Source organism: Bombina bombina, chromosome 3 (assembly GCF_027579735.1).
Source record: "Bombina bombina isolate aBomBom1 chromosome 3, aBomBom1.pri, whole genome shotgun sequence".
Classification (NCBI taxonomy): Eukaryota; Metazoa; Chordata; class Amphibia; order Anura; family Bombinatoridae; genus Bombina; species Bombina bombina.
The window spans coordinates 43,024,518-43,096,606 of record NC_069501.1 but is presented as its reverse complement, the minus strand read 5'-3'; the positions used below and the strand labels follow the sequence as shown (position 1 = coordinate 43,096,606).

Below are 72,089 nucleotides of genomic sequence, written 5' to 3'. Positions count from 1 at the left end.
AACAATAATAGACTCCTTAGAAATGAGGATTTTTCTGACAGAGGCCAGAAAGTCAAAACTTCTAAGCTCTTGTCAAGTACTTCATTCTGTTCTTCTTCCTTCCATAGCGCAGTGCATGGAAGTAATAGGTTTGATGGTTGCGGCAATGGACATAGTTCCTTTTGCACGAATTCATCTAAGACCATTACAACTGTGCATGCTCAGACAGTGGAATGGGGATTATACAGACTTGTCTCCGACGATCCAAGTAGATCAAAGAACCAGAGATTCACTCCGTTGGTGGCTGAACCTGGACAACCTGTCACAGGGAATGAGCTTCCGCAGACCAGAGTGGGTCATTGTCACGACCGACGCCAGTCTGGTGGGCTGGGGCGCGGTCTGGGAACCCCTGAAAGCTCAGGGTCTATGGTCTCGGGAAGAATCTCTTCTCCCGATAAACATTCTGGAACTGCGAGTGATATTCAATGCTCTCAAAGCTTGGCCTCAACTAGCAGAGGCCAAATTCATAAGGTTTCAATCAGACAACATGACGACTGTTGCATATATCAACCATCAGGGGGGAACAAGGAGTTCCCTGGCGATGGAGGAAATGACCAAAATAATTCAATGGGCGGGGAATCACTCCTGCCACTTGTCTGCAATCCATATCCCAGGAGTGGAAAATTGGGAAGCGGATTTTCTGAGTCGTCAGACTTTCCATCCGGGGGAGTGGGAACTCCATCCGGAAATCTTTGCCCAAATAACTCAATTATGGGGCATTCCAGACATGGACCTGATGGCGTCTCGTCAGAACTTCAAGGTTCCTTGCTACGGGTCCAGATCCAGGGATCCCAGGGCGACTCTAGTAGATGCACTGATAGCACCTTGGACCTTCAACCTAGCTTATGTATTCCCACCGTTCCCTCTCATTCCCAGGCTGGTAGCCAGGATCAATCAGGAGAGGGCTTCGGTGATCTTGATAGCTCCTGCGTGGCCACGCAGAACTTGGTATGCAGACCTGGTGAATATGTCATCGGCTCCACCATGGAAGCTACCTTTGAGACAGGACCTTCTTGTTCAAGGTCCATTCGAACATCCGAATCTGGCTTCACTCCAACTGACTGCTTGGAGATTGAACGCTTGATTTTATCAAAGCGTGGGTTTTCAGATTCTGTCATTGATACTCTTGTTCAGGCTAGAAAGCCTGTAACTAGGAAAATTTACCATAAAATATGGAAAAAATATATTTGTTGGTGTGAATCTAAAGGATTCCCATGGAACAAGATAAAAATTCCTAAGATTCTATCCTTTCTACAGGAGGGTTTGGAGAAAGGATTATCTGCAAGTTCTTTGAAGGGACAGATTTCTGCTTTATCTGTTTTACTTCACAAAAAACTGGCGGCTGTGCCAGATGTTCAAGCTTTTGTTCAGGCTCTGGTTAGAATCAAGCCTGTTTACAAACCTTTGACTCCTCCTTGGAGTCTCAATTTAGTTCTTTCAGTTCTTCAAGGGGTTCCGTTTGAACCCTTACATTCCGTAGATATTAAGTTACTATCTTGGAAAGTTTTGTTTTTGGTTGCAATTTCTTCTGCTAGAAGAGTTTCAGAGTTATCTGCTCTGCAGTGTTCTCCTCCTTATCTGGTGTTCCATGCAGATAAGGTGGTTTTGCGTACTAAACCTGGTTTTCTTCCGAAAGTTGTTTCTAACAAAAACATTAACCAGGAGATAGTTGTGCCTTCTTTGTGTCCGAATCCAGTTTCAAAGAAGGAACGTTTGTTACACAATTTGGATGTAGTTCGTGCTCTAAAATTCTATTTAGAGGCTACAAAGGATTTCAGACAAACATCTTCTTTGTTTGTTGTTTATTCTGGTAAAAGGAGAGGTCAAAAAGCAACTTCTACCTCTCTCTCTTTTTGGCTTAAAAGCATCATCCGATTGGCTTATGAGACTGCCGGACGGCAGCCTCCTGAAAGAATCACAGCTCACTCCACTAGGGCTGTGGCTTCCACATGGGCCTTCAAGAACGAGGCTTCTGTTGATCAGATATGTAAGGCAGCGACTTGGTCTTCACTGCACACTTTTACCAAATTTTACAAATTTGATACTTTTGCTTCTTCTGAGGCTATTTTTGGGAGAAAGGTTTTGCAAGCCGTGCTGCCTTCCATCTAGGTGACCTGATTTGCTCCCTCCCATCATCCGTGTCCTAAAGCTTTGGTATTGGTTCCCACAAGTAAGGATGACGCCGTGGACCGGACACACCTATGTTGGAGAAAACAGAATTTATGCTTACCTGATAAATTACTTTCTCCAACGGTGTGTCCGGTCCACGGCCCGCCCTGGTTTTTTTAATCAGGTCTGATGAATTATTTTCTCTAACTACAGTCACCACGGTATCATATGATTTCTCCTATGCATATTCCTCCTTTACGTCGGTCGAATGACTGGGGTAGGCGGAGCCTAGGAGGGATCATGTGACCAGCTTTGCTGGGCTCTTTGCCATTTCCTGTTGGGGAAGAGAATATCCCACAAGTAAGGATGACGCCGTGGACCGGACACACCGTTGGAGAAAGTAATTTATCAGGTAAGCATAAATTCTGTTTTTCATTCCTTTTGTTCTGATAAATCCCAACAACAGCAGTCCTCCGCTAAGCACGAGCAAACCAATAGTACTTGGAAGCCGGCTCAATCCTTGAATAAGTCTAAGTCCAAGCAGAGCAAGAAGCCTGCCGAGACTAAATCGGCATGAAGGGGCAGCCCCTAATCCAGCTCTGGATCATGTAGGGGGCAGACCGTTGCTCTTTTCAGACGCTTGGTTCAGGGACATGCAGGATCCGTGGGTCCTGGAGGTCATAGCTCAGGGATACAAGATAGGTTTTAAGCGTCATCCACCTAAGGGCAGATTTCTCCTCTCAATCCTATCTTTCAGACCAGAAAAGAGGGAAGCATTTCTGGGGTGTGTCCGGGATCTGTTCTCCTTAGGGGTCATTGTCCCAGTGCCTATCACAGAAAGAGGTTTGGGATACTATTCAAACATTTTCGTGGTCCCAAAGAAGGAGGGAACTTTCCACTCGATTCTGGACCTAAAGTGCTTAAACAAATTTCTAAATGTCCTCTCATTCAAGATGGAGACAATAAGGTCCATCCTTCCCTTAGTTCAGGAAGGACAGTTCATGACCACTATAGATCTGAAGGATGCTTACCTTCACGTTCCAATCCACAAGGACCACTTCCAGTTCCTAAGGTTTGTGTTTCTAGACCAGCACTTACAGTTCATTACATTTCCATTTGATCTAGCTACTGCTCCAAGAATTTTTAGGAAGGTTCTAGGGGCTCTTCTAGCTGTTGCCAGAATCCAGGGTATAGCAGTAGTTCCCTACTTGGACGATATTCTGGTACAAGCACCATCTTTTCATCTGGCGGAGGACCATTCGGAATCTTTCCTCTCTCTTCTTCGATCTCATAGAAAGATAAACCTAGAAAAGAGTTCTCTTATATCAAGCACCAGGGTGGAATTCCTGGGTACTATAATAGATTCCATAGATATGAGGATATTTTTAACAGACCAGAGACGTTGCAAGCTAGCTTCAGCATGTCTTGCCCTCCAGACCTCCTTAAGGCCCTCTGTGGCTCAGTGTATGGAGGTGATTGGTCTCATGGTGTCCAGCATGGACATCATTCCCTTTGCCAGGTTCAGTCTCAGACCGTTCCAACTGTGCATGCTGAGGCATTGGAACGGCGATCATTCGGATCTGTCTCAACAGATTTCTCTGGACAACCGGTCAAGAGAATTGCTCTCTTGGTGGCTCTGTCTGGATCATCTGTCCCGAGGGACATCCTTCTTAAGATTATCCTGGGAGATTGTGACTACGGACGCAAGTCTATCAGGATGGGGAGCTGTTTGGGGTGCCAAGAAAGCACAGGGCCTGTGGAGTCAGGAGGAATGCTCCCTCCCAATCAACATTCTGGAACTTTGGGCAATCTTCAGTGCTCTGAAGGCTTGGCCCCTTCTGGATTTTTCCCAGTTTATCAGATTCCAATCAGACAATATAACCTCAGTGGCTTACATCAACCAGCAGGGGGGAACGAGAAGCTCCCTAGCCATAAGGGAAGTATCTCAGATTCTGGAGTGGGCGGAGGCCCACAGCTGTTCGCTTTCAGCGATCCACATTCCGGGTGTGGCAACTGGAAAGCAGATTTTCTCAGCAGACAATCCTTTCATCCGGGGGAATGGTCTCTCCATCCCAAAGTGTTTGCGGAGATATGCAACAGGTTGGGGGACGCCGGAGATAGATCTCATGGCATCCTGTCTCAATTCCAAGCTACCCAGATATGGGTCGAGGTCCAGGAATCCACAGGCGGAACTAATAGATGCATTAGCAGTGCCTTGGAGGTTCAGTCTAATTTACTTTACCACTCCTCCTTGTAGTAGGCTGCATAAAGTAGGAGCAGGCATCAGTGATAGTGATTGCTCCATCATGGCCGCAAAGGATATGGTTTGCGGATCTGGTGGGGATGTCATCATCTCCCCCGTGGAAGATACCTTGTCGCAGGGATCTGCTGGAACATGGTCCTTTTGTTCATCAAAAGCAAGATTTTCTGAGGCTGACTGCATGGAGATTGAATGCCTAGTCCTAGCCAAGAGAGGTTTTTCTGAGAGAGGAGTTATTGATACTCTCATTCAAGCTTGTAAACCAGTTACTCGTCGCATCTATCATAAGGTGTGGAGAACCTACTTATTCTGGTGTGAAGAGCGTGGGTTTTCCTGGCATAAAGTTAAGGTTGCCAGGATCCTTTCATTTTTCCAGGATGGACTGGAGGAGGGCCTTTCTGCCAGTTCCCTGAGGGGACAGATTTCGGCCCTGTTTTACTGCACAAGAGGCTCACAGAGCTTCCAGATGTACAGTCCTTTGTTAAGGCTCTGACTAGGATCAGACCTGTGTTTAAATCTAATGCTCCTCCTTGGAGTCTAAATCTTATTCTTAAGGTTTTGCAACGGGCTCCGTTTGAGCCTATGCATGAAGTTGACATTAAATTGTTGTCCTGGAAGGTTCTTTTTCTACTGGCTTTTAATTCTGCATGCAGAGTATCTGAGATTGCTGCCTTGCAATGTGAGCCTCCTTATCTGGTGTTCCATTCTGATAAGTACTAAGTTAGGTTTTCTCCCTAAGGTCGTATCAGACTGCAACATCAATCAAGAGATTGTGGTTCGTTTCTTGTGTCCCAATCCTTCTTCTTCAAAGGAACATTTTCTTCATTATTTGGACGTGGTTCATGCCTTGAAGTTCTATCTTCAGGCTACTAAGGATTTTAGGCAAACTTTTTTCTTGTTTGTTGTCTATTCCGGGAAGCGTAAGGTCTCTTCGACTTCTTTATCATTTTGGTTAAGGAGTGTTATCCGCTTAGCTTATGAGACAGCGGGACATAAACCTCCTCAGAGGATTACGGCTCATTCTACTAGAGCAGTGGCTTCCTCTTGGGCCTTTAAGAACAAGGCCTCTATGGATCAGATTTGTTAGGCGGCTACCTGGTCCTCACATACTTTTTCTAACTTTTACAAGTTTGATGTTTTTGCTTTGGCTGAAGCAGCTTTCGGGAGAAAGGTTTTGCAGGCTGTGGTGCCCTCAGATTAGGGTCCGTCTCTCTTTTTGTCCCTCCCGTTGTCATTCAGTGTCCTCTAGAGCAGGGGTCGCCAACCTTTCGGACCTTAGGGACCACTAAACTCACAATTTTGAATCCCGTGGACCACTAACATGAATTTTTTAAATAGAGGTACAAACCTCTATAATGTGTATATATATATATATATATATATATATATATATATATATATATATATATATATATTTGTATTTATATATACATACACATACTGTACATAACTAGTATAACCATAGCTTAGTTTACATTATATATTATTTACATTATATATTTACACATTTTTAAGAATTATATTTTGGAATTAACTAACTGAATGACAGAATTGAGAGAATACTTCTAAATGAGAGATGAAGCGTGAGTGCCAACTTTTGAGCTGGAAACAGAGAGGCAGAAAGGTTTAAAAGGACCACAAGACTTTCAAGTTACCTCCCCAGTTAGGAATTATTCAAAACTACTTATGATCACGGACAGACATTGGAGTCATAAATTAAGTTTATATCAGAAAGCTCTCAATAAGGATGTGAGCTAACCACGACTGATGTTACTGGCAATTACTATAATACTGGTGGGATATGGCTGATCTGCTGGATGGCAATTACTGGAATTCAGGTGCAATGGCTATGTGCACAGCAAAATTATTAGAATGAAAAATAATTAATATTTAATTAAAGAAAAAGAAGATTGAGGGGAGGAAGACACACAGTGATGTAGATCATGTAAGTCCATCTGAAGGAATTAGGAAAACTACAACAAAGAGACAGGTAAAAGGAAGAAAATAAATGAAATATGAGAAAAAAAATTAAGATTTTCTTTTTTTATATACTTTAATTCCACTATTTCAAGCCAAGACTATACCAACCTCTGCTGGCTTTAGAATGGAAGCATCTTTCTCTGAGCAGCACACCGGCCGAGAGGAGTTAAAAATACAATCTAGCTACGCAAGTTGCGCAGTACTACACAAAGCGCATAGGGGTGCATAGGGAGATGGTAATGTAACTCCTCCTCCGTCGGTTTTCACTGATGTCCAGCCAGGGGGTGACACCATCAGAGGAGATTAATTCCTGCCTGATGGTGTCAAGCACCACCAACATCTTCTCGTGGACCACCAGTGTGGTTGGCGACCGCTGCTCTAGAGCTTGGGTATAGTTTTCCCAACAGTAAGGAATGATGCCGTGGACTCTCCTTATATTAAGAAGGAAAACATAAATTATGCTTACCAGATAATTTAATTTCCTTCTGTATAAGGAGAGTCCATGGCCCCCGTCCTTGTTCTCTGATGGGCGGCCCTCTAAATTTAGTTTTTTTCTGGCACCTTTATACCCTGATATTTCTCCTACTGTTCCTGGTTCCCTCAGCAGAATGACTGGGAGATGAGGGAAGTGGGAGAGGTATTTAAGCCTTTGGCTGGGGTGTCTTTGCCTCCTCCTGGTGGCCAGGTTCAGTATTTCCCAACAGTAAGGAATGATGCCGTGGACTCTCTTTATACAGAAGGAAATTAAATTATCTGGTAAGCAAAATTTATGTTTTTGCACAGTCTTTTTATATTCACACTTTGAGGCACCAGCTCCTACTGAGCATGTGCACAAGTTCACAGTATATGTATATGAGTCTGTGATTGGCTGATGGATGTCACATGATACAGGGGCCAGTAAATTGAAGTAAAGTTTAAAATTCAGAGTATGTGCTATTGCATTGTCTTTTTTTCTTATGCACTTCTACTGTATTTATTTGTACTTTCTATGGATTGAACATATTACTCCATATATCTTATATCATTTATAATGTCAATTACCTATCCCCAATTAGGACTGGCCTGTTTTTTCAAATCCCTAGCAATAGATAACTTGCTTGTCATCAATACGTAACACAGATATGACTCCTGGGCTTAGCAAACTTCCATAGACCCAGGTGGAGAAGCCCAGTCTCAGGAACAAATTGGTGTGACAGCTCTCACAGATCTCCCCTCTAGCACTTAGAGGATTGGGAAGGGAACTATGTGCCTCCTAGTTAAAGGGATATGAAACAAAAAAACATATTTTGTAATTCAGACAGAGCAAAACATTTTTAAACAGGTTCTAATATACTTCTATTATCAAATTTGCTTCATTCCCAGGTAGGTGTTGAAGAAATACCTAGGTAGCATCTGTAGCACTACATGACAGGTAATAGTGCTGTTATCTAGTGCTCTTGCTAATGTATAATATTCTGTGTGATAGAGATACCTAGGTAGTATCAGTAGCACTACATGACAGATAATAGTGCTGTTATCTAGTGCTCTTGCTAATGTATAATATTATGTGTTATAGAGATACCTAGGTAGTATCTGTAGCACTACATGACAGGTACTAGTGCTGTTATCTAGTGCTCTTGCTAATGTATAATATTATGTGTTATAGAGATACCTAGGTAGTATCTGTAGCACTACATGACAGGTACTAGTGCTGTTATCTAGTGCTCTTGCTAATGTATAATATTGTGTTATAGAGATACCTAGGTAGTATTTGTAGCACTACATGACAGGTAATAGTGCTGTTATCTAGTGCTCTTGCTAATGTATAATATTGTGTGTTATAGAGATACCTAGGTAGTATCTGTAGTACTACATGACAGGTAATAGTGCTGTTATCTAGTGCTCTTGCTAATGTATAATATTGTGTTATAGAGATACCTAGGTAGTATCTGTAGCACTACATGACAGGTAATAGTGCTGTTATTTAGTGCTCTTGCTAATGTATAATATTCTGTGTGATAGAGATACCTAGGTAGTATCAGTAGCACTACATGACAGGTAATAGTGCTGTTATCTAGTGCTCTTGCTAATGTATAATATTGTGTTATAGAGATGCCTAGGTAGTATCTGTAGAACTACATGACAGGTAATAGTGCTATTATCTAGTGCTCTTGCTAATGTATAATATTGTGTTATAGAGATACCTAGGTAGTATCAGTAGCACTACATGACAGGTAATAGTGCTGTTATCTAGTGATCTTGCTAATGTATCATATTGTGTTATAGAGATACCTAGGTAGTATCTGTAGCACTACATGACAGGTAATAATAGTGCTGTTATCTAGTGCTCTTGCTAATGTATAATATTGTGTGTTATAGAGATACCTAGGTAGTATCTGTAGCACTACATGACAGGTAATAGTGCTGTTATTTAGTGCTCTTGCTAATGTATAATATTCTGTGTGATAGAGATACCTAGGTAGTATCAGTAGCACTACATGACAGGTAATAGTGCTGTTATCTAGTGCTCTTGCTAATGTATAATATTGTGTTATAGAGATGCCTAGGTAGTATCTGTAGAACTACATGACAGGTAATAGTGCTATTATCTAGTGCTCTTGCTAATGTATAATATTGTGTTATAGAGATACCTAGGTAGTATCAGTAGCACTACATGACAGGTAATAGTGCTGTTATCTAGTGATCTTGCTAATGTATCATATTGTGTTATAGAGATACCTAGGTAGTATCTGTAGCACTACATGACAGGTAATAATAGTGCTGTTATCTAGTGCTCTTGCTAATGTATAATATTGTGTGTTATAGAGATACCTAGGTAGTATCTGTAGCACTACATGACAGGTAATAGTGCTGTTATCTATTGCACTTGCTAATGTATAATATTGTATTATAGAGATACCTAGGTAGTATCTGTAGCACTACATGACAGGTAATAGTGCTGATATCTGATCTTGCTAATGTATAATATTGTGTTATAGAGATACCTAGGTAGTATCTGTAGCACTACATGACAGGTAATAGTGCTGATATCTAGTGCTCTTGCTAATGTATAATATTGTGTTATAGAGATACCTAGGTAGTATCTGTAGCACTACATGACAGGTAATAGTGCTGTTATCTAGTGCTCTTGCTAATGTATAATATTGTGTGTTATAGAGATACCTAGGTAGTATCTGTAGCACTACATGACAGGTAATAGTGCTGTTATCTAGTGCTCTTGCTAATGTATAATATTGTGTTATAGTGCTGTTATCTAGTGCTCTTGCTAATGTATAATATTGTGTGTTATAGAGATACCTAGGTAGTATCTGTAGCACTACATGACAGGTAATAGTGCTATTATCTAGTGCTCTTGCTAATGTATAATATTGTGTTATAGAGATACCTAGGTAGTATCTGTAGCACTACATGACAGGTAATAGTGCTGATATCTAGTGCTCTTGCTAATGTATAATATTGTGTTATAGAGATACCTAGGTAGTATCTGTAGCACTACATGACAGGTAATAGTGCTGTTATCTAGTGCTCTTGCTAATGTATAATATTGTGTGTTATAGAGATACCTAGGTAGTATCTGTAGCACTACATGACAGGTAATAGTGCTGTTATCTAGTGCTCTTGCTAATGTATAATATTGTGTTATAGTGCTGTTATCTAGTGCTCTTGCTAATGTATAATATTGTGTGTTATAGAGATACCTAGGTAGTATCTGTAGCACTACATGACAGGTAATAGTGCTATTATCTAGTGCTCTTGCTAATGTATAATATTGTGTGTTATAGAGATACCTAGGTAGTATCTGTAGCACTACGTGACAGGTAATAGTGCTACTATCTAGTGCTCTTGCTAATGTATAATATTGTGTGTTATAGAGATACCTAGGTAGTATATGTATCACTACATGACAGGTAATAGTGCTGTTATCTAGTGCTCTTGCTAATGTATAATATTGTGTTATAGAGATACCTAGGTAGCATCTGTAGCACTACATGACAGGTAATAGGGCTGTTATCTAGTGCTCTTGCTAATGTATAATATTGTGTTATAGAGATACCTAGGTAGTATCTATAGCACTACATGACAGGTAATAGTGCTGTTATCTAGTGCTAATGTATAATACTGTGTGTTATAGAGATACCTAGGTAATATCTGTAGCACTACATGACAGGTAATAGTGCTGTTATCTAGTGCTCTTGCTAATGTATAATATTATGTGTTATAGAGATACCTAGGTAGTATCTGTAGCACTACATGACAGGTAATAGTGCTGTTATCTAGTGCTCTTGCTAATGTATAATATTATGTGTTATAGAGATACCTAGGTAGTATCTATAGCACTACATGACAGGTAATAGTGCTGTTATCTAGTGCTAATGTATAATACTGTGTGTTATAGAGATACCTAGGTAATATCTGTAGCACTACATGACAGGTAATAGTGCTGTTATCTAGAGCTCTTGCTAATGTATAATATTGTGTGTTATAGAGATACCTTTGTAGTATTTGTAGCACTACATGACAGGTAATAGTGCTGTTATCTAGTGCTCTTGCTAATGTATAATATTGTGTGTTATAGAGATACCTAGATAGTATCTGTAGCACTACATGACAGGTAATAGTGCTGTTATCTAGTGCTCTTGCTAATGTATAATATTGTGTTATAGAGATACCTAGGTAGCATCTGTAGCACTACATGACAGGTAATAGGGCTGTTATCTAGTGCTCTTGCTAATGTATAATATTGTGTGTTATAGAGATACCTAGGTAGTATCTGTAGCACTACATGACAGGTAATAGTGCTGTTATCTAGTGCTCTTGCTAATGTATAATATTGTGTTATAGAGATACCTAGGTAGTATCTGTAGCACTACATGACAGGTAATAGTGCTGTTATCTAGTGATCTTGCTAATGTATAATATTGTGTTATAGAGATACCTAGGTAGTATCTGTAGCACATGACAGGTAATAGTTCTGTTATTTAGTGCTGTTGCTACTGTATAATATTGTGTGTTATAAAGATACCTAGGTAGTATCTGTAGCACTACATGACACATAATAGTGCTATTATCTAGTGCTCTTGCTAATGTATAATATTGTGTGTTATAAAGATACCTAGGTAGTATCTGTAGCACTACATGACACATAATAGTGCTATTATCTAGTGCTCTTGCTAATGTATAATATTGTGTGTTATAGAGATACCTAGGTAGCATCTGTAGCACTACATGACAGGTAATAGTGCTGTTATCTAGTGCTCTTGCTAATGTATAATATTGTGTGTTATAGAGATACCTAGGTAGTATCTGTAGCACTACATGACAGGTAATAGTGCTGTTATATAGTGCTCTAATTATCTAATGTATAATAGTGTGTTATGTAGTGCTACAGATACTACCTAGGTATCTCTATAACACAATATTATACATTAGCAAGAGCACTAGATAGCAGCACTATTACCTGTCATGTAGTGCTACAGATACTACCTAGGTATCTCTATGACAGGTAATAGTGCTGTTATCTAGTGCTCGTGCTAATGTATAATATTGTGTGTTATAGAGATACCTAGGTAGTATATGTAGCACTACATGACAGGTAATAGTGCTGTTATCTAGTGCTCTTGCTAATGTATAATATTGTGTTATAGTGCTGTTATCTAGTGCTCTTGCTATTGTATAATATTGTGTTATAGAGATACCTAGGTAGTATCTGTAGCACTACATGACAGGTAATAGTGCTGTTATCTAGTGCTCTTGCTAATGTATAATATTGTGTGTTATAGAGATACCTAGGTACCATCTGTAGCACTACATGACAGGTAATAGTGCTGTTATCTAGTGCTCTTGCTAATGTATAATATTGTGTGTTATAGAGATACCTAGGTAGCATCTGTTGCACTACATGACAGGTAGTAGTGCTGTTATCTAGTGCTTTTACAAATGGATAACATTCTTGCAAAACTGCTGCCATATACTGCTCCACAAATCGTCCAGCTCCTAAGCATACGTCCCTTCTTTTTAACAAAATAACAAAGATAATAGAAGTAAATTAGAAAGGGTTTTAAAATCGCATGCATTATCTGAATCATGAAAGAAAAATTTTCCTATCCCTTTAACATCTTATAGTTTGCAGAGAGTGATACATTACATCACTGGCGATCTTAATGCTTTTTCCCCATTTCACTTCGGAGAGAGTTCTTGACCCAATTGCTCTTCCACGCTCTAATACTCCTCGTCAGTACACGGCTAGGGCCATTTACTCGGTATCTGCAGTGAGTTGATAAGGGTTTCACTAGCTGGCAGCCTATTTGGTAATTAAACATTTTAGATGAAATAACACTGTATGCTGTTGATATACATTGACATAAGAATTCATATCATCATACTCTAATGACAAAACCCAGATGACAATTATTCTGTCAATGATTTTAGCTTAAAAGCTTCTGGCTGTGCAGAGGTTAAATCTCAAACAAGGCCTAACACCCCATGTAAAGTCCAGAAATAACACAAGCTGATCTGTGCACAGAGGACTATTTTTAAGCACAGAATCACATGGCACATTACCATTCTGCTTTTTTCCTCCAGACACCACATACAACTCTTCAGCACATTAAAAAAAGAAGATCCTGTGAATTTGGCTAAAACTTAGCATCTTGGGTAAGCTGAGTCAAGGGTGATATTTAAGTTACAAGAGCTGTGTGCTGACGCCCAGCTTTACAACTCTTTAAAAAATGTCAGATCTTTTTTATCTACTGTATTAACTTTATTACACTATAGGAATGTAAAATGTGCCTGTTCTCTTTTAAATGAACCTTGATGCTGTGGAAATTAAGATTTAATCCCAATTTTACCTTTTTATATCTTTCAAGGACAAAAAGGTTAAACCAATAAATGATGCTTATAAATAATCCTGCATAGCGACACGATTAGAGCGCGTGATCTGCAGAAAAGCGCTGATATAGACGTTATACAACTTCATCATTGTACAGAACTAGCATTGCAGAAAATAAAAAGATTATTAAAGAAAATAAATATTTGTTAGGTAATGATATCTGCTGTAAGACGCTGCCCTCATCTGTTTGTAAATTCCAGTGTCGACCAAGCTACCATTACTGGGATGTTTGTGTAGTAATGAGTGAATATGAGTAAATATAAAATAACAATGAAAAAACTGTTTAGCACAGACATTAATTGCTCCACTGGAAGTCAAAATATAAATGTTCATGATTAAGATAGAGCCTACAAAAAAAAAAGTCAAATTTAAAATGTATCTATTATTCTTGGTTTCCTTTGTGGAAGTTTAGCTCTTTCTTATGAGAGCATACTGAGGTAGGCTGTGTTTGCAAAATGTTTGTAAGAATGTTATACATTTAGTGTTCAAGAAATGTGTCTAAGAAAATGTAACATTATTTAAATGATATTGTAGAAATTCTTCTGTGTCTAAATCAACTCTCTGGTACATTCTTGCTCAGACAAATGCTGATCTTTCTCATCTATGGTTCAGCTGTTTAATATTTTCCTACTCATGTCTGTCACTGAACCTGATGGTTTTTGTTACATAATGTGACTGAAGAATAACATAATGACTCAGATGCCAAACCTGACACAGTATTAAAGGGACACTGAACCTATTTTTTTTTTTCTTTCATGATTCGTATAAAGCATGAGATTTTAAGCAACTTTCTAATTTACTCCCATTATCAATTTTTCTTCGTTCTCTTGCTATCTTTATTTCAAAAGCAGGAATGTAAATCTTAGCAGCCAGCCCATTTTAGGTTCAGCACCATGGATAGCGCTTGCTTATTTGATGCTTTCATTTACCCTCCAATAAGCAAGCATAACCCAGGTTCTCAAGCAAAAATGGGACAGCTCCTATGCATCAGATTCCTGCTTTTCAAATAAAGATAGCAAGAAAACAAAGAAAATTTGATAATAGGAGTAAATTAGAAAGTTGCTTAAAATTGCATGCTCTATCTGAATCATGAAAGAAAAATTTTGGGTTTAGTGTCCCTTTAACTTCTAACATAGCTGTAGATTCCATTCCAGTTCAAAATGCTCATCAGACACTTCCTAAGAAAAACTACTCAAGAGGAAAAGGATCTAGAACCTTTTTAATTACTTAAAGAGACAGTAAAGCTTAAATTAAATGATTCAGATAGAGCAGCAATTTTAAACAACTTTCTAATTTACTTCCATTAATAAAATGCACAGTCTTTTTATATTTACACTTTTTGAGTCACCAGCTCCTACTGAGCATGTGCAAGAATTCACAGAATATACGTCTATGCATTTGTGATTGGCTGATGGCTGTCACATGATACAGGGGAGTGGAAATATACATAACTTTGAAATTTGTTGGATCAAAATCTGCTACACATTTGAAGTTCAAACTAAGGGCTATTGCTGTTCTTTCATGATTCAGACAGAACAAACGATTTAAAACATGTTTCCAGTCTACTTCTGTTATCACATGTGCTTAATTCCCTTGGTATCCTTTGTTGAAGAATCAGCAATGCACTACTGGGAGCTAGATGAACACATTGGGTGAGCCAATGACTAGAAACATTTATGTGCAACCACCAATCAGCATCTAGCTCCCAGTGATACATTGCTTATCCTGAGCCTACCTAGGTATGTTTTTCAAAGGATACAAGGAAAGTAAATTAGATAATAGACGTATATTGTAAAGTCAAAGTTAAAACTGCATCATCTATATTAGTTCTTCAGAATCTGTTGGCACTCTACAAATAACTTATACAAATAATAATATGAAAATGTAATTAAAGGGACAGTATACACTCATTTTCATATAACTGCATGTAATAGACACTACTATAAAGAATAAGATGCACAGATACTGATATAAAAATCCAGTATAAAACGGTTTAAAAACATACTTAGAAGCTTTCAGTTTAACTCTGTTGAAAAGGCAGTCGGAAAGCCCACTGCAAGTGGGAAATAAGACACTCCCCCCTCCCCCTTCTTTTGCATATGAAAAGACCCTTTACACAAACAGGAGCAAGCTGGAGTAGGTAGCTGACGGTATTCTCATAAAACCTTGGGGCTTGGTTAGGAGTCTGAAAATCAGAGCAATGTTATTTAAAAATAAGCAAAACTATACATTAAAAAAAACTAAAAACTTGATGAGCTATATAAATAGATCATCTACAAAACATTTATGCAATGAAAAAAACATAATTTATGCTTACCTGATAAATTTATTTCTCTTGTAGTGTATCCAGTCCACGGATCATCCATTACTTATGGGATATTAACTCCTCCTCAACAGGAAGTGCAAGAGGATTCACCCAGCAGAGCTGCTATATAGCTCCTCCCCTAACTGCCATTACCAGTCATTCGACCGAAAACATGCAGAGAAAGGAAAACCATAGGGTGCAGTGGTGACTGTAGTTTAATGGAAAAATTACCTGCCTTAAAGTGACAGGGCGGGCCGTGGACTGGATACACTACAAGAGAAATAAATTTATCAGGTAAGCATAAATTATGTTTTCTCTTGTTAAGTGTATCCAGTCCACGGATCATCCATTACTTATGGGATACCAATACCAAAGCTAAAGTACACGGATGACGGGAGGGACAGGCAGGCTCTTTATACGGAAGGAACCACTGCCTGAAGAACCTTTCTCCCAAAAACAGCCTCCGAAGAAGCAAAAGTGTCAAATTTGTAAAATTTGGAAAAAGTATGAAGAGAAGACCAAGTTGCAGCCTTGCAAATCTGTTCAACAGAAGCCTCATTCTTAAAGGCCCAAGTGGAAGCCACAGCTCTAGTAGAATGTGCTGTAATTCTTTCAGGAGGCTGCTGTCCAGCAGTCTCATAGGCTAACCGTATTATGCTACGAAGCCAAAAGGAGAGAGAGGTAGCCGAAGCTTTTTGACCTCTCCTCTGACCAGAATAAACGACAAACGGGGAAGACGTTTGTCGAAAATCCTTAGTTGCCTGTAGATAAAATTTCAGGGCACGGACTACATCTAGATTGTGTAGCAGACGTTCCTTTTTCGAAGAAGGATTAGGACACAAAGATGGAACCACAATCTCTTGATTGATATTCCTGTTAGTGACCACCTTAGGTAGGAACCCAGGTTTAGTACGCAGAACTACCTTGTCTGAATGAAAAATCAGATAAGGAGAATCACAATGTAAGGCAGATAACTCAGAGACTCTTCGAGCCGAGGAAATAGCCATTAAAAACAGAACTTTCCAAGATAACAACTTGATATCAATGGAATGAAGGGGTTCAAACGGAACCCCCTGTAAAACATTAAGAACTAAGTTCAAACTCCATGGTGGAGCAACAGTTTTAAACACAGGCTTGATCCTAGCTAAAGCCTGACAAAAAGCTTGAACGTCCGGAACTTCTGACAGACGTTTGTGTAAAAGAATGGACAGAGCTGAAATCTGTCCCTTTAAGGAACTAGCGGATAAACCCTTTTCTAAACCTTCTTGTAGAAAAGACAATATCCTCGGAATCCTAACCTTACTCCATGAGTAACTCTTGGATTCGCACCACTATAAGTATTTGCGCCATATCTTATGGTAAATCTTTCTGGTAACAGGCTTCCTAGCCTGTATTAAGGTATCAATAACTGACTCAGAAAAACCACGTTTTGATAAAATCAAGCGTTCAATTTCCAAGCAGTCAGCTTCAGAGAAATTAGATTTTGATGTTTGAAGGGACCCTGGATCAGAAGGTCCTGTTTCAGAGGTAGCGACCAAGGTGGACAGGATGACATGTCCACTAGATCTGCATACCAAGTCCTGCGTGGCCATGCAGGCGCTATTAGAATCACTGATGCTCTCTCCTGTTTGATTCTGGCAATCAATCGAGGAAGCATCGGGAAGGGTGGAAACACATAAGCCATCCCGAAGGTCCAAGGTGCTGTCAAAGCATCTATCAGAACCGCTCCCGGATCCCTGGATCTGGACCCGTAACAAGGAAGCTTGGCGTTCTGTCGAGACGCCATGAGATCTATCTCTGGTTTGCCCCAACGTCGAAGTATTTGGGCAAAGACCTCCGGATGAAGTTCCCACTCCCCCGGATGAAAAGTCTGACGACTTAAGAAATCCGCCTCCCAGTTCTCCACTCCCGGGATGTGGATTGCTGACAGGTGGCAAGAGTGAGACTCTGCCCAGCGAATTATCTTTGATACTTCCATCATTGCTAGGGAGCTTCTTGTCCCTCCCTGATGGTTGATGTAAGCTACAGTCGTGATGTTGTCCGACTGAAACCTGATGAACCCCCGAGTTGTTAACTGGGGCCAAGCCAGAAGGGCATTGAGAACTGCTCTCAATTCCAGAATGTTTATTGGTAGGAGACTCTCCTCCTGATTCCATTGTCCCTGAGCCTTCAGAGAATTCCAGACAGCGCCCCAACCTAGTAGGCTGGCGTCTGTTGTTACAATTGTCCAGTCCGGCCTGCTGAATGGCATCCCCCTGGACAGATGTGGCCGAGAAAGCCACCATAGAAGAGAATTTCTGGTCTCTTGATCCAGATTCAGAGTAGGGGACAAGTCTGAGTAATCCCCATTCCACTGACTTAGCATGCACAATTGCAGCGGTCTGAGATGTAGGCGTGCAAAGGGTACTATGTCCATTGCTGCTACCATTAAGCCGATCACCTCCATGCATTGAGCTACTGACGGGTGTTGAATGGAATGAAGGACACGGCATGCATTTTGAAGCTTTGTTAACCTGTCTTCTGTCAGGTAAATCTTCATTTCTACAGAATCTATAAGAGTCCCCAAGAAGGGAACTCTTGTGAGTGGAAAGAGAGAACTCTTCTTTTCGTTCACCTTCCATCCATGCGACCTTAGAAATGCCAGTACTAACTCTGTATGAGACTTGTCAGTTTGAAAGCTTGAAGCTTGTATCAGAATGTCGTCTAGGTACGGAGCTACCGCAATTCCTCGCGGTCTTAGTACCGCCAGAAGAGCACCCAGAACCTTTGTGAAGATTCTCGGAGCCGTAGCCAATCCGAATGGAAGAGCTACAAACTGGTAATGCCTGTCTATAAAGGCAAACCTTAGATACCGGTATGTGAAGGTAAGCATCCTTTAAATCCACTGTGGTCATGTACTGACCCTTTTGGATCATGGGTAAAATTGTCCGAATAGTCTCCATTTTGAACGATGGAACTCTTAGGAATTTGTTTAGGATCTTTAAATCCAGGATTGGCCTGAAAGTTCCCTCTTTTTTGGGAACCACAAACAGATTTGAGTAAAACCCTTGTCCCTGTTCCGACCGTGGAACTGGATGGATTACTCCCATTAATAAAAGCTCTTGTACGCAGCGTAGAAACGCCTCTTTCTTTATTTGGTTTGTTGACAACCTTGACAGATGAAATCTCTCTCTTGGGGGAGAGTATTTGAAGTCCAGAAGGTATCCCTGAGATATTATCTCTAGCGCCCAGGGATCCTGGACATCTCTTGCCCAAGCCTGGGCGAAGAGAGAAAGTCTGCCCCCCACTAGATCCGTTCCCGGATCGGGGGCCCTCAATTCATGCTGTTTTAGGGGCACCAGCAGGTTTCCTGGCCTGCTTGCCCTTGTTCCAGGACTGGTTAGGTCTCCAGCCTTGTCTGTAGCGAGCAACAGATCCTTCTTGTTTTGGAGCAGAGGAAGTTGATGCTGCTGCTGCTTTGAAATTTCGAAAGGAACGAAAATTAGATTGTCTAGCCTTAGGTTTGGCTCTGTCTTGAGGCAGGGCATGGCCTTTACCTCCTGTAATGTCAGCGATAATTTCTTTCAATCCGGGCCCGAATAAGGTCTGCCCTTTGAAAGGTATATTAAGAAATTTAGACTTAGAAGTAACGTCAGCTGACCAGGATTTTAGCCACAGTGCTCTGCGCGCCTGAATGGCGAATCCGGAATTCTTAGCCGTAAGCTTAGTTAAATGTACTACGGCATCTGAAATAAATGAGTTAGCTAACTTAAGAGCTTTAAGCCTGTGTGTAATCTCATCTAATGGAGCTGATTCAAGTGTCCCTTCCAGAGACTCAAACCAAAATGCTGCTGCAGCCGTGACAGGCGCAATGCATGCAAGGGGTTGCAATATAAAACCTTGTTGAACAAACATTTTCTTAAGGTAACCCTCTAACTTTTTATCGATTGGATCTGAAAAGGCACAGCTATCCTCCACCGGGATAGTGGTACGCTTAGCTAAAGTAGAAACTGCTCCCTCCACCTTAGGGATCGTTTGCCATAAGTCCCGTGTGGTGGTGTCTATTGGAAACATCTTTCTAAATATCGGAGGGGGTGAGAACGGCACACCGGGTCTATCCCACTCCTTAGTAACAATTTCAGTAAGTCTCTTAGGTATAGGAAAAACGTCAGTACTCGACGGTACCGCAAAATATTTATCCAACCTACACATTTTTTCTGGTATTGCAACTGTGTTACAATCATTCAGAGCCGCTAACACCTCCCCTAATAATACACGGAGGTTTTCCAGCTTAAATTTAAAATTTGAAATATCTGAATCCAATCTGTTTGGATCAGAACCGTCAGCCGCAGAATGAAGCTCTCCGTCCTCATGTTCTGCAAGTTGTGACGCAGTATCTGACATGGCCCTAACATTATCAGCGCACTCTGTTCTCACCCCAGAGTGATCACGCTTACCTCTTAGTTCTGGTAATTTAGCCAAAACTTCAGTCATAACAGTAGCCATATCCTGTAATGTGATTTGTAATGGCCGCCCAGATGTACTCGGCGCCACAATATCACGCACCCCCCGAGCGGGAGATGCAGGTACTGACACGTGAGGCGAGTTAGTCGGCATAACTCTCCCCTCGTTGTTTGGTGAAATGTGTTCAATTTGTACAGATTGACTTTTATTTAAAGTAGCATCAATACAGTTAGTACATAAATTTCTATTGGGCTCCACTTTGGCATTAGCACATATAGCACAGATGTCTTCCTCTGAATCAGACATGTTTAACACACTAGCAAATAAACTAGCAACTTGGAAATACTTTTCAAGTAATTTACTATAATATGAAAACGTACTGTGCCTATAAGAAGCACAGAAAGAGTTATGACAGTTGAAAGTTAATAAACTGAAAGGTTATAGCATCAAATCTTTGTAAAAAACACAATTTTAGCAAAGGCTTGTTCCCATTAGCGAAGGATAACTAACCCTGATAGCAGAAAAAAAAGTTACAGAAATAAACGTTTTTTATCACAGTCAACTACAATCTCACAGCTCTGCTGTGAATGATTACCTCCCTCAAAACAAGTTTTGAAGACCCCTGAGTTCTGTAGAGATGAACCGGATCAAGCAGGAAATACAGTGAGCTTCTGACTGAATTTTTTGACCTCCCCCTCACACACAACAGTGAGAGAGATCAGTAAACTGTCATAAATTAAATAAAACAACTGCCAAGTGGAAAAAATAATGCCCAAAACATTTTATTCACCCAGTACCTCAGAAAATGAAACGATTTTACATGCCAGCAAAAAACGTTTAACATAAATTAAGTGTTATTAAAGAGCCTGTTGCCAGTCCCTGCAAATTAGGCTAAAGTCTTATGCACACAGTATAATTCCAGTGAAGTGCCATTCCCCAGAATACTGAAGTGTAAAATATACATACATGACAGCCTGATACCAGTTGCTGCTACTGCATTTAAGGCTGAGTTTACATTATATCGGTATGGCAGAATTTTCTCATCAATTCCATTGTCAGAAAATAATAAGCTGCTACATACCTCTTTGCAGATTAATCTGCCCGCTGTCCCCTGATCTGAAGTTTACCTCTCCTCAGATGGCCGAGAAACAGCAATATGATCTTAACTACGCCGGCTAAAATCATAGTAAAAACTCAGGTAGATTCTTCTTCAAATTCTACCAGAGAAGGAATAACACACTCCGGTGCTATTATAAAATAACAAACTTTTGATTGAAGGTATAAAACTAAATATAATCACCATAGTCCTCTCACACATCCTATCTAGTCGTTGGGTGCAAGAGAATGACTGGGAATGGCAGTTAGGGGAGGAGCTATATAGCAGCTCTGCTGGGTGAATCCTCTTGCACTTCCTGTTGGGGAGGAGTTAATATCCCATAAGTAATGGATGATCCGTGGACTGGATACACTTAACAAGAGAAATGAGTGTATAATGTCCCTTTAAGACTTTACTATCCTTTTAACACTTTCGTGACAGGTTTAAAGTGCCTACATCGGAACAACTGTTTGATGTAGACAAATTGAAACTACGCGATCGTGCATATGATCGCGAGATTTCAATTAATGGATCGCATCTGGGGGGCGTCCCTACAACCCTAGGAACGCCCTCCAGACCGCGATCAAATCCTATAAGCACAGAAGGCTTCAGGACAGCCGTTAGCTATGACGTTCTATTCCGTCATAACGGCTTTAAAGCCCAGTGTAATTATGACAGAATAGAACGGCATAACGGCATTAAAAGGTTAATATGAATAAACAAAACAGAAGAGTACATCTATCTATCAGTCTATCATCTATCTGTCTATATCATCTTTCTATCCTTCTATCTTTTTAGATATCATCTATATATCATCCATCTTTCTATCTATCATCTATCTAATAGAGATGGTGTGTCAGTCCTTTTAATATTCAATACTCAATCAATAAAGGATCAAAAACGATAACCTACATTTAAACATTCAAATGTTACATTGGAATATTATGCTCCATCTGTAAAAAATATGAAATACTAAGCTGAGAATAGGGTATCAGTACTGTATGGTATCATTAAGTATTTATATATACTGTATGTGTGTGTGTATATGTGTATATATATATATATATATATATATATATATATATATATACACACACACATATATATATATATATATATATATATATATATACACACATACATACACACACACTATATATATATATATATATATATATATATATATATATATATATATATATATATATATATATATATATATATATATATATATATATATAATTATTATATAATCATTGACCAGGCATGAGAAAACAACAAATACTTATTTTAGTTTCGAAAACTGCAATTATTTCATCCATATTTTAAAGATGTGGTGCTCTAAGAAAGATTATTCAGATGTATTTTTTTTATCTTATATTATATTTAACGTCTCAAAACATTCTTTGAAGTTGCTATCGTTCCACACCCCTGTCAGCCTTTCCTATTACAACAGTGTACCCAAGTGAATTATGTATTAGAACGCAACAGTTATTATGGAACTCTTGTATAGTTAGATCCCAATAATAGCAATGCAATCAAAAAACATTTCAAAGAAATTAATTACATTCCTACATTCAAAATCATTCTGAGCTCAGTAAAGACCTGGACAAACTTTGGATAAGTGTGAAATATGAACGAAAATGAACTTCGGAATATGAAACTGCATAAAGCACTGACATTAGTCCGTTTGTTGGGACTTTCTCTGTGACCTAAAATCCTATTGATTACATCTGAGTTTTGCTATTGATTGATTTATCCAATTTGTAATATATTTTTTATTCTGACCTAGAGATGACATCTTAGCTGGCCTATCACATTCACGGAGCAGCGTTTGACATCCTTGGGATACTATGGTAAGTTATCTGACCTAAAGGGACATAAAGTGTATATTTAAATTCAAGGTATCAAAGGGACAGTCTAGTCAGAATTAAAGGGACAGTCTACACCAGAATTTTTATTGTTTTAAAAGATAGATAATCCCTTTATTACCCATTCCCCAGTTTTGCATAACCAACACAGTTATATTAATATACTTTTAACCTCTGTGATTATCTTGTATCTAAGCCTCTGCAAACTGCCCCTTTTTTCAGTTCTTTTGACAGACTTGCAGTCTAGCCAATCAGTGCCTGCTCCCAGATAACTTCACGTGCACGAGCACAGTGTTATCTATATGAAATACGTGAACTAACACCCTCTAGTGGTGAAAAACTGTTAAAATGTAATCTGAAAAGAGTTGGGTTTCAAGGTCTAAGAAATTAGCATATGAACCTAGTAGGTTAAGCTTTCAACTACGAATACCAAGAGAACAAAGCAAAATTGGTGATAAAAGTAAATTGGAAAATTGTTTAAAATGACATGCTCTATCTGAATCATGAAAGTTTATTTTGGCCTAGACTGTCCCTTTAAACTTTCATGACTCAGATAGGGTATGTAATTTTAAACAACGTTCCAGGTTACCTTTATCAGCAAATTTGTTTTGTTCTCTTGGTATGCTTAGTTGAAACTAACCCTAGGTAGGATCATATGCTAATTTTTAAGCCCTTGAAGGCCGCCTCTTAACTCAATGTATTTGACAGTTTTTCACAGTTAGAGGGCGTTAGTTCATGTGTTTTATATAGATAACATTGTGCTCATGCCCGTGAGTTACTTATGAGAGGGCAGTGATTGGCTAAAATGCAAGTCTGTCAAAATAACTGAAATAAGGGTGTAGTCTGCAGAGGTTTAGATACAAGTTAATTCGATATGTATAAAGTATATTAATATAACTGTGTTGGTTATGCAAAACTGGGAAATGTTAATAAAGAGATTATCTATCTTTTTTAAACAATACAAATTCTGAGTAGACTGTCCCTTTAAACCGCCATTAAAAAAACCTCATGCATAAAATACATAACTAGAGGAAATGGCACATAAAAAAACCTCATACATATAATACATAACTAGAGGAAATGGCACATAAAAAAACCTCATACATATAATACATAACTAGAGGAAATGGCACATAAAAAAACCTCATGCATATAATACATAACTAGAGGAAATGGCACATAAAAAAACCTCATACATATAATACATAACTAGAGGAAATGGCACATAAAAAAACCTCATGCATATAATACATAACTAGAGGAAATGGCACATAAAAAAACCTCATACATATAATACATAACTAGAGGAAATGGCACATAAAAAAACCTCATGCATATAATACATAACTAGAGGAAATGGCACATAAAAAAACCTCATACATATAATACATAACTAGAGGAAATGGCACATAAAAAAACCCTCATACATATAATACATAACTAGAGGAAATGGCACATAAAAAAACCTCATGCATATAATACATAACTAGAGGAAATGGCACATAAAAAAACCTCATGCATATAATACATAACTAGAGGAAATGGCACATAAAAAAACCTCATGCATATAATACATAACTAGAGGAAATGGCACATAAAAAACCCTCATACATATAATACATAACTAGAGGAAATGGCACATAAAAAAAACCCTCATACATATAATACATAACTAGAGGAAATGGCACATAAAAAAACCTCATGCATATAATACATAACTAGAGGAAATGGCACATAAAAAAACCTCATACATATAATACATAACTAGAGGAAATGGCACATAAAAAAACCCCTCATACATATAATACATAACTAGAGGAAATGGCACATAAAAAAACCTCATGCATATAATACATAACTAGAGGAAATGGCACATAAAAAAAACCCTCATACATATAATACATAACTAGAGGAAATGGCACATAAAAAAACCTCATGCATATAATACATAACTAGAGGAAATGGCACATAAAAAACCTCATGCATATAATACATAACTAGAGGAAATGGCACATAAAAAACCTCATGCATATAATACATAACTAGAGGAAATGGCACATAAAAAAACAAAATAAGCACTGCCTGTGTAGAGTTCCTCACATCTGCAATGCAGGTTCCTCTGTTAGTTCTGACTTTGCTGCGGGTATGCACCTGTGAGAGGCTTTGCTGTGGGTATGCACTAGTGAGAGGCTTTGCTGTGGGTATGCACCTGTGAGAGGCTTTGCTGTGGGTATGCACCTGTGAGAGGCTTTGCTGTGGGTATGCACCTGTGAGAGGCTTTGCTGTGGGTATGCACTAGTGAGAGGCTTTGCTGTGGGTATGCACCTGTGAGTGGCTTTGCTGTGGGTATGCACCTGTGACTGGCTTTGCTGTGGGTATGCACCTGTGACTGGCTTTGCTGTGGGTATGCACCTGTGAGAGGCTTTGCTGTGGGTATGCACCTGTGAGCGGCTTTGCTGTGGGTATGCACCTGTGAGAGGCTTTGCTGTGGGTATGCACTAGTGAGAGGCTTTGCTGTGGGTATGCACCTGTGAGAGGCTTTGCTGTGGGTATGCACCTGTGAGAGGCTTTGCTGTGGGTATGCACTAGTGAGTGGCTTTGCTGTGGGTATGCACTAGTGAGTGGCTTTGCTGTGGGTATGCACAAGTGAGCGGCTTTGCTGTGGGTATGCACTAGTGAGTGGCTTTGCTGTGGGTATGCACAAGTGAGCGGCTTTGCTGTGGGTATGCACTAGTGAGTGGCTTTGCTGTGGGTATGCACCTGTGAGAGGCTTTGCTGTGGGTATGCACTAGTGAGAGGCTTTGCTGTGGGTATGCACCTGTGAGTGGCTGTGCTGTGGGTATGCACCTGTGACTGGCTTTGCTGTGGGTATGCACCTGTGACTGGCTTTGCTGTGGGTATGCACCTGTGACTGGCTTTGCTGTGGGTATGCACCTGTGAGAGGCTTTGTTGTGGGTATGCACTAGTGAGAGGCTTTGCTGTGGGTATGCACCTGTGAGAGGCTTTGCTGTGGGTATGCACCTGTGAGAGGCTTTGCTGTGGGTATGCACTAGTGAGTGGCTTTGCTGTGGGTATGCACAAGTGAGCGGCTTTGCTGTGGGTATGCACTAGTGAGTGGCTTTGCTGTGGGTATGTACAAGTGAGCGGCTTTGCTGTGGGTATGCACTAGTGAGTGGCTTTGCTGTGGGTATGCACAAGTGAGCGGCTTTGCTGTGGGTATGCACTAGTGAGTGGCTTTGCTGTGGGTATGCACAAGTGAGCGGCTTTGCTGTGGGTATGCACTAGTGAGTGGCTTTGCTGTGGGTATGCACAAGTGAGCGGCTTTGCTGTGGGTATGCACTAGTGAGAGGCTTTGCTGTGGGTATGCACCTGTGAGAGGCTTTGCTGTGGGTATGCACCTGTGAGAGGCTTTGTTGTGGGTATGCACTAGTGAGAGGCTTTGCTGTGGGTATGCACAAGTGAGCGGCTTTGCTGTGGGTATGCACTAGTGAGAGGCTTTGCTGTGGGTATGCACCTGTGAGCGGCTTTGCTGTGGGTATGCACCTGTGAGAGGCTTTGCTGTGGGTATGCACCTGTGAGAGGCTTTGCTGTGGGTATGCACCTGTGAGAGGCTTTGCTGTGGGTATGCACCTGTGAGAGGCTTTGCTGTGGGTATGCACCTGTGAGAGGCTTTGCTGTGGGTATGCACCTGTGAGAGGCTTTGCTGTGGGTATGCACCTGTGAGAGGCTTTGCTGTGGGTATGCACCTGTGAGTGGCTTTGCTGTGGGTATGCACCTGTGAGAGGCTTTGCTGTGGGTTTGCACCTGTGAGAGGCTTTGCTGTGGGTATGCACCTGTGACTGGCTTTGTTGTGGGTATGCACCTGTGACTGGCTTTGCTGTGGGTATGCACCTGTGAGAGGCTTTGCTGTGGGTATGCACCTGTGAGAGGCTTTGCTGTGGGTATGCACCTGTGAGAGGCTTTGCTGTGGGTATGCACCTGTGAGAGGCTTTGCTGTGGGTATGCACCTGTGAGAGGCTTTGCTGTGGGTATGCACCTGTGAGTGGCTTTGCTGTGGGTATGCACCTGTGAGAGGCTTTGCTGTGGGTATGCACTTGTGAGAGGCTTTGCTGTGGGTATGCACCTGTGAGAGGCTTTGCTGTGGGTATGCACCTGTGAGAGGCTTTGCTGTGGGTATGCACCTGTGAGAGGCTTTGCTGTGGGTATGCACCTGTGAGAGGCTTTGCTGTGGGTATGCACCTGTGAGAGGCTTTGTTGTGGGTATGCACCTGTGAGAGGCTTTGCTGTGGGTATGCACCTGTGACTGGCTTTGCTGTGGGTATGCACCTGTGACTGGCTTTGTTGTGGGTATGCACCTGTGAGTGGCTTTGCTGTGGGTATGCACCTGTGAGTGGCTTTGCTGTGGGCATGCACTAGTGAGTGGCTTTGCTGTGGGTATGCACCTGTGAGTGGCTTTGCTGTGGGTATGCACTAGTGAGTGGCTTTGCTGTGGGTATGCACTAGTGAGTGGCTTTGCTGTGGGTATGCACTAGTGAGTGGCTTTGCTGTGGGTATGCACTAGTGAGAGGCTTTGCTGTGGGTATGCACTTGTGAGAGGCTTTGCTGTGGGTATGCACCTGTGACTGGCTTTGTTGTGGGTATGCACCTGTGACTGGCTTTGCTGTGGGTATGCACCTGTGACTGGCTTTGCTGTGGCTATGCATCTGTGAGCGGCTTTGCTGTGGGTATGCACCTGTGAGAGGCTTTGCTGTGGGTATGCACCTGTGAGCGGCTTTGCTGTGGGTATGCACCTGTGAGAGGCTTTGCTGTGGGTATGCACCTGTGAGTGGCTTTGCTGTGGGTATGCACTTGTGAGAGGCTTTGCTGTGGGTATGCACTTGTGAGAGGCTTTGCTGTGGGTAAGCACTTGTGAGAGGCTTTGCTGTGGGTATGCATCTGTGAGAGGATTTGCTGTGAGTATGCACCTGTGAGAGGCTTTGCTGTGGGTATGCACTTGTGAGAGGATTTGCTGTGGGTATGCATCTGTGAGAGGATTTGCTGTGAGTATGCACCTGTGAGAGGCTTTGCTGTGGGTATGCACCTGTGGGTGGCTTTGCTGTGGGTATGCACCTGTGAGAGGATTTGCTGTGGGTATGCACCTGTGAGAGGCTTTGCTGTGGGTATGCACCTGTGAGTGGCTTTGCTGTGGGTATGCACCTGTGAGTGGCTTTGCTGTGGGTATGCACCTGTGAGTGGCTTTGCTGTGGGTATGCACCTGTGAGAGGCTTTGCTGTGGGTATGCACCTGTGAGTGGCTTTGCTGTGGGTATGCACCTGTGAGCGGCTTTGCTGTGGGTATGCACCTGTGAGAGGCTTTGCTATGGGTATGCACCTGTGAGAGGCTTTGCTGTGGGTATGCATCTGTGAGTGGCTTTGCTGTGGGTATGCATCTGTGAGTGGCTTTGCTGTGGGTATGCATCTGTGAGTGGCTTTGCTGTGGGTATGCATCTGTGAGAGGCTTTGCTGTGGGTATGCACCTGTGAGTGGCTTTGCTGTGGGTATGCACCTTTGAAAGGCTTTGCTGTGGGTATGCACATGTGAGAGGCTTTGCTGTGGGTATGCACCTGTGAGAGGCTTTGCTGTGGGTATGCACCTGTGAGAGGCTTTGCTGTGGGTATGCACCAGTGAGAGGCTTTGCTGTGGGTATGCACCTGTGAGAGGCTTTGCTGTGGGTATGCACCTGTGACTGGCTTTGTTATGGGTATGCACCTGTGAGTGGCTTTGTTGTGGGTATGCACCTGTGACTGGCTTTGTTGTGGGTATGCACCTGTGAGAGGCTTTGCTGTGGGTATGCATCTGTGACTGGCTTTGTTGTGTGTATGCACCTGTGAGAGGCTTTGCTGTGGGTATGCACCTGTGACTGGCTTTGCTGTGGGTATGCACCTGTGAGAGGCTTTGCTGTGGGTATGCACCTGTGAGAGGCGTTGCTGTGGGTATGCACCAGTGAGAGGCTTTGCTGTGGGTATGCACCTGTGAGAGGCTTTGCTGTGGGTATGCACCAGTGAGAGGCTTTGCTGTGGGTATGCACCTGTGAGAGGCTTTGCTGTGGGTATGCACCTGTGAGTGGCTTTGCTGTGGGTATGCACCTGTGAGAGGCTTTGCTGTGGGTATGCACCTGTGAGAGGCTTTGCTGTGGGTATGCACCTGTGAGAGGCTTTGCTGTGGGCATGCACCTGTGAGTGGCTTTGCTGTGGGTATGCACCTGTGACTGGCTTTGCTGTGGGTATGCACCTGTGAGAGGCTTTGCTGTGGGTATGCACCTGTGACTGGCTTTGCTGTGGGTATGCACCTGTGAGCGGCTTTGCTGTGGGTATGCACCTGTGAGCGGCTTTGCTGTGGGTATGCACCTGTGACTGGCTTTGCTGTGGGTATGCACCTGTGAGCGGCTTTGCTGTGGGTATGCACCTGTGAGAGGCTTTGCTGTGGGTATGCACCTGTGACTGGCTTTGTTGTGGGTATGCACCTGTGAGAGGCTTTGCTGTGGGTATGCACCTGTGAGCGGCTTTGCTGTGGGTATGCACCTGTGAGAGGCTTTGCTGTGGGTATGCACAAGTGAGAGGCTTTGCTGTGGGTATGCACCTGTGAGCGGCTTTGCTGTGGGTATGCATCTGTGAGCGGCTTTGCTGTGGGTATGCACCTGTGAGCGGCTTTGCTGTGGGTATGCATCTGTGAGAGGCTTTGCTGTGGGTATGCACCTGTGAGAGGCTTTGCTGTGGGTATGCACCTGTGAGCGGCTTTGCTGTGGGTATGCACCTGTGAGAGGCTTTGCTGTGGGTATGCACCTGTGACTGGCTTTGCTGTGGGTATGCACCTGTGAGAGGCTTTGCTGTGGGTATGCACCTGTGAGAGGCTTTGCTGTGGGTATGCACCTGTGAGCGGCTTTGCTGTGGGTATGCACCTGTGAGCGGCTTTGCTGTGGGTATGCACCTGTGACTGGCTTTGCTGTGGGTATGCACCTGTGAGAGGCTTTGCTGTGGGTATGCACCTGTGAGCGGCTTTGCTGTGGGTATGCACCTGTGAGCGGCTTTGCTGTGGGTATGCACCTGTGAGCGGCTTTGCTGTGGGTATGCACCTATGAGAGGCTTTGCTGTGGGTATGCACCTGTGAGTGGCTTTGCTGTGGGTATGCACCTGTGAGTGGCTTTGCTGTGGGTATGCACCTGTGAGTGGCTTTGCTGTGGGTATGCACCTGTGAGAGGCTTTGCTGTGGGTATGCACCTGTGAGAGGCTTTGCTGTGGGTATGCACCTGTGAGAGGCTTTGCTGTGGGTATGCACCTGTGAGAGGCTTTGCTGTGGGTATGCACCTGTGAGAGGCTTTGCTGTGGGTATGCACTTGTGAGAGGCTTTGCTGTGGGTATGCACCTGTGAGTGGCTTTGCTGTGGGTATGCACCTGTGACTGGCTTTGTTGTGGGTATGCACCTGTGAGAGGCTTTGCTGTGGGTATGCACCTGTGAGTGGCTTTGCTGTGGGTATGCACCTGTGAGCGGCTTTGTTGTGGGTATGCACCTGTGAGTGGCTTTGCTGTGGGTATGCACCTGTGAGAGGCTTTGCTGTGGGTATGCACCTGTGAGAGGCTTTGCTGTGGGTATGCAACTGTGAGAGGCTTTGCTGTGGGTATGCACCTGTGACTGGCTTTGTTGTGGGTATGCACCTGTGAGAGGCTTTGCTGTGGGTATGCATCTGTGAGAGGCTTTGCTGTGGGTATGCACCTGTGAGAGGCTTTGCTGTGGGTATGCACCTGTGAGTGGCTTTGCTGTGGGTATGCACCTGTGAGAGGCTTTGCTGTGGGTATGCACCTGTGAGAGGCTTTGCTGTGGGTATGCACCTGTGAGAGGCTTTGTTGTGGGTATGCACCTGTGACTGGCTTTGTTGTGGGTATGCACCTGTGAGAGGCTTTGCTGTTGGTATGCACCTGTGAGGGCTTTGCTGTGGGTATGCATCTGTGAGAGGCTTTGCTGTGGGTATGCATCTGTGAGAGGCTTTGCTGTGGGTATGCATCTGTGAGAGGCTTTGTTGTGGGTATGCATCTGTGAGCGGCTTTGCTGTGGGTATGCACCTGTGAGAGGCTTTGTTGTGGGTATGCATCTGTGAGCGGCTTTGCTGTGGGTATGCACCTGTGAGAAGCTTTGTTGTGGGTATGCATCTGTGAGCGGCTTTGCTGTGGGTATGCACCTGTGAGAGGCTTTGCTGTGGGTATGCAACTGTGAGAGGCTTTGCTGTGGGTATGCACCTGTGACTGGCTTTGTTGTGGGTATGCACCTGTGAGAGGCTTTGCTGTGGGTATGCATCTGTGAGAGGCTTTGCTGTGGGTATGCACCTGTGAGAGGCTATGCTGTGGGTATGCACCTGTGAGTGGCTTTGCTGTGGGTATGCACCTGTGAGAGGCTTTGCTGTGGGTATGCATCTGTGAGGGCTTTGCTGTGGGTATGCATCTGTGAGAGGCTTTGCTGTGGGTATGCATCTGTGAGAGGCTTTGTTGTGGGTATGCATCTGTGAGCGGCTTTGCTGTGGGTATGCACCTGTGAGAGGCTTTGTTGTGGGTATGCATCTGTGAGTGGCTTTGCTGTGGGTATGCACCTGTGACTGGCTTTGTTGTGGGTATGCACCTGTGAGTGGCTTTGCTGTGGGTATGCATCTGTGAGCGGCTTTGCTGTGGGTATGCATCTGTGAGCGGCTTTGCTGTGGGTATGCACCTGTGACTGGCTTTGTTGTGGGTATGCATCTGTGAGCGGCTTTGCTGTGGGTATGCATCTGTGAGCGGCTTTGCTGTGGGTATGCACCTGTGAGTGGCTTTGCTGTGGGTATGCATCTGTGAGCGGCTTTGCTGTGGGTATGCATCTGTGAGCGGCTTTGCTGTGGGTATGCATCTGTGAGCGGCTTTGCTGTGGGTATGCACCTGTGACTGGCTTTGCTGTGGGTATGCATCTGTGAGCGGCTTTGCTGTGGGTATGCACCTGTGAGCGGCTTTGCTGTGGGTATGCACCTGTGAGTGGCTTTGCTGTGGGTATGCATCTGTGAGCGGCTTTGCTGTGGGTATGCATCTGTGAGCGGCTTTGCTGTGGGTATGCACCTGTGAGAGGCTTTGCTGTGGGTATGCACCTGTGAGCGGCTTTGTTGTGGGTATGCATCTGTGAGAGGCTTTGCTGTGGGTATGCACCTGTGAGAGGCTTTGCTGTGGGTATGCATCTGTGAGCGGCTTTGCTGTGGGTATGCACCTGTGACTGGCTTTGCTGTGGGTATGCACCTGTGAGAGGCTTTGCTGTGGGTATGCATCTGTGAGCGGCTTTGCTGTGGGTATGCACCTGTGACTGGCTTTGCTGTGGGTATGCATCTGTGAGCGGCTTTGTTGTGTGTATGCATCTGTGAGAGGCTTTGTTGTGGGTATGCATCTGTGAGAGGCTTTGCTGTGGGTATGCACCTGTGAGAGGCTTTGCTGTGGGTATGCACCTGTGAGAGGCTTTGTTGTGGGTATGCACCTGTGAGAGGCTTTGCTGTGGGTATGCACCTGTGAGCGGCTTTGCTGTGGGTATGCACCTGTGACTGGCTTTGTTGTGGGTATGCACCTGTGACTGGCTTTGCTGTGGGTATGCACCTGTGAGAGGCTTTGCTGTGGGTATGCACCTGTGACTGGCTTTGCTGTGGGTATGCACCTGTGAGAGGCTTTGCTGTGGGTATGCACCTGTGACTGGCTTTGCTGTGGGTATGCACCTGTGACTGGCTTTGCTGTGGGTATGCACCTGTGGGTGGCTTTGCTGTGGGTATGCACCTGTGAGCGGCTTTGCTGTGGGTATGCACCTGTGAGCGGCTTTGCTGTGGGTATGCATCTGTGAGTGGCTTTGCTGTGGGTATGCACCTGTGAGCGGCTTTGCTGTGGGTATGCACCTGTGAGCGGCTTTGCTGTGGGTATGCATCTGTGAGCGGCTTTGCTGTGGGTATGCACCTGTGAGCGGCTTTACTGTGGGTATGCACCTGTGAGAGGCTTTGCTGTGGGTATGCACCTGTGAGAGGCTTTGTTGTGGGTATGCATCTGTGAGAGGCTTTGCTGTGGGTATGCACCTGTGAGAGGCTTTGCTGTGGGTATGCACCTGTGAGAGGCTTTGCTGTGGGTATGCACCTGTGAGAGGCTTTGCTGTGGGTATGCATCTGTGAGAGGCTTTGTTGTGGGTATGCATCTGTGAGAGGCTTTGCTGTGGGTATGCACCTGTGAGAGGCTTTGCTGTGGGTATGCACCTGTGAGAGGCTTTGCTGTGGGTATGCACCTGTGAGAGGCTTTGCTGTGGGTATGCACCTGTGAGAGGCTTTGCTGTGGGTATGCACCTGTGAGCGGCTTTGCTGTGGGTATGCACCTGTGACTGGCTTTGTTGTGGGTATGCACCTGTGACTGGCTTTGCTGTGGGTATGCACCTGTGAGAGGCTTTGCTGTGGGTATGCACCTGTGACTGGCTTTGCTGTGGGTATGCACCTGTGAGAGGCTTTGCTGTGGGTATGCACCTGTGAGAGGCTTTGCTGTGGGTATGCACCTGTGACTGGCTTTGCTGTGGGTATGCACCTGTGACTGGCTTTGCTGTGGGTATGCACCTGTGACTGGCTTTGCTGTGGGTATGCACCTGTGAGAGGCTTTGCTGTGGGTATGCACCTGTGGGTGGCTTTGCTGTGGGTATGCACCTGTGAGCGGCTTTGCTGCGGGTATGCACCTGTGACTGGCTTTGCTGTGGGTATGCACCTGTGGGTGGCTTTGCTGTGGGTATGCACCTGTGAGAGGCTTTGATGTGGGTATGCACCTGTGAGCGGCTTTGCTGTGGGTATGCACTTGTGAGAGGCTTTGCTGTGGGTATGCACCTGTGACTGGCTTTGCTGTGGGTATGCACCTGTGAGAGGCTTTGCTGTGGGTATGCACCTGTGAGTGGCTTTGCTGTGGGTATGCACCTGTGAGAGGCTTTGCTGTGGGTATGCACCTGTGAGTGGCTTTGTTGTGGGTATGCACCTGTGAGCGGCTTTGCGGTGGGTATGCACCTGTGAGTGGCTTTGCTGTGGGTATGCACCTGTGAGCGGCTTTGCTGTGGGTATGCACCTTTGAAAGGCTTTGCTGTGGGTATGCACCTGTGAGAGGCTTTGCTGTGGGTATGCACCTGTGAGAGGCTTTGCTGTGGGTATGCACCAGTGAGAGGCTTTGCTGTGGGTATGCACCTGTGACTGGCTTTGCTGTGGGTATGCACCTGTGAGAGGCTTTGCTGTGGGTATGCACCTGTGAGCGGCTTTGCTGTGGGTATGCACCTGTGAGAGGCTTTGCTGTGGGTATGCACCTGTGAGCGGCTTTGCTGTGGGTATGCACCTGTGAGCGGCTTTGCTGTGGGTATGCACCTGTGAGCGGCTTTGCTGTGGGTATGCACCTGTGACTGGCTTTGCTGTGGGTATGCACCTGTGACTGGCTTTGTTGTGGGTATGCACCTGTGAGAGGATTTGCTGTGGGTATGCACCTGTGAGAGGCTTTGCTGTGGGTATGCACCTGTGACTGGCTTTGTTGTGGGTATGCACCTGTGAGAGGCTTTGCTGTGGGTATGCACCTGTGAGCGGCTTTGCTGTGGGTATGTACCTGTGAGAGGCTTTGCTGTGGGTATGCACAAGTGAGAGGCTTTGCTGTGGGTATGCACCTGTGAGCGGCTTTGCTGTGGGTATGCACCTGTGACTGGCTTGTTGTGGGTATGCACCTGTGAGAGGCTTTGCTGTGGGTATGCATCTGTGAGAGGCTTTGCTGTGGGTATGCACCTGTGAGAGGCTTTGCTGTGGGTATGCACCTGTGAGTGGCTTTGCTGTGGGTATGCACCTGTGAGAGGCTTTGCTGTGGGTATGCACCTGTGAGAGGCTTTGCTGTGGGTATGCACCTGTGAGAGGCTTTGTTGTGGGTATGCACCTGTGACTGGCTTTGTTGTGGGTATGCACCTGTGAGAGGCTTTGCTGTGGGTATGCACCTGTGAGGGCTTTGCTGTGGGTATGCATCTGTGAGAGGCTTTGCTGTGGGTATGCATCTGTGAGAGGCTTTGCTGTGGGTATGCATCTGTGAGAGGCTTTGTTGTGGGTATGCATCTGTGAGCGGCTTTGCTGTGGGTATGCACCTGTGAGAGGCTTTGTTGTGGGTATGCATCTGTGAGCGGCTTTGCTGTGGGTATGCACCTGTGAGAGGCTTTGTTGTGGGTATGCATCTGTGAGCGGCTTTGCTGTGGGTATGCACCTGTGAGAGGCTTTGCTGTGGGTATGCAACTGTGAGAGGCTTTGCTGTGGGTATGCACCTGTGACTGGCTTTGTTGTGGGTATGCACCTGTGAGAGGCTTTGCTGTGGGTATGCATCTGTGAGAGGCTTTGCTGTGGGTATGCACCTGTGAGAGGCTTTGCTGTGGGTATGCACCTGTGAGTGGCTTTGCTGTGGGTATGCACCTGTGAGAGGCTTTGCTGTGGGTATGCATCTGTGAGAGGCTTTGCTGTGGGTATGCATCTGTGAGAGGCTTTGTTGTGGGTATGCATCTGTGAGCGGCTTTGCTGTGGGTATGCACCTGTGAGAGGCTTTGTTGTGGGTATGCATCTGTGAGTGGCTTTGCTGTGGGTATGCACCTGTGACTGGCTTTGTTGTGGGTATGCACCTGTGAGTGGCTTTGCTGTGGGTATGCATCTGTGAGCGGCTTTGCTGTGGGTATGCATCTGTGAGCGGCTTTGCTGTGGGTATGCACCTGTGACTGGCTTTGTTGTGGGTATGCATCTGTGAGCGGCTTTGCTGTGGGTATGCATCTGTGAGCGGCTTTGCTGTGGGTATGCACCTGTGAGTGGCTTTGCTGTGGGTATGCATCTGTGAGCGGCTTTGCTGTGGGTATGCATCTGTGAGCGGCTTTGCTGTGGGTATGCATCTGTGAGCGGCTTTGCTGTGGGTATGCACCTGTGACTGGCTTTGCTGTGGGTATGCATCTGTGAGCGGCTTTGCTGTGGGTATGCACCTGTGAGAGGCTTTGCTGTTGGTATGCATCTGTGAGCGGCTTTGCTGTGGGTATGCATCTGTGAGCGGCTTTGCTGTGGGTATGCAGCTGTGAGAGGCTTTGCTGTGGGTATGCACCTGTGAGCGGCTTTGTTGTGGGTATGCATCTGTGAGAGGCTTTGCTGTGGGTATGCACCTGTGAGAGGCTTTGCTGTGGGTATGCATCTGTGAGCGGCTTTGCTGTGGGTATGCACCTGTGACTGGCTTTGCTGTGGGTATGCACCTGTGAGAGGCTTTGCTGTGGGTATGCATCTGTGAGCGGCTTTGCTGTGGGTATGCACCTGTGACTGGCTTTGCTGTGGGTATGCATCTGTGAGCGGCTTTGTTGTGGGTATGCATCTGTGAGAGGCTTTGTTGTGGGTATGCATCTGTGAGAGGCTTTGCTGTGGGTATGCACCTGTGAGAGGCTTTGCTGTGGGTATGCACCTGTGAGAGGCTTTGCTGTGGGTATGCACCTGTGAGAGGCTTTGTTGTGGGTATGCACCTGTGAGAGGCTTTGCTGTGGGTATGCACCTGTGAGCGGCTTTGCTGTGGTTATGCACCTGTGACTGGCTTTGTTGTGGGTATGCACCTGTGACTGGCTTTGCTGTGGGTATGCACCTGTGAGAGGCTTTGCTGTGGGTATGCACCTGTGACTGGCTTTGCTGTGGGTATGCACCTGTGAGAGGCTTTGCTGTGGGTATGCACCTGTGACTGGCTTTGCTGTGGGTATGCACCTGTGACTGGCTTTGCTGTGGGTTTGCACCTGTGGGTGGCTTTGCTGTGGGTATGCACCTGTGAGCGGCTTTGCTGTGGGTATGCACCTGTGAGCGGCTTTGCTGTGGGTATGCATCTGTGAGTGGCTTTGCTGTGGGTATGCACCTGTGAGCGGCTTTGCTGTGGGTATGCACCTGTGAGCGGCTTTGCTGTGGGTATGCATCTGTGAGTGGCTTTGCTGTGGGTATGCACCTGTGACTGGCTTTGCTGTGGGTATGCACCTGTGAGAGGCTTTGCTGTGGGTATGCACCTGTGAGAGGCTTTGTTGTGGGTATGCATCTGTGAGACGCTTTGCTGTGGGTATGCACCTGTGAGAGGCTTTGCTGTGGGTATGCACCTGTGAGAGGCTTTGCTGTGGGTATGCATCTGTGAGAGGCTTTGTTGTGGGTATGCATCTGTGAGAGGCTTTGCTGTGGGTATGCACCTGTGAGAGGCTTTGCTGTGGGTATGCACCTGTGAGAGGCTTTGCTGTGGGTATGCACCTATGAGAGGCTTTGCTGTGGGTATGCACCTGTGAGAGGCTTTGCTGTGGGTATGCACCTGTGAGCGGCTTTGCTGTGGGTATGCACCTGTGACTGGCTTTGTTGTGGGTATGCACCTGTGACTGGCTTTGCTGTGGGTATGCACCTGTGAGAGGCTTTGCTGTGGGTATGCACCTGTGACTGGCTTTGCTGTGGGTATGCACCTGTGAGAGGCTTTGCTGTGGGTATGCACCTGTGAGAGGCTTTGCTGTGGGTATGCACCTGTGACTGGCTTTGCTGTGGGTATGCACCTGTGACTGGCTTTGCTGTGGGTATGCACCTGTGACTGGCTTTGCTGTGGGTATGCACCTGTGAGAGGCTTTGCTGTGGGTATGCACCTGTGGGTGGCTTTGCTGTGGGTATGCACCTGTGAGCGGCTTTGCTGCGGGTATGCACCTGTGACTGGCTTTGCTGTGGGTATGCACCTGTGACTGGCTTTGCTGTGGGTATGCACCTGTGGGTGGCTTTGCTGTGGGTATGCACCTGTGAGAGGCTTTGCTGTGGGTATGCACCTGTGAGCGGCTTTGCTGTGGGTATGCACTTGTGAGAGGCTTTGCTGTGGGTATGCACCTGTGACTGGCTTTGCTGTGGGTATGCACCTGTGAGAGGCTTTGCTGTGGGTATGCACCTGTGACTGGCTTTGCTGTGGGTATGCACCTGTGAGAGGCTTTGCTGTGGGTATGCACCTGTGAGTGGCTTTGTTGTGGGTATGCACCTGTGAGCGGCTTTGCTGTGGGTATGCACCTGTGAGCGGCTTTGCTGTGGGTATGCACCTGTGAGTGGCTTTGCTGTGGGTATGCACCTGTGAGCGGCTTTGCTGTGGGTATGCACCTTTGAAAGGCTTTGCTGTGGATATGCACCTGTGAGAGGCTTTGCTGTGGGTATGCACCTGTGAGAGGCTTTGCTGTGGGTATGCACCTGTGAGAGGCTTTGCTGTGGGTATGCACCAGTGAGAGGCTTTGCTGTGGGTATGCACCAGTGAGAGGCTTTGCTGTGGGTATGCATCTGTGAGCGGCTTTATTGTGGGTATGCATCTGTGAGCGGCTTTGCTGTGGGTATGCACCTGTGAGCGGCTTTGCTGTGGGTATGCACCTGTGAGCGGCTTTGCTGTGGGTATGCATCTGTGAGCGGCTTTGCTGTGGGTATGCATCTGTGAGCGGCTTTGCTGTGGGTATGCACCTGTGAGTGGCTTTGCTGTGGGTATGCATCTGTGAGTGGCTTTGCTGTGGGTATGCACCTGTGACTGGCTTTGCTGTGGGTATGCACCTGTGACTGGCTTTGCTGTGGGTATGCACCTGTGAGAGGCTTTGCTGTGGGTATGCATCTGTGAGCGGCTTTGCTGTGGGTATGCACCTGTGAGAGGCTTTGCTGTGGGTATGCATCTGTGAGCGGCTTTGCTGTGGGTATGCACCTGTGACTGGCTTTGCTGTGGGTATGCACCTGTGACTGGCTTTGCTGTGGGTATGCACCTGTGACTGGCTTTGTTGTGGGTATGCACCTGTGACTGGCTTTGCTGTGGGTATGCACCTGTGAGAGGCTTTGCTGTGGGTATGCACCTGTGACTGGCTTTGCTGTGGGTATGCACCTGTGAGAGGCTTTGCTGTGGGTATGCACCTGTGACTGGCTTTGCTGTGGGTATGCACCTGTGACTGGCTTTGCTGTGGGTATGCACCTGTGACTGGCTTTGCTGTGGGTATGCACCTGTGGGTGGCTTTGCTGTGGGTATGCACCTGTGAGCGGCTTTGCTGTGGGTATGCACCTGTGAGCGGCTTTGCTGTGGGTATGCATCTGTGAGTGGCTTTGCTGTGGGTATGCACCTGTGAGCGGCTTTGCTGTGGGTATGCACCTGTGAGCGGCTTTGCTGTGGGTATGCACCTGTGAGAGGCTTTGCTGTGGGTATGCACCTGTGAGTGGCTTTGTTGTGGGTATGCACCTGTGAGCGGCTTTGCTGTGGGTATGCACCTGTGAGTGGCTTTGCTGTGGGTATGCACCTGTGAGCGGCTTTGCTGTGGGTATGCACCTTTGAAAGGCTTTGCTGTGGATATGCACCTGTGAGAGGCTTTGCTGTGGGTATGCACCTGTGAGAGGCTTTGCTGTGGGTATGCACCTGTGAGAGGCTTTGCTGTGGGTATGCATCTGTGAGCGGCTTTGCTGTGGGTATGCATCTGTGAGCGGCTTTGCTGTGGGTATGCACCTGTGAGTGGCTTTGCTGTGGGTATGCATCTGTGAGTGGCTTTGCTGTGGGTATGCACCTGTGACTGGCTTTGCTGTGGGTATGCACCTGTGACTGGCTTTGCTGTGGGTATGCACCTATGAGAGGCTTTGCTGTGGGTATGCATCTGTGAGCGGCTTTGCTGTGGGTATGCACCTGTGAGAGGCTTTGCTGTGGGTATGCATCTGTGAGCGGCTTTGCTGTGGGTATGCACCTGTGACTGGCTTTGCTGTGGGTATGCACCTGTGACTGGCTTTGCTGTGGGTATGCACCTGTGACTGGCTTTGCTGTGGGTATGCACCTGTGACTGGCTTTGCTGTGGGTATGCATCTGTGAGAGGCTTTGCTGTGGGTATGCACCTGTGAGAGGCTTTGCTGTGGGTATGCACCTGTGAGAGGCTTTGCTGTGGGTATGCACCTGTGACTGGCTTTGCTGTGGGTATGCACCTGTGAGCGGCTTTGCTGTGGGTATGCACCTGTGAGAGGCTTTGCTGTGGGTATGCACCTGTGACTGGCTTTGCTGTGGGTATGCACCTGTGAGCGGCTTTGCTGTGGGTATGCACCTGTGAGCGGCTTTGCTGTGGGTATGCACCTGTGAGCGGCTTTGCTGTGGGTATGCACCTGTGACTGGCTTTGCTGTGGGTATGCACCTGTGAGCGGCTTTGCTGTGGGTATGCACCTGTGAGAGGCTTTGCTGTGGGTATGCACCTGTGAGAGGCTTTGCTGTGGGTATGCACCTGTGAGCGGCTTTGCTGTGGGTATGCACCTGTGAGAGGCTTTGTTGTGGGTATGCATCTGTGAGCGGCTTTGCTGTGGGTATGCACCTGTGAGAGGCTTTGTTGTGGGTATGCATCTGTGAGCGGCTTTGCTGTGGGTATGCACCTGTGAGAGGCTTTGTTGTGGGTATGCATCTGTGAGAGGCTTTGCTGTGGGTATGCACCTGTGAGAGGCTTTGCTGTGGGTATGCACCTGTGAGAGGCTTTGCTGTGGGTATGCACCTGTGAGCGGCTTTGCTGTGGGTATGCACCTGTGAGCGGCTTTGCTGTGGGTATGCACCTGTGACTGGCTTTGCTGTGGGTATGCATCTGTGAGCGGCTTTGCTGTGGGTATGCACCTGTGACTGGCTTTGCTGTGGGTATGCACCTGTGAGAGGCTTTGCTGTGGGTATGCACCAGTGAGAGGCTTTGCTGTGGGTATGCACCAGTGAGAGGCTTTGCTGTGGGTATGCATCTGTGAGCGGCTTTATTGTGGGTATGCATCTGTGAGCGGCTTTGCTGTGGGTATGCACCTGTGAGCGGCTTTGCTGTGGGTATGCACCTGTGAGCGGCTTTGCTGTGGGTATGCATCTGTGAGCGGCTTTGCTGTGGGTATGCATCTGTGAGCGGCTTTGCTGTGGGTATGCACCTGTGAGCGGCTTTGCTGTGGGTATGCATCTGTGACTGGCTTTGCTGTGGGTATGCACCTGTGACTGGCTTTGCTGTGGGTATGCACCTGTGACTGGCTTTGCTGTGGGTATGCACCTGTGAGAGGCTTTGCTGTGGGTATGCATCTGTGAGCGGCTTTGCTGTGGGTATGCACCTGTGAGAGGCTTTGCTGTGGGTATGCATCTGTGAGCGGCTTTGCTGTGGGTATGCACCTGTGACTGGCTTTGCTGTGGGTATGCACCTGTGACTGGCTTTGCTGTGGGTATGCACCTGTGACTGGCTTTGTTGTGGGTATGCACCTGTGACTGGCTTTGCTGTGGGTATGCACCTGTGAGAGGCTTTGCTGTGGGTATGCACCTGTGACTGGCTTTGCTGTGGGTATGCACCTGTGAGAGGCTTTGCTGTGGGTATGCACCTGTGACTGGCTTTGCTGTGGGTATGCACCTGTGACTGGCTTTGCTGTGGGTATGCACCTGTGACTGGCTTTGCTGTGGGTATGCACCTGTGAGAGGCTTTGTTGTGGGTATGCATCTTTGAGCGGCTTTGCTGTGGGTATGCACCTGTGAGAGGCTTTGCTGTGGGTATGCACCTGTGACTGGCTTTGCTGTGGGTATGCACCTGTGAGCGGCTTTGCTGTGGGTATGCACCTGTGACTGGCTTTGCTGTGGGTATGCACCTGTGACTGGCTTTGCTGTGGGTATGCACCTGTGACTGGCTTTGCTGTGGGTATGCACCTGTGAGCGGCTTTGCTGTGGGTATGCACCTGTGACTGGCTTTGCTGTGGGTATGCACCTGTGACTGGCTTTGCTGTGGGTATGCACCTGTGAGAGGCTTTCCAGTAAACAGGTTACAGTGTTATAAGTATTGACCACACCCACTGTTACCGTAGCCCCACCCACTCTTTTCCATACTAAAATAGCCAGTGTAAACATCTAATCTGTAAAGTGTTAATCTGCTAGGCCAATGTATATTGTAAGAGATTTAGATGCCACTATATGCAAACAAATATATAAATAAGGCCAACAAAAACCTAATGCCTTATTCCAACAATCAATCATCCATGCCAAGTCCTCACCTCAGAGCAAATTTTAAAATGTGGGAAATTATCCTGAGACAAACAGGACAGGAGGCTAGAATCAGGCAGAGTAGGAAGGGAGCGGAGCCGCTACAGGTAACTTCCGCTTTGGACCGGAGGGGTGAATGGATTAGACCAAAGCAGGGAGAGGGGGATGTGTGTGGAGCCAACCAAGAAGCGGCGGACGACCGCAAAATACTCAGCAAAGAAAAAACGGAAGGCTGCTGAGCAACAGGTAAAGAAAAAAACAGCTTTATTCCATTAAAATAGAACAGACACAAAAATGACAAGGAGGGTAGTTAGCCATCTAACATGTTTCGCGCTGGTGTGCGCTTACTCATAGATGCTAAGTGCAAGTAATGGAAACTAATGCATTTAAAGGGGCAGGAACCAATAGGAGGATGATCTTGAAATTTTGTAATTTGATCAGTTTCACACATGGAATTTCTCCTTGTTAATTTAATACCCAGCCCCTTCAGATATGCATTAGATTGTGTACTTAAAAACAAAGGAACATATTACTTGTGAAAGTATTGCAATACTTGGCTTATTGAAAAATTGCATCTCAATATACATCAAAAAGATTATTATTATTTCAAATGGCCTAGAAAACACTTTTTATGTGCGAAAAGAAACTAGACAGAAAATAAGCAGAAAATATGGAAGATGTATGGAGGCATTTTAGAGATAACGTGTGTATAAACACACAAATACATGAGGAATGTTTGCATATATACATACATACAGGAAAAACATATGTGCAGAAACATTTATATGAATGTCAGCAAAGACCTAATAGGTATTATAGTCACTATCAATGAGACAACTGCAAACATGTCTCACATCAAAAATAAGATTACAATTACAATAATGTATGTATGTGTCACCCTCACATATACCTTTTTCTGTAGTTAAATGTATGCGTATACTTAAAATTAAATGGAGCCACACTTAGATATTGTTTGGATAAATAGGTAAACAAATGCTGAAAACATACTAATATGAAAATATATGTATGAATGTACAGTAATTAGTATGTAAAATCGTGTTCACCTAATCCACAAAATATACACACATTATTGTAATTGTAATCTTATTTTTGATGTGAGACATGTTTGCAGTTGTCTCATTGATAGTGACTATAATACCTATTAGGTCTTTGCTGACATTCATATAAATGTTTCTGCACATATGTTTTTCCTGTATGTATGTATATATGCAAACATTCCTCATGTATTTGTGTGTTTATACACACGTTATCTCTAAAATGCCTCCATACATCTTCCATATTTTCTGCTTATTTTCTGTCTAGTTTCTTTTCGCACATAAAAAGTGTTTTCTAGGCCATTTGAAATAATAATAATCTTTTTGATGTATATTGAGATGCAATTTTTCAATAAGCCAAGTATTGCAATACTTTCACAAGTAATATGTTCCTTTGTTTTTAAGTACACAATCTAATGCATATCTGAAGGGGCTGGGTATTAAATTAACAAGGAGAAATTCCATGTGTGAAACTGATCAAATTACAAAATTTCAAGATCATCCTCCTATTGGTTCCTGCCCCTTTAAATGCATTAGTTTCCATTACTTGCACTTAGCATCTATGAGTAAGCGCACACCAGCGCGAAACATGTTAGATGGCAAACTACCCTCCTTGTCATTTTTGTGTCTCTTCTATTTTAATGGAATAAAGCTGTTTTTTTCTTTACCTGTTGCTCAGCAGCCTTCCGTTTTTTCTTTGCTAGGCTAGAATCAGGACTGTCCTAATTTTCTTGGTATGCTTTACTGGCAGGCTAATAGTTAAGCCCAATATGTTACCAGAATATTATCCACCAATAAAGACACAATAAAGATAACGTTCCTGAGACTACTAAGCAATTGCTTATTTGTTGCAAACACCATTAAACTAGAGGAACCCACAAAAGACCAATTAAAGGATACAAGTAGGGTAAGGAGTAGAGAATTGATGAAGTAAGAAAGTTTATGATTTCTCAAACTAGCCAGGATAATTTAAACCACCAGAGTTCACACAAGGTCAGATCTCAGGCTTGGCAGATAAGGAATGAATGGTTATGATGGATAATTATAGCAATATATTTGATTTAATTACAATAAACTATGTATTGCTGTCTTGGCAGAATGATTGTGACTGTTGGGGGGTTGACAGTGCGTTTATTATACTGGATATTTAGATGATATATAAATCTGCTCATGAACAACTATTTTGTTGGGCATTAAGTTTGTTACATGCATGAAATGGTGTAAAAATGTCTAATTTGATTTTAGATTTTTCATAATTTCAGGGAAGGACACATAGACCCCCAGCAGGACAGCACAGACACTGTGAAAAATGCTTCAGCAAACGTTGCCAAGCACCTATAAACACAGGTGTATCATGTTTGATGATCAGCTGCCGTTCCCACTGTGAAGCCACCTTCCACATGTGCAAAGAGGAAGAGCACCGTCTGCTTTGTCCAAATGAATGGGTTCCGTGCCTTAATTCTGTATTTGGATGCCCCTTCTCTATGTTTCGATTCAAGCTGGCAAAGCACCTCAAAGTTTGCCCAGCCAGTGTAGTCTGTTGCTCCATGGAATGGAATCGTTGGCCCAGTATTGACAGTGGAACTAAATTACTTGAGAATGTCATGAAGGAGGAACATCGAGAAGACTGTTTGGATGTGGCATTGGCCCTAAGAGATCAGAATATTGTTTTTAATTCTCTCAATATGGCAGAGCTTTTTCCAGAACTATCAGAACATCCAAAGAATACAATAACTCCAGAATTAGATTTAGATATGGAAGAAGTTGGTGCCGTTGGTGGGACTGATTATGCTGGCAATACAGAGACTAATAATGGTGAAGAAGTTGAACTTACACAGTATGAGCGAGAAGCTTTAGCTAAAGGGAAAGATGGTGTAGATTTAGCAAAATTTTCTCAGTGGGAAGCGATGTTTAGCAAGGAAAAAACAGCAGCCCAGGTTTTAGAGAAAAACACAAAACAAAGTGAGAAAAATAGCTCAGATAAATCTAAAAAATCTGACATCACTCCTACACTGGATGAGAAGAACGAAATATCTCAAGAGGAAAACACGGAAGCCAGTGTAAAAGGCAATACGGAGGTAACTGGTTTGGCTCCATGGAATGAAGGTGTTCTAGAAAGACTAAAATCTGAAGTAGACTGTGGAAGCTACAACATGTACCTGGTACATCATGGCAGCATGCTTGTCCGATTCGGACAGATGCCAGCATGCACTCCAAAGGATAAGGACTTTGTTTATGGCAAACTGGAGGCACAAACAGTCAAGACTGTCTGCACCTTTAAAGTACCAACAAGCTACTGTGGAAGAAGAGCTAAACTTGGGGAAGATGCCCCAAAGAAAGAGAAAGCTGAAAAAATAGTAGATACATCTGACTTAGGAGTACAAATATCAGACCTACCATTATCAGACACCATCAACACCACTTTACTGTGTGCACTTGAAAGGGAATTTATGGGTCGCGCAGTATCTCAGTCCAAGGCCGTTGATGGATTGCTTATTGACTTTGGAACACAAACATATGACTTTGGCATGGATGCATTCTCTAAGAAGGTTGTTCTGGCAGATATTTTGCATGAAATACCTCTGAAACTGTGTCTTCAAAATGAGTGTGTAACTAATAGACACAACAAAAGTAATTCTGCCTTCTCATTCTCCTGCAATCTTTTTTTCCGAAGGGACGAGTTTCCCTCCCACTTTAAGAATGTCCACTCTGACATCCACTCTTGCCTTAATGGATGGTTCCAAGAACGTTGCCCACTTTCATACTTGGGTTGCACCTTTGTGCGAAACAGATTTCGACCTGCTGGGCAGAAAGCACAAGTTATCTACAGCAAACAACTCAAAACCTTTGCAGTAAAGCCACATGTGGCTTGTACGTTATATGAAGGTGTAAAACCCAATCTTTACAGAAGTAATAGAGGAAAGAGCAAAGATTCCTTATCAACTCTACCACTTGAGGTGTTGCAGCATATAGCTGGCTTCCTTGACAGCTTCAGTCTATGCCAGCTATCTCAAGTCTCTACTTTGATGAGAGATGTATGTGCCATATTGTTACAGGAGAGAGGGATGGTCCATTTACTTTGGGAGAAGAAGACTTATTCACATGGGGGCACATCTTGGAGATGCCGGAAAAAGGTAAGTGCAATAAATGGAGTAAGAATGATTAGAGACCCTTTGAAATAGTTCATACCTTTTCCCCCTTATAATGCCTTAGAGAGGTTATGCTGAAATCTATATTCAAGGCACCTACCCCTAATATAATATAAGTAGAAATAGTCTCATATCTTATGAAAGATCTAGGGGTCAATTAACCAAATGTCGGACGGACATGACTTGCTATAGTGTACCATGACCGCTCAACATCACTAAATGGCGACAGCATATGCGTATTTTACATTGCACAAGCATTTATTGAAAATGCTTGTGCAATGCCGCCCCCTGCCAATCGGCCGCTAGCAGGGGTATCAATCATCCCGCCTTTTAGGTTGGGGACAAGTTAAGCAGCAGCGGTCTAATGAACGCTGCTTCTTAAATGCTGTTTCCAGCAATCTGGAAACTACGGATGGATAAAGGAACATCCGCTGCTTATTAAATCCTCCCCTTTAAGTACAATATATATAGAAAAAGGCATGAGAGAGAAAAATATATATAAAAAAAATTATTGTACAAATATGATTATATTAAAAAAATATATATATATATTTTGCTAAATAAATGCAATGAAAATGTTACAATAGGGTAGTAGTCATGCTTGCCTATAAACAAATATTATGCCACACCAGACAGTCTGACAGCGTTTTAGTTCAGATAATCTTTTCTGACGCCCTCTATAAGGTCAGGATTGCTGTATTTATGCCCTTTTAAAAAAGGAATTATTGTCATTATTATGAGTAGTCAGCAAATAAAAACAATCTTATAGCCTTGCGCTAAAACATAAGTAGTATATTAGCATCATTAAAAATGGTCATAAGACAAAACCAATTTTATAACCTTGAGTGAAAATACAAGGTTCACCGTAGCATAAAAATTTTACTTGATTTGTTATTAACTTTATTTGAAATTATTATATTAATGTATAGAATAATAAAACAATACATTGATTGAGTAAAGCATTTTCTCATTTGGAAGAACTACCTTTATTGATAAACTTCCTATTGGCTACTGTAAATTTTTAAACAGCATTCTAATTAAAGGGATATGAAACCCAATTTTTTTCTTTCTTTCATGATTCAGATAGAGCATAACATTTTAAGCAACTTTCTAATTTACTCCTATTATCAATTTTTCTTCGTTCTCTTTGTATCTGTATTTTAAAAAGCATGAATGTAAGGTTAGGAGCGGCTTAAATTCCCGCTTTTTTAAAAAAAAAAAAAAAAGGTACCAAGAAAACAAAGAAAATTTGATAATAGGAGTAAATTAGAAAACACACTTTTTCCAACTTTGACCCCAAAATCTGTTGCACATCTACAGCCATCAAAAAACATCCATGCTAAATAGTTTCTAAATTTTGTTCTGAGTTTAGAAATACCCAATGTTTACACTTTTTTTTTTTGCAGACATATATGGCTTTGGCATTGCTTTTTGGTAACCACACTTGTATTATGCCAAGCAGTTAAGGGGTTAATTAGGTAGCTTGTAGGGTTAATTTTAGCTTCAGTGTAGAGATCAGCCTCCCACCTGACACATCACACCCCCTGATCCCTCCCTGACCCCCCTCAAACAACTCTCTTCCCTCCCCACCTCACATTTGTCACTGCCATCTTAAGTACTGGCAGAAAGTCTGCCAGTACTAAAATAAAAGGCTTTTTATATATATGCTGCAGTGTTGGATCACCCCTTAGCCCTTAACCTCCCTGACCCCCCCCCCCCAAACAGTTCTCTAACCCTCCCCCTCTACCTATTTGCCGCCATCTTGCTAAATGTTATGCTTTTTTTGCCTTAAAAAAAAATAAAAAACCCAATTTTCCCTCCCAGATCCCTTTCCCAACATTTATTCCCCCCTCCCTCTCCCTCCTGTCTTAAAGTTGTGTAGCGCACATGCTCCCGAACATCGCACGCGCTTCCGTCCCATGCTCCCGACCTGGCACATCTTTGGTCGTTAAGGGGTTAAAATGATTGATAGATTAGATAATCCCTTTTGCATAACCAACACTGTGATATTAATGCACTTATTACCTCTGTGATTACCTTGTATCTCAGCCTCTGCAGACTGCCCCCTTATCTCAGTACTTTTAACAGACATGCATTTTAGCCAGTCAGTGCTGACTCCTACATAACTCCACTGGAGTGAGCACAACGTTATCTATATGACACACATGAACTAGCACTGTCTAACTGTGGAAAAACTGTCAAAATTCACTGAGCTAAGAGTCGGTTTTCAATGGTTTATCTAGGTTTAGCTTTCAAACAAGAATACCAAGAAAACAAATTACATTTGATGATAAAAGTAAATTGGAAAGTTGTTTAAAATTGCATGCACTATCTGAATCATGTAAGTTTAATTTTGGCTAGACTGTCCCTTTAAAGGGACAGTTTAGTATAAATTAAACTTTCATTATTCAGATAGGACTTTTAATTTTAATCAACTTTCCAATTTACTTTTATCATCAAATTAGCTTTTTTCTCTTGGTATTCTCCCGCCCCCCTCCAGCGATGATCCGCCCACACGCCACCAACTTACTGTATCGTCACACCCGGTCACTGAGACACACACAAACTCGGACACACACATACAAAATATGTAAACTGCACTGCATTAATTAGGAAGCTCATGCCTAGAGCTGCTCCCTGGCTCAGCAGAACATCAAGTGAAAGATAAACAGAGCACTCTAAAATAAATCACTGAAGAAAAGGTTTAGGCGCGCAAACTATGAAAATTATGCTCTCTGACTCTGTTCCAAGTCTGTCAGTGCACAGCCCTGGGCCGCATGTCACTGAGCAGTGAGCACAGATAGGCAGGCAGGTTTAGGCTAGCAGCGCAACTTTGCAAGCCCCACGGCACACCCACAACATTCATAGTGAAATTGGGCAGGGGAGGAGCAAAGTACAAACAAGCAAAAGCAGCCGGGAAAACTATTTGTTGAAATTGCAGCACTGGCTCAAGGGGCAAAAAAATTGTGTGTCTACAACTTCCCCAGTCCCACTAATGTTCACAAATGCCAGCCTCTAATAAAATAATCTATGCATCTCAACATTGTATTTCTTTGAATTTCAATAAAATGTAAAAAAAAAAAAAAAAAAAAAAAAAAAAAAAATTTTTTTTTTTTGGTGTCACCCCCTGGAGGGTGTCACCCGGGTGCGGCCCGCCCCCCCCGCCCCCCCCCCTAGTGACGCCACTGAACTTAGCCGCATAGCGGTCCCACCCACTCCGGCCCCCTCCTTCGATTATCCACCCACCCGCCTCCCTCCTAGCCCTCCCATGCCATCAACTTAGCCACGTAGTGGCCCTCCCTCTCCAGCCCCCGTCCATCGATGATACGCCCACCTTGCGCCCTCCTAACCCTCCCACGCCGCCAACTTAGCTGTGTAGCGGTCCCACCTGCTCCGGCCCCCCTCCAGCGATTATCCGCCCACCTGCCTCCCTCCTAACCCTTCCACGTAAGGCCTCACTGCCTTTCTCGCACAGACACGTGCCGCTACTGAGCCTCGCAGCACACACACAGCCTCCTACCGATCGCCAGACCCTGCTTCTAACTTAGCCGCATAGAGGTCCCACCCAATCTGCCTCCCTCCTAACCTCCCTACGCCACCAACTTAGCTGCATAGCGGTCCTACCCGCTATGGCCCCCCTCCAGTGATGATCCGCCTCCCTCCTAACCCTCCCATGCCACCAACTTAGCTCCGTAGCGGTCTCACCAGCTCCGGCCCCCCTCCAGCGATGATCCACCCGCCTCCCTCCTAACCCTTCCTTGCCATCAACTTAGCCACGTAGTGGTCCCATCCGCTCCGGCCCCCCTCCAGCGATGATCCGCCCACCCACCTCCCTCCTAACCCTCCCACGCCGCCAAGTTAGCCGTGTAGCGGTCCCACACGCTCTGGCCCCCCTCCAGCGATGATCCACCCATTTGCCTCCCTCCTAACCCTCCTATATAATGAGACAATAGGTCATTAAAATTCCTTTACATTAGAACTTAAAACATAGTATTAATCTGCTCTAGTAATTAGCTAAGGACACAGGTTTGAGTTCATTATTTAGAAGTACCAAATCTGACATGATTGCTGTGCTAAGAATTATTGTATAACCTTAAAGGGACATGAAACACAAAATGTTTCTTTCATGATTTAGGTAGAACATACAATTTAAAAAAAAAAAAAAATCTAGTTTAGTTCTATTATCAAATTTGCTTCATTCTGTTGGTATCATTTGTTGAAAGAGCAGCAATGCACTACTGGTTTCTTACTTAACACATGGGTGAGCCAATAACAGTCGTTATATATATGCAGCCACCAATCAGCAGCTAGAAGCTAGTTTTTTTGCTGCTCCTGAGCTTATCTAGATGAACCTTGCAAAGGATAACAAGAGAAGGAAGAAAATTAAATAATATAATTAAATTAGAAGGTTGTTTAAAATTATATGCTAAATCATGAATGTCTAATTATGACTTTACTGTCCCTTTAATAACATTACACCTCTTTTTTTATTATTAGTACCAGACATGTTACTTATTAGATATGCTGTTCTGTTCTCCTTGGAAAATGTCTGCTTTTTCATTCTCAATATAAACAAAATGTTATTAAATGTAATATCAATAACCCATATAGCTTCTTCATTAGACATATTAATAATACTGTACAAGAAGTATATTTACCTGATACATGTCACATGCTGGCTTAAAGGGATAGTCTAGTCAAAATTAAACCCAGTTTGCTATCATTTTTATTTAAACATCACTACATTTAAACAGAAATAGAGCCTTTTTTTTATATATTTACCTATCAAAACTATATTTTTTGTTGGTAGACAACTTAAAGTATTAATCTAGGCCCATTTTGGTATATTTCATGCCACCATCGCCAAATGCGATCAAACAAAAAAAAAAAGTTAACTTTTTTACAAACTTTAGGTTTCTCATTGAAATTATTTACAAACAGCTTGTGCAATCATGACACAAATTATTGTAAAAGCTTCTCTAGATCTCCTTGATTCAGAAATAGCAGACATATATGGCTTTGACATTGCTTTTTGGTTATTAGAAGGCTGCTAATTGCAGCTGCGCACCACACTTTTATTATTTCCAGCAGTGAAGGGGTTAATCAGGTAGCTTGTAAGGTTAATTTTACCTTTAGTGTAGAACAACTAATCTGTTTGTTTTGGTAGAGAAATTAACTTTAAGACAGAAGACTGTAAATCTAAAGAAGAGCAGATCCCTATAATCTAGTCCTATTGGGCCACATAATACCCAGAATAATAATTTCTGCTTGACCTTTTGAATCATTTATAGAAACAAACAGTTGGAGGAAGGACTCAGAAAATCTGTCTGCGAATGGCAGAAATTGTCCTGAAGTTGATTTAGGTTCACCTGATGTACATTTTTAGGTATTTACATTTGGACTACTCAGAAGCAAATAAATGCAGAATATGGCGGCCACCAGCAGAATTCGGCTATTTTCAGAGCCAGACTACATCTTCTGAAACGGCAAAACACTAAGATCTGGATTTGCACTTTCACAAGAAGTCATCTGGCTCTGAAAATAGTCGAACGCCACTGGTGGCCGCCATATTTCGCATTTGTTTGCTTCTGAGTAGTCCAAATGCAAATGCATAATTAATATGTAGTCAGCTCTCGTCTGGATTTATTTGAGCAACAGTCATGTCTGACTGAATTGCATAAAGTGCAGCTACAGAATGTTCCAGAGCCTTTATAGATAGGAAAGACTCCAGACACCATCAACTTCTCAAAGCTCTGTGCTGATTTCAAACCACTCCACCCACCTAATATTGGGGGTAAACTGGCATTTTATCTACTTTTTTTACTTAAAAATATATTGTTTTCAGATTCACTTAGTATTATTATTATTAGTAATATTACAAGTATTCACATACTCAAGAGTTTTAAGTAGTGCATGCCTAAACTGCAAAACAAAGCAACAATGTATAGCAGTTTAAATGCTTTTAGAAAGGGACCCAGTGTCTGGGTAATGAATAAGGCACACTCTCCCAGCACACTGAGTAGGATCCAAGATGTGACCCACAACGGCGCTCACCTGGAGAAGAACTTTGGGAAGATGCTTAGGAAGGAAGATGATGACACAGTTGGTACAGGTTATGCACAGAAGTGGGCACCCAGGAAACAGGGCAGAAAGTATAATCCAAGAAGCAGGTGAAGTTTAGGCACAAGTCAGGAATCTGAAAGCTTAATGGTCAGGCAGAGCTCAGAAATGAACTAGCAGAGAGGAACAGAGGAGAAGACAAAGGGTGGTTGAGATTCAAGCAAAAAGGGCTGAGATTTTGGAACTGAAGCATCTAAGGATGCAGCCAATAACAGAATAATACAACAAACGGGCAATGAACCCCATGAAACATCAGGCTAAATAGACGCGACCACATGAAACATCAGGCTAAATAGACGCGACCACATGAAACATCAGGCTAAATAGATGCAGACGCATGAAACATCAGGCTAAATAGATGCAACCACATGAAACATCAGGCTAAATAGATGCAGACGCATGAAACATCAGGCTAAATAGATGCAGACACATGAAACATCAGGCTAAATAGACGCAACCACATGAAACATCAGGCTAAATAGACGCAACCACATGAAACATCAGGCTAAATAGATGCAACCACATGAAACATCAGGCTAAATAGATGCAGACGCATGAAACATCAGGCTAAATAGATGCAGACACATGAAACATCAGGCTAAATAGACGCAACCATATGAAATATCAGGCTAAATAGATGCAGACACATGAAACATCAGGCTAAATAGACACGACCACATGAAACATCAGGCTAAATAGACGCAACCACATGAAACATCAAGCTAAATAGACGCAACCACATGAAACATCAGGCTAAATAGATGCAACCACATGAAACATCAGGCTAAATAGATGCAGACACATGAAACATCAGGGTAAATAGATGCAGACACATGAAACATCAGGCTAAATAGATGCAGACACATGAAACATCAGGCTAAATAGATGCAGACACATGAAACAGATGCAGACACATGAAACATCAGGCTAAATAGATGCAGACACAAAATGTACACTAAGTGAATGGAGTGACCAGCACCAAAATATTTCTTTCATGATTCAGATAGAGAATACAATTTAAACATATTTCCAATTTACTTCTATTATCAAATTGTCTTAGTTTTCTTGTTATCCTTTGTAAAAAGCAGGGATGTAAGATCAGGAGTGTGCAGGTGTCTGCAGCACTATATTGCAGCAACGTTATACATTAGCAAGAGCACAAGATGACAGCACTATTTCCTGTCATGTAGTGCTTCAGGCATGTGCACGCTACCTATCTAGGTATCTCTTCAACAAAGAACAACATGAGAACAAAACAAATTTGCTAATAGAAGTAAATTGGAAACTTTTTTTTAAAATTGTATTATCTCAATAAGGAAAGAAACATTTTGGTCTTCATGTCCCTTTAAGTACATGTACCTTATTGTTTTATATTCCCCATTCTTTCCATTTTACTTTTCTTGATCCCATTCTGTTGTATTCTTATTAAAAACCTTTAAAATACAATGGGTCCGTTAAAAAATATTAGTGGCCCCATATTTAAATAAAATAAAGTTTTAATTGCACTAGCTTCATGTTTTACTTAACATTTTATTAGTTCACTTACTTTTAATATTTTTATTTTTTTAAAGGAACAATCTATGGATTATGTATACTTAGATCTACGATTTAAAAAGTATTTACTAATTGTGGTCTCCTGATGTGCTTTGCTTAATCTGCTTCAGAAAGAATTTCTGAACCTCAGGGAATCTTGTTCATATTGGATGGAAAGTTTAAGATTTTGTAATTTCTGAATCTAACATTTAGGATAACAACACTTTTTTCCCCCCATATAGGTCTGGAACTTCAGCAGTCTTTTCTCTAATGTTCATCAGTGGGTGTTTGAGGATGGCCCAAGTATGTCTGGTCACTTGACAATTTGCCCATTTAATAATATAGAATATAAAAAGGAGCCGTTTAAGCTGCCCAGTCAATATGAACCAAAGAAAGAAGTAAAGCAAAATTTGGTTACGTTTCACAAGAAGCTGTAGGAACCGGTTCTGGCAGCAACAGAGGGAAATCAAAGAACTGGAAAATACTTCTCCAAAATTGGAAAGACAAATGCCTCAGTAACAATTGTTTAAGAATATATATATAAATAAAACAATACTGACACCATTTTGTCTCTACTCATACATTTTGTTTTAGACTCCATTTTAAGATCAGTTTATTATAGTTCATTATAAGGTAGTTATTATGCTGTGAGAAAAATATGCTGATGTTTTAAGCGGAACACTTTGGGGCCCATTTATCAAAGGGCTTGCGGACCTGATCCGACACTGCGGATCAGGTCCGCAAGACCTCGCTAAATGCGGAGAGCAATACGCTCTCCACATTTAACATTGCACCAGCAGCTCACAAGAGCTGCTGGTGCAACGCCGCCCCCTGCTGACTCGCGGCCAATCGGCCGCCAGCAGGGAGATGTCAATCAACCCGATCGTATTCGATCGGGTTGATTTCCGGTGATTCCTGTCCGCCTGCTCAGAGCAGGCGGACAGGGTTATGGAGCAGCGGTCTTTAGACCGCTGCTTCATAACTTGTGTTTCTGGCGAGTCTGAAGACTCGCCAGAAACACGGCCCTTCAAGCTCCGTACGGAGCTTGATAAATGGGCCTGTAAATCTCAATTTGTCCTTGTTAGGGCTTTGGCGATGCGCCCGGATATACTTTAATCTAACACTCCTCACTCATTAAAAATACACCTTATTTTTACTATGAAGTTCTTTGTTCCAAGCATACTGTGTAAGATATTGTGACTATGATACGTCATTGTTTAACCCCATATACTGTAACCATCGTCTATAAAAGTCTGTGATGCCTTATAATAAGCATAACAGTGATTAGACTTTACTTGCTGCCTGTCTGATTGTTGTTCCTGAGATATCTTGTCAAGCAACCCATTCAGTTCCAGGTGAAGGTGTAGAATACTGCCAAGTGATACCCCCGGTCATAAGATGACGCCTAACAATTGTATTTTTTCTTATGCCTTAATTTTCAATAATGGAATAATTCATAATAGTATGAGAATTGTTAAAGGGACATGAAGCACGCTCAGATATTATTTGAATAATTATTTATTTCATTGGAAGTTCACAGCCAAGTCATTCATTGTTTGGGTACTGTAAAAGCTTGTTTACATTTGTCTAACTGGCATCAGCATAGATAAAATATACTGCACAACAATGCAAGATTTGCTAAGAAAATGACAGTGGCTAACAGTCTACATCAGTAATATGTCTGGATTGGCTCCTTCAAGTGTTGGGTATTAAAAACAACTGCAGCTAACAAGATGCTAATATATTCTGAAAACTTTCACACTTGGCTTGGATATTAGTTTATTACAAGACTACAGCAAGTCTTAATTACAAAATGTTTCCTGCCTCTAATACTATTTGACAGTTTTTTTTATATATATAGTATATGAAACTGAATGTCCTAGAGTGCAAAATTAAATATGGTGTTTTAAGTTATTAGTAAGTACTAAAAAGACTGCACAGAGGTCACTTTAAACAGCAAAACATATAAAATAAAATATTGGAAACCTAAATAATCTGCCATTATCCCAAATGAGTGAATTACTGTTCTCTCTCTTTACTTACAGGATCAATATTACCTTGATGAGGGTTTAGCCGAGTGCCAGTTTGTAATCAGTCATAGCTTGTATTTGATCAATATATCTATAAAGGTAATTAACTGTATGCTAAGGGCTTGGAGACTTAAACTACCATAGGTCTCTCTGTGGGTGTTATGTTCACTGCAGAAGTATGGTAGATGCCTACACTTTGGATAGGCATATTGGGAACATTTCACTATTTATCTGCTAGTTTTTAGGCAGGGGTGAGAGAGCTATCCCTCCCTACCTTTCTTTGAACAAGTAAAAAGGGAAACATTAATAAAAATATTGAAACAGGGACAATAAAATAATTTAATTTTATAAATGTGTGCAGAGTTGTGATTTACTTGCCATTCATTTAGCCTAAACTGTTTTTACATTTCTATTTGTTGTGTAAGATTTAAGATATATACAGCATATACACACACACACATATATATATATATATATATATATATATATATATATATATATATATATATATATATATATATATATACACACACAATTACATTGGTTTTGGATATTGTTCTTTTACTAAGAAACCATTTTCTGCTTTAGCTTTTTAAACATTCTGCATCACTACTTTTCCTGCTGCTTTTTGGGTTTTGAGGTAATAAAGGTTTGACCTCATTTCCTTTGATATTGTATGGGACTTCCAGTGACTACCAGCATGCTAAGAGATTAGGTTTGTACAATCACTTAAGCAATTTGTGGAGGTAAAGGAATAGTAGGGGGTTCTCGTCATACTAAGCACTCTAGTATTGTGTCTATAGCTGTCAAGATTTCTTCCCAAAAGCTTACTAGTTTAAAACAAACCCTCCAAATATGGATCAATTTCCAGTGTGTCCTCTCCAACACTATCCAGCGAACTGAACATAAATAAAGCTTGGGAGGTCTTATCTGGTCAAGTATCTCATTCTACTTTTGCAGAGACTGTAGAAAGGATTGTTTGTGACACCTTTCAATATTCAGGGTCCAAAATATATTTTATATTAATATTTATTTAATCTAAATAGATGTACTGGAAAGCATACATTTCAGAGTCTGGAAGAAGAACTTAGTCCTCTAAGTGAAGGAAGAACGGTATAAAAAAGCTCATCTCTTCTGGTGTATGAATAAAGGATTCCCATAGTGGTTCAAAAGCAGATATCAAAACTTTATGAACCAGATGCAAATTTGATCAAAATATAAAGGATATGCATTTATTATTAATATGAGCTGGTACCTGAAAGTATTTATTGAACCAATGGTCCACTTCATTCCAGTAATATCTAATAACATGTAAAGCACTTAGATTTTTGTAAATATCTCATAAAAATAATCTAAATGAATATTCCTTAAAAGTATCCCTGCCACTGAATGAGATAAATCCTTATTTATTCATATTAAACTGCTCAGTGTACGGATAGAATATTTGGATATAAACTTTGAAATTTATGGTATGGCTACAGAGTCTCTTATTAGATGGAACTGGTGTATGTCAGCCAGTAGTGTAAGGGATGCTGATGCCGTCGTGATTGTTCTAGGAAATTATTAGGTCTATTATAAGTACATTGTTAAAAGAATATTTTTGTAACTTCAATCTTTCTTCTCCAATAACTTGCTTATCAGTTATTGGCAGCTAGATACATTTATTTCCACCTGACCTATTGTAGAATCTATTTGGCTTTCTTCAGCAGCAAATCACTCTGGGTGTCTACTAGGTATCTAAGCCAGGGCTTGACCAATCCAAGAAGCCACAGGCTCCTAAAAGTTTACTCCTGGCTCCTAACTTTTTAGGTTATTCTCCATATATCTATACACAAAATATAATTGTCTGGCTCATAAATATTTTAGAGGCTCCTAAATCTTAAACATATTTGGCTAGGATTTTACTATTTAGGCACTATAGCCAACAGCACCATCCTGCCAAAAACAGATTCAGAAAAAGCATCCACATCAAAGTGCAAAAACTTAGAAAACATATGCAAAGAAGACCATGTAGCTGATTTACAAATCTGATTAGAGGTCTCATTACTAAAGGCCCAAGTAGTAGCAACTGCCCCTGAGTGCATTACTGCCAATTCACTGGAGAAGTTGTCCCTGCAACCAAATAAGCCTATGCAAATTAAGGCTTTAAGCCAAGTTGCTTAAGTAACAGGCCCAGATATCAGGTACCTAAATGACTAACAAGCATCCCCCTTCCATCCTAGCAGCTAGTTGACATCAGGTGAAGGGTTTGGCAGGTTACAGAGGTACTTAGAGCACTGGTCAAAATAGGACCAGCAGAGGATATCCAGCAAAGGGTTACAGCAGATATAGTTAGGAAAAGCAACCCAAGGAAAATGACAAAGGAGTAGTAATACATAACCATGATCAGGTTCCAGATCAGGATAATAGGCACAAAAGCAGCAGGATAGAGGTCAGACAAAATTAGACTATAAAGTGGTACAAAATCATAAGTCAGTAAAAAGACACAAATGTCTAAGTCGAGAGGTCAGGCAAAAATAAGAATAAAAAAAAAAGTAAAGAAAACAAAGCCAGGTCAGAATTAATCAAACAGAAACAGCACACCCAAAGTACAAGGCTCTATAAAAACAGTAAGGCCTGCAGGAAAGGGTGATATTTATCCCCTTAATGATCAATGATGGAATTATTCTATCTTGGAACAATTGAGCAAACTGAAGCTATATCCTCTTAAGGAGTTAAATAGGCTGCATGAGAGTGATATTTACCTGCAGCTGCATATAGGGGGAGCTGCAGAACAAGAAAAAGAATGTACAAGGCAAACTTGAAGTAACAGTTCAGCAAGCTTGGGACCCTGGTTCAATTCCAGAGTGAGACCACCATGGGAACCCGTTGCAAAATCATGTGGCATGACACCAGAAAAATGTACAAAGAAACTCTGGAATCTTTTGTGGCTTCCACACACTATTTGATAGCTCTTACAACAGACAAGTTATTTTGAATTCTTTGGGAGCTGGACAAAAAGAAAGAACCACAATTTCCTGATTGCTAGTAGCTTTAGAATACCACCTTAGGAATAAAAGAATAGCTAGTGCATCCTTATCCTGTTGAAAAATCAGAAAAGGAGGTTTACATGACAAAGCTGAAAACTCCAGAGACGATGAAGAAAAAGAGCCTTTCAGGATAAAAGCTTAAGTCTAAACCATGTACTGGCTCAAAAGGGGGACTTTAAAGAAACCAGATTAAGATTGAAATGAGGAAAAACTGGACATTACATAACTCATTTAATTCTGACCAGAGCCTTAAAGTCAGGAATTTTAGCAATTTTCTTCTAAAATAAAATAGAAAGAGCCAAAATCAGATCCTTCATTGAACTGACTGCTTAACCTGTAAGCCTAACTGCAAGAACTCTAGTAATTCTAAAAAAAAAATTCAACAGTAACCTTTGCAAGGACACCATGCAGTCCGTGATTTAAATGAAAAGTCATGAGATTGATCACAGAAGTTTTTAACCAAATTTTGAGACTATATGGTCTTCTAAATTCAGAGACCATTCCCATGGGTGAAGAGAAGGACAACTGAGAAAGTCTGCCTCCAAATTGTTAACACCCAGAATGTGGATGGCTGAAATCCTGCAATGATGGTGCTCTGCCCAACAGATGATGGTCAACACTCCCTGATTGACATAAGCCATTGCCATGAGGTTGTCAGACAATTCTTTTCTGAGATTCCAGTCAGAGATTGGGCCAAAGCTGGAGAGACCTGAAGATTGCATGGAGTTCCAGAATATTTATTGGTAACCTCGCCTCCTAAGGAGACCAAACTCCCTGCACTCCCCAGGACCCCAAACTACACCCCAACAGGCTGGCATTTGTGGAGAATATTATCCACACTGGTCAAAGACAGGAGGCTCCCTGAACCAAGCACTGGCGGATCCACCAAGTCTTGTGATCTAACAAAATCCTCTGAGACAGATCCTCATGGTCCCCATTCCATTGATCCAGCATTTGCAATTGGATGGCCCAAAGATACAATCTGCCAAATGGAACTGCATCTGATGCAGCCTCCATGAGACCCACTACTTCCATGCACTGTACAACGGAAGGGAGAGGATTCAGCTGCAGAAAGGCAAAGGCCTGTTGCAGTTTTAGTCTGCACTGATCTGTCTGACAAAAAAAAAAAGTAATAAGATTATGACCCCCAGAAAAAGACGTTCTGAGTAGCTAATTAGCTTTTTGGAAGCTTTATTTCTTTCATGTAATTAGCAAGAGTCCATGAGCTAGTGACGTATGGGATATACATTCCTACCAGGAGGGGCAAAGTTTCCCAAACCTCAAAATGCCTATAAATACACCCCTCACCACACCCACAATTCAGTTTTACAAACTTTGCCTCCGATGGAGGTGGTGAAGTAAGTTTGTGCTAGATTCTACGTTGATATGCGCTCCGCAGCAAGTTGGAGCCCGGTTTTCCTCTCAGCGTGCAGTGAATGTCAGAGGGATGTGAGGAGAGTATTGCCTATTTGAATGCAGTGATCTACTTCTACGGGGTCTATTTCATAGGTTCTCTGTTATCGGTCGTAGAGATTCATCTCTTACCTCCCTTTTCAGATCGACGATATACTCTCATATATACCATTACCTCTACTGATTCTCGTTTCAGTACTGGTTTGGCTTTCTACAAACATGTAGATGAGTGTCCTGGGGTAAGTAAATCTTATTTTCTGTGACACTCTAAGCTATGGTTGGGCACTTTGTTTATAAAGTTCTAAATATATGTATTCAAACATTTATTTGCCTTGACTCAGAATGTTCAACTTTCCTTATTTTTCAGACAGTCAGTTTCATATTTGGGATTATGCATTTGAATTATTCATTTTTTCTTACCTTCAAAAATTTGACTCTTTTTTCCCTGTGGGCTGTTAGGCTCGCGGGGGCTGAAAATGCTTCATTTTATTGCGTCATTCTTGGCGCGGACTTTTTTGGCACAAAAATTCTTTTCCGTTTCCGGCGTCATACGTGTCGCCGGAAGTTGCGTCATTTTTTGACGTTATTTTGCGGCAAAAATGTCGGCGTTCCGGATGTGGCGTCATTTTGGCGCCAAAAGCATTTAGGCGCCAAATAATGTGGATTTGGCGCTAAAAAATATGGGCGTCGCTTTTGTCTCCACATTATTTAAGCCTCATTTTTCATTGCTTCTGGTTGCTAGAAGCTTGTTCTTTGGCATTTTTTCCCATTCCTGAAACTGTCATATAAGGAATTTGATCTATTTTGCTTTATATGTTGTTTTTTCTCTTACATATTGCAAGATGTCTCACGTTGCATCTGAGTCAGAAGATACTACAGGAAAATCGCTGTCTAGTGCTGGATCTACCAAAGCTAAGTGTATCTGCTGTAAACTTTTGGTAGCTATTCCTCCGGCTGTTGTTTGTATTAATTGTCATGACAAACTTGTTAATGCAGATAATATTTCCTTTAGTAATGTACCATTGTCTGTTGCAGTTCCTTCAACATCTAAGGTGCAGAATGTTCCTGATAACATAAGAGATTTTGTTTCTGAATCCATCAAGAAGGCTATGTCTGTTATTTCTCCTTCTAGTAAACGTAAAAAATCTTTTAAAACTTCTCTCCCTACAGATGAATTTTTAAATGAACATCATCATTCTGATTCTGATGACTCTTCTGGTTCAGAGGATTCTGTTTCAGAGATTGATGCTGATAAATCCTCATATTTATTTAAAATGGAATTTATTCGTTCTTTACTTAAAGAAGTATTAATTGCTTTAGAAATAGAGGATTCTGGTCCTCTTGATACTAATTCTAAACGTTTAGATAAGGTATTTAAATCTCCTGTGGTTATTCCAGAAGTTTTTCCTGTTCCTAATGCTATTTCTGCAGTAATTTCCAAAGAATGGGATAAATTGGGTAATTCATTTACTCCTTATAAACGTTTTAAGCAATTATATCCTGTACCGTCTGACAGGTTAGAATTTTGGGACAAAATCCCTAAAGTTGATGGGGCTATTTCTACCCTTGCTAAACGTACTACCATTCCTACGTTAGATGGTACTTCGTTTAAAGATCCTTTAGATAGGAAAATTGAATCCTTTCAAAGAAAAGCTTATCTGTGTTCAGGTAATCTTCTTAGGCCTGCTATATCATTAGCTGATGTTGCTGCAGCTTCAACTTTTTGGTTGGAAACTTTAGCGCAACAAGTAGCAAATCATGATTCTCATGATATTATTATTCTTCTTCAGCATGCTAATAATTTTATTTGTGATGCCATTTTTGATATTATTAGAGTTGATGTCAGGTTTATGTCTCTAGCTATTTTAGCTAGAAGAGCTTTATGGCTTAAGACTTGGAATGCTGATATGGCTTCTAAATCAACTCTACTTTCCATTTCTTTCCAGGGTAACAAATTATTTGGTTCTCAGTTGGATTCTATTATCTCAACTGTTACTGGTGGGAAAGGAACTTTTTTACCACAGGATAAAAAAATCTAAAGGTAAAACAGGGCTAATAATCGTTTTCGTTCCTTTCGTTTCAACAAAGAACAAAAGCCTGATCCTTCGTCCTCAGGAGCAGTTTCAGTTTGGAAACCATCTCCAGTCTGGAATAAATCCAAGCCTGCTAGAAAGGCAAAGCCTGCTTCTAAGTCCACATGAAGGTGCGGCCCTCATTCCAGCTCAGCTGGTAGGGGGCAGGTTACATTTTTTCAAAGAAATTTGGATCAATTCTGTTCACAATCTTTGGATTCAGAACATTGTTTCAGAAGGGTACAGAATTGGTTTCAAGATGAGACCTCCTGCAAAGAGATTTTTTCTTTCCCGTGTCCCAGTAAATCCAGTGAAAGCTCAAGCTTTTCTGAATTGTGTTTCAGATCTAGAGTTGGCTGGAGTAATTATGCCAGTTCCAGTTTCAGAACAGGGGATGGGGTTTTATTCAAATCTCTTCATTGTACCAAAGAAGGAGAATTCCTTCAGACCAGTTCTGGATCTAAAAATATTGAATCATTATGTAAGGATACCAACGTTCAAGATGGTAACTGTAAGGACTATCTTGCCTTTTGTTCAGCAAGGGAATTATATGTCCACAATAGATTTACAGGATGCATATCTGCATATTCCGATTCATCCAGATCACTATCAGTTCCTGAGATTCTCTTTTCTGGACAAGCATTACCAGTTTGTGGCTCTACCGTTTGGCCTAGCTACAGCTCCAAGAATTTTTTCAAAGGTTCTCGGTGCCCTTCTGTCTGTAATCAGAGAACAGGGTATTGTGGTATTTCCTTATTTGGACGATATCTTGGTACTTGCTCAGTCTTTACATTTAGCAGAATCTCATACGAATCGACTTGTGTTGTTTCTTCAAGATCATGGTTGGAGGATCAATTTACCAAAAAGTTCTTTGATTCCTCAGACAAGGGTAACCTTTCTGGGTTTCCAGATAGATTCAGTATCCATGACTCTGTCTTTAACAGACAAGAGACGTCTAAAATTGATTGCAGCTTGTCGAAACCTTCAGTCACAATCATTCCCTTCGGTAGCCTTATGCATGGAAATTCTAGGTCTTATGACTGCTGCATCGGACGCGATCCCCTTTGCTCGTTTTCACATGCGACCTCTTCAGCTCTGTATGCTGAATCAATGGTGCAAGGATTACACAAAGATATCTCAATTAATATCTTTAAAACCGATTGTTCGACACTCTCTAACGTGGTGGACAGATCACCATCGTTTAATTCAGGGGGCTTCTTTTGTGCTTCCGACCTGGACTGTAATTTCAACAGATGCAAGTCTCACAGGTTGGGGAGCTGTGTGGGGATCTCTGACGGCACAAGGAGTTTGGGAATCTCAGGAGGTGAGATTACCGATCAATATTTTGGAACTCCGTGCAATTTTCAGAGCTCTTCAGTTTTGGCCTCTTCTGAAGAGAGAATCGTTCATTTGTTTTCAGACAGACAATGTCACAACTGTGGCATACATCAATCATCAAGGAGGGACTCACAGTCCTCTGGCTATGAAAGAAGTATCTCGAATTTTGGTTTGGGCGGAATCCAGCTCCTGTCTAATCTCTGCGGTTCATATCCCAGGTGTAGACAATTGGGAAGCGGATTATCTCAGTCGCCAAACGTTGCATCCGGGCGAATGGTCTCTTCACCCAGAGGTATTTCTTCAAATTGTTCAAATGTGGGAACTTCAAGAAATAGATCTGATGGCGTCTCATCTAAACAAGAGACTTCCCAGGTATCTGTCCAGATCCCGGGATCCTCAGGCGGAGGCAGTGGATGCATTATCACTTCCTTGGAAGTATCATCCTGCCTATATCTTTCCGCCTCTAGTTCTTCTTCCAAGAGTAATCTCCAAGATTCTGAAGGAATGCTCGTTTGTTCTGCTGGTAGCTCCGGCATGGCCTCACAGGTTTTGGTATGCAGATCTTGTCCGGATGGCCTCTTGCCAACCGTGGACTCTTCCGTTAAGACCAGACCTTCTGTCTCAAGGTCCTTTTTTCCATCAGGATCTCAAATCCTTAAATTTAAAGGTATGGAGATTGAACGCTTGATTCTTGGTCAAAGAGGTTTCTCTGACTCTGTGATTAATACTATGTTACAGGCTCGTAAATCTGTATCTAGAGAGATATATTATAGAGTCTGGAAGACTTATATTTCTTGGTGTCTTTCTCATCATTTTTCTTGGCATTCTTTTAGAATACCGAGAATATTACAGTTTCTTCAGGATGGTTTAGATAAGGGTTTGTCCGCAAGTTCCTTGAAAGGACAAATCTCTGCTCTTTCTGTTCTTTTTCACAGAAAGATTGCTATTCTTCCTGATATTCATTGTTTTGTACAAGCTTTGGTTCGTATAAAACCTGTCATTAAGTCAATTTCTCCTCCTTGGAGTTTGAATTTGGTTCTGGGGGCTCTTCAAGCTCCTCCATTTGAACCTATGCATTCATTGGACATTAAATTACTTTCTTGGAAAGTTTTGTTCCTTTTGGCCATCTCTTCTGCCAGAAGAGTTTCTGAATTATCTGCTCTTTCTTGTGAGTCTCCTTTTCTGATTTTTCATCAGGATAAGGCGGTGTTGCGAACTTCTTTTGAATTTTTACCTAAAGTTGTGAATTCCAACAACATTAGTAGAGAAATTGTGGTTCCTTCATTATGTCCTAATCCTAAGAATTCTAAGGAGAAATCGTTGCATTCTTTGGATGTTGTTAGAGCTTTGAAATATTATGTTGAAGCTACTAAATCTTTCCAAAAGACTTCTAGTCTATTTGTCATCTTTTCCGGTTCTAGAAAAGGCCAGAAAGCTTCTGCCATTTCTTTGGCATCTTGGTTGAAATCTTTAATTCATCTTGCCTATGTTGAGTCGGGTAAAACTCCGCCTCAAAGGATTACAGCTCATTCTACTAGTTTCTACTTCCTGGGCGTTTAGGAATGAAGCTTCGGTTGATCAGATTTGCAAAGCAGCAACTTGGTCCTCTTTGCATACTTTTACTAAATTCTACCATTTTGATGTATTTTCTTCTTCTGAAGCAGTTTTTGGTAGAAAAGTACTTCAGGCAGCGGTTTCAGTTTGAATCTTCTGCTTATGTTTTTCATTAAACTTTATTTTGGGTGTGGATTATTTTCAGCAGGAATTGGCTGTCTTTATTTTATCCCTCCCTCTCTAGTGACTCTTGTGTGGAAAGATCCACATCTTGGGTAATCATTATCCCATACGTCACTAGGCTCATGGACTCTTGCTAATTACATGAAAGAAAACATAATTTATGTAAGAACTTACCTGATAAATTCATTTCTTTCATATTAGCAAGAGTCCATGAGGCCCGCCCTTTTTTGTGGTGGTTATGATTTTTTTGTATAAAGCACAATTATTCCAATTCCTTATTTTATATGCTTTCGCACTTTTTTATCACCCCACTTCTTGGCTATTCGTTAAACTGAATTGTGGGTGTGGTGAGGGGTGTATTTATAGGCATTTTGAGGTTTGGGAAACTTTGCCCCTCCTGGTAGGAATGTATATCCCATACGTCACTAGCTCATGGACTCTTGCTAATATGAAAGAAATGAATTTATCAGGTAAGTTCTTACATAAATTATGTTTTTCCAACTGCGACTCAGATCAGTGCCGTCAGAGTGTGAGACACAGCTAGATAAGAAGCCTTAACCAGAATAGTCATCTAAGTAAGGAACTTAAATTCCTTGAGCTCAAACTATGAGCAGAGTGTAATAAGCTGGTTAAGGTTGTGGATCACAACTGTGGAAATAATAGGATTGTATGCCTTACTTTAAGATACAGTGAGGAAGTTACAATGTATCTGTCTGTATGGCAGTTGAAAGTTACTATTTGAATAGAATTCCTGATCAGTATTTCTGAGTCAGGTTGATGCTGGTTATATCTGAATGAATCCCTGATAGGTTGGACTGGAAATCACTCTGGATCTGTAGGCACTCAAACAAAGGAGTTTGGCAATAGTACTATTTTAGGATACGCAATTGGTGTAATAACAAGTATTCAGGTTGCACAGCAGTTGTTAACCAATCGCTCTGTGGATGGGATACTCCTTTCCTGAGAGTCACTGAGTACACAGGGAGAGACTTAGGTGTGAACAGATGCTGCACGCTGTTAGTCTATTGAGGTGGATTCACGCTGAGAGCTGCGCTGTTTGTGAGAGCTGACAGGCAGATGGGTGGAGTCCGGTTGTGTGCTGTGCTGTAGCGATACTCACAAGCGGTTCAGTCTGTTGTTTATCACGCTACTCCTGAAGCGTGTGAAGAGGAATGAGAGGAGGTATCCTGTGAGTGGGGTTCAGTAAAAGTAAAAGCGTCTGTACAAGGTCATAAAAGTTCACAAGCTGATAACGGATGAGACCGCAGTTGCGGTATGAGAGACACTCGATCTGCAAGAGGCAATTTAAGCAGGAAAATAATGCAGCAGCGGTGTTTGTTAATCCGGATTAGGAGCAGTTCAGACTTAGCATATAAGTCTCTTTCAGTAGCTCAGGTAGGCTCCATATTAGGAAAGGCTTTAATACCTTAAGATAGGTAGACTTCAACAGAGAGAGGTAAATCCCTGTGGCAGGTCTGTGAAGCTGTTTGCTAAACTGGAAACAATACTGAAGCAGGGAGGGAGGCGTGTCCAGGCTTTAAATAACCTTGCTAGGTGTGAGCACAGGTAAAATTAAAGGGACAGAAGGAAATAAGGGAAATCCATGACATACCCCCCACCTCAGGGTAGGTGCCCCGCAGCTACGAATCTAGGTCGTTCGGGATTCCTCCTGTGAAATAGGGAGACCAATCTGGGAGCATGGACATTCGAGGAAGGTTCCCAAGAGTCATTCTCCTCAGAGAATCCCTTCCAACGGATTAAGTATTGAAGAGATCCACGGTAAATACGGGAGTCCAGGATGGCATCAACTTCGTATTCCGTGTCCGAATCCTGTAAGAACAGAGGAGGAATCTGGCTGGTCACCTTTCTAGTTTCACAATGAGGTTTTAATAAAGAGACGTGGAAGGTGGGATGAAGTCGAAAACTAGAAGGCAGATCCAAAGTAACAGCATTTTGGTTCACAATCTTTGTGATAGGATAGGGACCAATGAAGACAGTACTAAGTTTCTTGCTTGGGGTTTTCAGTTTGATATTCTTGGTCGACAGCCAGACCAGATCACCTATTTTATAGGAAGGTGGTTGACGTCTTCGGAGGTTATAGTAACGTCTCTGATGAGCCTGAGCATCAGCTATATGCCCCTTGAGTTCTTTAAAAAGATCTTGGAGGTCGTTAGTGAGGTCATCAACCTTGGGACAGTTTGAATCTGTCCGAGGGTGAAGTTGGAAGGAAGGGTGGAAAGCATAATTCGCAAAAAATGGTGTCTTGGAAGTAGTGGAACTTGTAGAATTGTTGTATGCATATTCAGCCATAGCAAGGGTAGTAGCCCACTGGTCTTGTTGGTTGGAACAATAAGAGTGAATATACTGTTCGAGCCATTGATTTATTCTCTCCGTTTGGCCATTTGATTGGGGGTGGAATGAGGAGGAAAATCGGAGTTCTACTTGCATAGTGTCACATAATTTTTTCCAAAAACGAGAGGTGAATTGACTACCTCTGTCAGTTAAAATGGAATCTGGGAATCCGTGTAATTTGACAATGTTGTTCAAGAAAAGGACTGCAAGTTCTGATGAAGTTGGGAGCTTATGGTATGGTAGGAAATGGGCCATCTTGGTAAGATGATCAACAACGACAAGTATGGTATTGTAACCAAGTGACAATGGAAGTTCGACGATGAAATCCATTCCTATGGTTTGCCACGGTCGGTCAGGTATCTGTAATGGTAGGAGTAGTCCGAAAGGAGGTCTTTTTTCAGTCTTGGAAACGGTACATATGTGGCAAGATTGAACATATCTTTGCACAGAAGTTCTGATAGCAGGCCACCAGTAGGTACGTGAGAGAAGATCAAAGGTTTTGTGGATTCCAAGATGTCCTACCATCGGTGAGTCATGATGTTCTTTTAACAAATTGTCTCGAAGGGTAGGTGGTACATAAAGACGTCCTTGGTGGTAATAGAGACCATCTTGTCCCAGTGTGAGTGTAAGCTTAGGAATGGAAGTATCTTTCTGTTGAAGGAGTTTAAGGACTTCAGGGTAAGTAGGAGATAGTGTAATGATATGCTCAGCTGGAATGACTGTACCGGGAGTATCAAAATAATGAGGATTGGTATCTTTTCTGGACAAGGCATCCGCTTTCCCGTTCTTACTCCCTGGTCTGTACGTTATATGGAAATCAAACCTTGATAGGAACAAACTCCATCTTAGCTGTCTAGAGGATAATGTTCGGTTAGTCAGAAGGTATTCCAGGTTTTTGTGGTCCGTATATATTAGGATCGGAAACTTACTGCCCTCTAGGAGATGTCTTCAGTGTTCTAATGAGACCTTGATCACTAACAACTCCTTTTCGCCTACAGGGTAGTTATATTCGGCTGGTGTCATTACTCGTGAAAAGAAGGCAACAGGGTGGAGTGGATCTTCTGGAATTTTACGTTGAGACAAAATGGACCCTAGAGCGTAGTTGGAGGCGTCAACTTCAAGTACATAATGGGCATCAGGGTCTGGGAACTTAAGAATCGGTGCTTTAGTGAAAACATCCTTAAGGTGTTCGAAAATAGCCTGTGTTTGAGATGTCCAATGGAAGGTAGCATTGACGCTTGTAAGAGAAGTTAAAGGCTTAGTAAGAGAGGAATAATTCTTGATGAATTTCCTATAGTAATTGGAGAATCCAAGGAATTTTTGCAGGTCCTTTTTGGAGGAAGGTATGGGCCAGTTTTTAATAGTTTGCACCTTTTGAGTCATCCATCTGAATTCCTGTGGGAGTGATAGTATAACCCAGGAATGTGATAACAGAGGTATGGAAGATGCATTTTTCTAATTTGGCAAAAAGTCGATGTTGTCTAAGGCGAGAGAGCACCCAACGGACGTGTTTTATATGTTAGATGATGTTCTTAGAGTATATCAGAATGTCGTCCAAGTATACGACTACACAGATGTCAAGGAGATCATGGAATATATTGTTTATTAGATATTGGAACGTTGCCGGGGCATTACAGAGCCCGAAAGGCATCACCTTATACTCGTAGAGCCCATATCTTGTTCTAAAGGCGGTGAGCCACTCGTCTCCTTTTCGGATCCTGATGAGATTATAGGCTCCACGTAGGTCTAATTTAGTGTATATGGTGGCTTGACTGAGACGTTCGATGAGTTCGGGAATCAGAGGTAAGGGATAGCGGTTCTTGACTGTCCATTTATTAAGTTCCCTATAATCAATTATAGGGCGTAGAGAGTTGTCCTTATTTCTGACGAAGAAAATGCCGGCCCCAGCAGGGGAAGAAGAGGGTTGTATAAATCCTTTCCTTAAATTCTCTGAAAGGTAAGTTTTGAGGTGATCTAGTTCAGGTTGTGATAGAGGGTATATGTGTCCGTAAGGGATGGAAGCACCTGGAAGTAGTTGAATAGGACAGTCGTACGGACGATGTGGAGGAAGGGACTCTGCTTCCTTTTCACTGAATACATCTTGAAAATCTTGGTAGTCAGAAGGAATAGTTCTTCCGGTAGGATTTATAGAACAGATCAAGGAGTGATGAAAACAGGTGTTCTTGCAATAGTCCGAGAGGAATTCGACTTCGAGGCGATCCCAATGTATGGTGGGTTGATGCGTCTGTAACCATTGTAGACCAAGCACCAGGGGAAACATGGGAGAATTTATCACATCAAAGGATATGAATTCAATGTGTGCACTTGACGTGGAAACCTTGATGGGAATAGTTTGGTGTGTAATAGGACCGGAACTAATTGTATTACCATCAATAACTCTAATGGACACAGGTCTTGCTTTCAACACAGTGGGTATTTTATTTACAGTGACAAAAACAGAATCAATATACGAAGAATGTGCCCCAGAATCGATTATGGCTTCACTGATTTGCTGGTGTAGATCCCACTGTAAGGTAAGAGATAAAGAGCAGTAAGCAACTTGGTTAACATTAGTGGTTAAGCATGTGGTTTTTCTGAAGGACTTACGTTTCTTCTGCCTTTGTAGGATAGGACACTCTCTTACAGTGTGTGCATTAGAAGCACAGTACAAGCAGAGGTTGTTTATGCATCCGCGATTCCTTTCTTCTGGTTGTAAAGGGCCTCTAGTGAATCCCAAATCCATAGGTTCTGAGGTTTGAGTGACTGTAGGTTTTTGATAAGTAGAAGAGGGTCTTGTGATAGTATCTATACCTTGTTTTTCTGATTTGCGTTCTCTCAACCTTCTATCAATCTGAATGCTGAGTGTGATTAGTCCTTCCAAGGACCTAGGAAGCTCTGTGCGAGCGAGTTCATCTTTAAGGGCATCGTTTAGACCTAGACGATACTGATTCCTAAGGGCAATTTCACTCCACTCAGTATCTTTACTGTATTGTTTGAACTCACTTAAATATTCTTCCACCTGCTTTTTCCCTTGTTTAAGGGATCTCATTTTAGTTTCTGCAGTAAGCTGAGTGTTAATATCTTGATAAAGGATTGCCATTTCCTTGAAGAAGTCTTCCAGTGATGTTAAAATAGGATGATCTTGTTCAAAGAATGAGTCTGACCACTTGCGGGGTTCACCTCGCAGAAAAGAAATGACCGTTAAAACCTTAACGCGTTCAGTTGCGTAGGTTTTAGGTTTGAGACTGAAAAGTAGATTGCAAGAATTTTTGAACTGAGAGAACATAGCCCTGTCTCCATGGAATTTATCGGGCATAGAGACTTGGGGTTCTGGGGTAGCCTCTGGTGTGGCTGGTTTACCCATAGAGTCTTTTATTATATTGTTGAGTGTCTCATTTTGGACCTGTAATTCTCTAAGGCCATGACTTAGCTGATCCACCCTCTGGGAGAGAGCGTAAACAATTTTGGGTAATTCCGCTGGATCCATTTTTATGGCTTCAGTATTATGTAATAAGCTGGTTAAGGTTGTGGATCACAACTGCGGAAATAATAGGATTGTATGCCTTACTTTAAGATACAGTGAGGAAGTTACAATGTATCTGTCTGTATGGCAGTTGAAAGTTACTATTTGAATAGAATTCCTGATCAGTATTTCTGAGTCAGGTTGATGCTGGTTATATCTGAATGAATCCCTGATAGGTTGGACTGGAAATCACTCTGGATCTGTAGGCACTCAAACAAAGGAGTTTGGCAATAGTACTATTTTAGGATAGGCAATTGGTGTAATAACAAGTATTCAGGTTGCACAGCAGTTGTTAACCAATCGCTCTGTGGATGGGATACTCCTTTCCTGAGAGTCACTGAGTACACAGGGAGAGACTTAGGTGTGAACAGATGCTGCACGCTGTTAGTCTATTGAGGTAGATTCACGCTGAGAGCTGCGCTGTTTGTGAGAGCTGACAGGCAGATGGGTGGAGTCCGGTTGTGTGCTGTGCTGTAGCGATACTCACAAGCGGTTCAGTCTGTTGTTTATCACGCTACTCCTGAAGCGTGTGAAGAGGAATGAGAGGAGGTATCCTGTGAGTGGGGTTCAGTAAAAGTAAAAGCGTCTGTACAAGGTCATAAAAGTTCACAAGCTGATAACGGATGAGACCGCAGTTGCGGTATGAGAGACACTCGATCTGCAAGAGGCAATTTAAGCAGGAAAATAATGCAGCAGCGGTGTTTGTTAAT

The 72,089-nt window shown here is 42.8% G+C and overlaps 1 protein-coding gene across 1 annotated transcript; it reads left to right on the top strand.

Annotated features, from left to right (window-relative positions):
• The first annotated feature begins 12,922 nt into the window (after positions 1-12,922).
• FBXO40 (F-box protein 40) lies at positions 12,923-54,449 on the top strand. The gene is made up of 4 exons (XM_053705805.1): positions 12,923-13,042; positions 22,914-22,977; positions 44,346-46,217; positions 54,128-54,449. The coding sequence occupies exons 2-4, from the start codon at positions 22,975-22,977 to the stop codon at positions 54,320-54,322; spliced, it is 2,070 nt and encodes a 689-aa protein (XP_053561780.1). The 5' UTR covers positions 12,923-13,042; positions 22,914-22,974; the 3' UTR covers positions 54,323-54,449.
• The last annotated feature ends 17,640 nt before the right edge of the window (positions 54,450-72,089 follow it).

What these genes read in the sequence shown, in the direction of transcription:
- FBXO40 (XM_053705805.1), top strand. An exon ending in CTTGGAGATGCCGGAAAAAG is followed by an intron (nt 46,218 to 54,127) that starts GTAAGTGCAATA and finishes CCCCCCATATAG; the next exon opens with GTCTGGAACTTCAGCAGTCT.